Here is a 72,089-nt window from a genome sequence, read left to right as displayed (position 1 = left end):
GTACTCTCAGCAGTTTGGGCTGCAGACAAGACAGTTCAGTTTTAGACGGTGAAACAATGTCTCAGCACTTCTGAATCCCCCCTCCCTCTCTCTCTCCCTCCCTCCCTCTCTTGCTCTCTCTCTCCATCTCTCACTCCCTCCCTCTCTCCCCCCTCTCACTCCCTCCTTCTCTCTCTCTCCCTCTCTCCCTCCCTCTCCCTCCCTCCCCTGGACGCAGCAGCCTACATACATACTGCATCTGGCACACTATACAGTAGAACTAGCTAGCTAGCATTCACAGGCACCCACACATTAATATAATGTGCACATACACTTCCCTGTACACAGACAGATATACCCCCCCCCCCCCCCACACACACACACACACATGTCATGTCATGTTAAAGTGGTATATGGTCCAGTCATGCTGCTCTGATTACGTCTTATTGAAGTTGACAGGCTTCAAATGCGAAAGTATATAATCTTCATACATTTTTGCCATGTTTTCTATGCAAAATCTTTTTTCTTCAAAGTAACTAGTAACTGGTGGGTTCAGATAAATGTAGTGGAGTAAAAAGTACAACATTTCCTTTGAAATGTAGTGGAGTAAAAGTACAAAGTCCCCATGAAATGAAAATAGTCACGTAAAGTACAAGTAGCTAAAGATTTTACTTGTACTCGCGTAAAAATACTTAGTTACTTTCCACCACTGAGACACACACACACACACACACACACACACACACACACCACAGGCGTCAACATGTGAAGCTGTCAGAAAGGCATTGTTCAAATTAATGTTGAAATGGGCTTAGTGCACACCAAGGGTGTGGTTATCTGTGCCAAGCGGTATATAGCACAAGGACACGCCTAGTAATACTAGATATATACAATACAAGGAGACAAGTCTAGTAATACTAGATATATACAATACAAGGAGACAATACTAGTAATACTAGATATATACAATAAAAGGAGACACGCCTAGTAATACTAGATATATACAATACAAGGAGACAATACTAGTAATACTAGATATATACAATACAAGGAGACACGCCTAGTAATACTAGATATATACAATACAAGGAGACAAGTCTAGTAATACTAGATATATACAATACAAGGAGACAATACTAGTAATACTAGATATATACAATACAAGGAGACACGCCTAGTAATACTAGATATATACAATACAAGGAGACAATACTAGTAATACTAGATATATACAATACAAGGAGACAAGTCTAGTAATACTAGATATATACAATACAAGGAGACAAGTCTAGTAATACTAGATATATACAATACAAGGAGACAATACTAGTAATACTAGATATATACAATACAAGGAGACACGCCTAGTAATACTAGATATATACAATACAAGGAGACAATACTAGTAATACTAGATATATACAATACAAGGAGACACGCCTAGTAATACTAGATATATACAATACAAGGAGACACGCCTAGTAATACTAGATATATACAATACAAGGAGACACGCCTAGTAGTACTAGATATATACAATACAAGGAGACAATACTAGTAGTACTAGATATATACAATACAAGGAGACAATACTAGTAATACTAGATATATACAATACAAGGAGACAAGTCTAGTAATACTAGATATATACAATACAAGGAGACAAGTCTAGTAATACTAGATATATACAATACAAGGAGACACGCCTAGTAATACTAGATATATACAATACAAGGAGACACGCCTAGTAGTACTAGATATATACAATACAAGGAGACAATACTAGTAGTACTAGATATATACAATACAAGGAGACAATACTAGTAATACTAGATATATACAATACAAGGAGACAATACTAGTAATACTAGATATATACAATACAAGGAGACACGCCTAGTAATACTATATAATCTGTGCTGGGTCCCCTACTATTCACCATTTACATGCTCCCCCTCGGTCAGATTATACGTCACCACGGACTCAACTTTCACTGTTATGCAGATGATACTCAGCTCTACATCAGCACCTCACCATCCTCCCAGCTCCCCCCACAGTATGTAGTCAACTGCCTCCACGCTATAAAAACCTGGATGGCAACCAAATTACTTAAACTCAACAGCAAAAAGACAGAGCTCATGGTTGTGGCCCCCAAGGCACTGCTCGGGAAGGTTGGAGATCTCCTCCTCCACGTTGACGGCTGTTCCATCTCCCCGTCTCTCGAAGTCCGTAACCTGGGCGTCACCCTTGACTCCACACTTTCATTTCACTCCCACATCAAATCTGTCACCAAGTCTGCCTTCTACCACCTCAGGAACATCTCCCGTCTCCGACCCTCACTCTCAGACTCTGTGGCGGAGACCCTGATCCACTCATTTGTCACCTCCCGGTTGGACTACTGTAATGGAGTCCTGTTCGGGGTACCCAGCAAAGCCCTGGACAGGCTCCAGTATGTCCAGAACTCAGCTGCCAGGGTTCTCACTCACACCAAGCCCTGGCAGCACATCACCCCCACCCTCATCCATCTCCACTGGCTTCCAGTCAGGTTCCGCATCACCTTCAAACTCCTGCTCACCTACAAATCCCTCCATGCCCTCGCCCCCCGGTACCTGTCTGATCTCCTCCACCAGTACACTCCATCCCGGAACCTACGATCCTCTGATCTAGGTCTCCTCTCCATCCCTCGCACCAGGTTACGGACTTTTGGGGACAGAGCCTTCAGCGTGGCGTCCCCTACCCTCTGGAACTCTCTCCCCCCCGAAATCCGCAACGCCCCAACCCTGGACACCTTCAAATCCGCTCTAAAAACACACCTCTTCACCAAGGCTTTCCCCATCAGTTAGTTTTAGATTAAATTAGGTCCATTATCCCCTACTTTCCCTCATCCCCCTCCCCCCCCTACTTTCCTTGCCCTATTTTTTGTCCTGATTGTAAAGCGACCTTGGGTTCTATGAAAGGCGCTATATAAATTTGATTTATTATTATTATTATTATTATTATTATTATTATTATTATTATTATTATTATTATTATTATTATTATTATTATTATTATTATTATTATTATTATATATACAATACAAGGAGACACGCCTAGTAATACTAGACCTACAGTATACAATACAAGGAGACAATCCTAGTAGTAATACTAGACCTACAGTATACAATACAAGGAGACAATCCTAGTAATACTAGACCTACAGTATAATACAAGGAGACAATCCTAGTAATACCAGATCTGTAAAATACAATGAGATTGGTCATCACTGGGATAACCAATAGGAGATGGTATAGTAGAGCCATCGGGTTATACGGGTAAATACTTGATAATAATAACGAATAATAATATGGTACTGTACCACCAAGGGTTTTAAATTACAAAAGAAAATGTAGATTGAGATTCTAAACTTCTAAACCAGACTTTAGAAATGTATATAATCTAAATATAATCACAATTGACCTATCTCAAGCCACGCCCTCTTTTCTTGATCCTCCAATCACAAAATGGTATATATGGTAAATGGTGCATTTATATAGCAGCTTTTATCCAAAGCGCTTTACAATTTGTTCCTCACATTTGACCCGTTCACTCACACCTTCACACACCGACGGCAGAGGTGACCATGCCAGTCGCCAACCTGCTCATCGGACACTGTCTTGGTCAAGGACACTTTGACACGCTGCCCGGGAGGAGCGGGAATCGAACCGGGAACCTTTCGGATTACCAGACGACTGCTCTACCTCCTGAGCCACCTCACCACAGACGGCAGCAGACGATGGTGTCGGCTACTTGGTGAACAGGCTACTGAGAGTACATGTGCACTCAGGCAATTAGGTGTGATACAGGTGTGCTGGAGTGAGCGCAGACTGCTGTTATGCAACAAGGTAAGCGAGTCACTTCCAGCGTAATGATCCTGTGGCAGGACTAAACACACACGCAAACACACTTGGTTTGTTCCGTTTTGCCAACACTACTACTTACTGTTGGTCTGAGACTCTGAGTTATAGTATGAATAAAGCTCTTGAACGTTCTTGCCCAAACATGCTAGCTACCCCAGTGCTGAAAAGAAGGCTTCAGCAAAACAGTAGTTCAATGTGGATACAGCTTAGGGCAGGCTATATTAAGGCAGCACGGTGGTGTAGCGGTTAACACTGTCGCCTCACAGCTAGAGGTTCCTGGGTTCGATTTCCGCTTGGGGACCAGGTTGCCGTGTACCCAGGTGGGGTATCTCCCGGGCCTTTCGCACCGATTTACATTATCGCATGTTCCATACAAACTCTCGCCAGACGCACCAAGCCCCCAGTAATAATAATAATAATAATAACTTTATTTGTATAGCACTTTTCATACAGAGGTTGCAGTTCAAAGTGCTTCACAACAGTAAAAAATACAGGCATAAGCGAGCATAAAAAGATAGACAGGTAGAATCACAGTGTTTCACATTAGGATCTAGCATCCCAATAGGCTCTCCGCTTACAGTTTTCAGTAACACAAATAGTAAAAATAGTTTAAAATGATTCAGTTTAAAAATAGTAAAATAGAAATAAAATAAAATAAAATAAAAATTATAAAATAGAACGGACATAAAAAATACAGGCATGAGCGAGCATAGCAAGATATGGCAAGTGACAACAATGCATAAAGTTTACAGACAATCCATGCTGATTGATCTGCCATAAGCAAGTGAAAGTTTACAGACAATCCATGCTGATTGATCTGCCATAAGCAAGTGAAAAGTTTACAGACAATCCATGCTGATTGATCTGCCATAAGCAAGTGAAGATTACAGTCTGTTCTAACAAACCAAACTGCCATGTATTAAAGTTTACAGACAATCCATGCTGATTGATCTGCCATAAGCATAAGATTACAGTCTGTTCTAACAAACCAAACTGCCATGTATTAAAGTTTACAGACAATCCATGCTGATTGATCTGCCATAAGCATAGTGTTTCACATTAGGATCTAGCATCCTAATAGGCTCTCTATTCAGTAATTAAAAAGTGCAATAACCGATGGACATAAAAAATACAGGCATGAGCGAGCATAGCAAATAATAAGAATAGTTTAAAATGATTCAGTTTAAAAATAGTCATCAGTAAGAAGTAAAAAGTGCAATAACCGACACATGAATTTGATAGGCAGTGTAAAAGAGTAGGCAGGGTAAGAATAAATACAAGTTGTGTCAGGATATCCCTGATGTTTCCTCTTGCCACTAGGTGGTAGCAGATATCTATCAGTGAAATGCCTGAGCAAAGAGATAGGTTTTAAGCTGTCTTTTAAAGATGTCTAGCGAGTTGGCTTCCCTGATGTTTTGGGGTAGTTTGTTCCATAGTTTTGGGGCATAGTTGATAAAGGCTGCATTACCGATCCTCTTTTGACTGCTTCTGGGAGCCTCTAGTAGTCCAGCAGCTGATGATCGCAGTGTTCTTGCTGGTGTGTAATTTATTAGAGTGTTGGCGATGTAGCTAGGTCCCTGTCCATTTAGAGCTTTGTATGTAAGGAGAAGGACCTTAAAGTCAATTCTAAATGTTACAGGAAGCCAGTGTAAAGCGGCTAAGACTGGACTAATGTGCTCTCTCCTTTTGGTTCTAGTTAGCAGTCGGGCTGCAGAGTTTTGGATTAGCTGAAGCCTCTCTGTGGTTTTCTTAGGGAGACCTGTGAAAAGTGCATTACAGTAGTCTAACCGGCTAGATATGAATGCATGAATTAGCTTCTCAGCATCGTTCTGATTAATAAATGGTCGTACTTTTGCTATATTTCTGAGATGGAAGAACGATGTTTTCGTCACTTTGCTAATATGAGAATTGAAGTTCAGTTCTGAATCTATGACAACCCCAAGACTAGTGACCTCAGATTTGATCCAAGGGGTTAGTCCCCCCAGGTTCTTTATTAATGTTTCTTTTTTAGTTTTGGAGCCGATAATTAGAATTTCAGTTTTGTTCTTGTTTAGTTTCAGGAAGTTCTTACTCATCCATTTATTTATTGCCAGTAAGCAGTCTGTAATGGAGCTAATCGCTGTATCATTTGGTTCAGCAGATATGTACAGTTGTGTATCATCCGCATAGCTATGGAAATCTACATTATGTTCTCTGATGATATCACCCAGCGGTAACATGTAAAGGGAGAAGAGTAAAGGACCTAAGCAACTCCCTTGTGCAACTCCATAGTTGTTGTCGTATATATCAGACATGTGATCTCCAGTAGCCCCACAAAAAGATTTGATACCTGTGCAAATGAAATGTAAGACTTTTTAATACCTTTTAAGGACTTAAATTGAGAATTATGAATTTAATACTTTTTAATACCCCGCAGATACCCCGGTTATACAGGTTAGGCTCTGCCATTCATGTGCGACTTACTTACACACCCATGGGGTAACGGCACGTTCAAGCTAACTCATGTCAATCACACGACCTGAGAGTGAAAACGCTGAAGGGATTACCTGACCCAATGACCAAACATCCTAATTAACGGTATTGCGCCAACATAAACACAGGCAGACAGACAGCGCCCGACGGCTGGGGGCTGGCAGACGGAGAAGCTAAGCCAATTAGCCAGTTTGTAGCGATACTTCCTAACCCCCGTCTAATCTGTGCTCTGCCCAAACGCATTCCCCACAGTCTCCGAGTAGAACAGGTGATCCCCTTGTCAAGCAGGGGCTAAGGCATGCACCCACCCTCTGGAACTCCCTCCCACCAGACCTCCGCAAGGCTACATCCCTGGACTCCTTCAAATCACTACTCAAATCTCACCTCTTCACCAAATGTATTAATGACTGCCTGAGTTCCCTCCTTTACCCAATTGTCCCTCTGATGTCCTTCCCCTTAGTTTGTCTCCCTCTGTATATGATAGAGGTATATGTCCCTCTGATGTCCTTCCCCTTAGTTTGTCTCCCTCTGTATATGATAGAGGTATATGTCCCTCTGATGTCCTTCCCCTTAGTTTGTCTCCCTCTGTATATGATAGAGGTATATGTCCCTCTGATGTCCTTCCCCTTAGTTTGTCTCCCTCTGTATATGATAGAGGTATATGTCCCTCTGATGTCCTTCCCTTTAGTTTGTCTCCCTCTGTATATGATAGAGGTATATGTCCCTCTGATGTCCTTCCCCTTAGTTTGTCTCCCTCTGTATATGATAGAGGTATATGTCCCCCTGATGTCCTTCCACTTAGTTTGTCCCCCTCTTCTGTTAAGCGCCTTGGGTTCCTTGAAAGGCACTATATACATTTAAGAAAGTATTATTATTATTATTATTATTAAGGCAGGTGTGTGTGTGGTTCTTTACAGCAGATCAGTTAACAGGAAGATAGGGTAATCAGTAACTTGTGGCTCCTTCTGGTTAGAGGCAGGGTAGGCCTAGACCAATGGCTCACTTTCCTTCCGTTTGCGTCCAAGCAAATCTCCATTTCCTCCACTAGGCTGTAACGTCCCCACCAGTGGTGGAAAGTAACCAAGTTGTTTTTACCCAAGCACTGTACTTTCCAGCTACTTGTACTTTACGTGAGTATTTTCATTTTATACTTTTACTCCACTACATTACAAAGGAAATATTGTACTTTTTTACTCCACTACATTACTTTGAAGAAAAAGATTTTGCATAGAAAACATGGGAAAGATTTATGAAGATAATGTACTTTCACATTTGAAGCGTGTCAACTTCAAGAGGACGTAATCAGAGCAGCATAACTGGACCACATACCACTTTAATATAACCTTTAATCAGAGCAGCATAACTGGACCACATACCACTTTCACCTTTAATCAGAGCAGCATAACTGGACCACATACCACTTTAACATCACCTTTAATCAGAGCAGCATAACTGGACTTTCACCTTTAATCGGAGCAGCATAACTGGACCACATACCACTTTAACATCACCTTTAATCAGAGCAGCATAACTGGACCACATACCATTTTAACATAACCTTTAGAGGTCAGTGGATCAAGGATTGAACGCTCCCAAGCACTGGAATACACAAACAGCATACTTTTACTTTAGTTACTTAACTACATTCAATAGCAAATACTTCTCTACTTTTACTTCAGTAGAATTTGAATGGACGACTTTTACTTTTACTATTTTATCTGGGTAATTCTACTTTTACTTAAGTAAAGGAATTGTGTACTTCTTCCACCACTGGTACCCGCAAATAACTCTATTGAAGTCCATTCCCCGTCTTTAGGTCGCCGGGCCAGAGCGTGGCCCACGATATCCCAAAAAGTGTCATAGAAGTGAACGTCTTTCTAACGTTAGACCAATGTTTCACCGTTGTTTCAACTGCAGTTCTGAGATGGGGTGAGGATCTCAAATGCAGGCTAAAGATACATTTGCATTTAGTCATTTAGCTGAACGCTTTTATCCAAAGCCACTTACAAGTTCTGTACAACAAGTCAGCAGGGTACAACTCTGGCAGCTAAGGGTCAGTAACATTGTTCGTTAAAACCGTGTTTCCTTGAGTGCTACAGTCTTCCTAAGTAGCAGTGTGCATAGTAAAAGATAGGTGTTTTTTCTCCCTTCTTCATTTCAAATATCATTCAGCTGCTACAGAAACCAGTAGATGCTCCCTAACAGTATCCTCAAAGTCCCTGGTGAAGTCTTCCCACGATGTGGGGATGGTCGTTTTGGGGTTGAATGAATTTGTGTCAGGTTGTCGAGAGGTGACCTCAGGCCCGGGCTGAGCCTTTTGTTTCCTACTCTTCCTCTCCGCCTCCCCTCTGTTCATCCTCCCTTCTACACCTTCATTTCTGCTTTCTCTTTCCATCTGACGGGAGGTGTGGTGCCTCAGTAACACATTGGAATTGGCTGTGGCTGGGGCACACACACACACACACACACACACACACACACACCAAGGCTGCTTCCAGCTAACAGCGGGGCCTGTCGAGTCATGCCAACTTGGAAGATTATGACTTATTAAACCAGGCTCAAAATGACACCTCGTTCTTTCTGGTTTCATTTGGCGTTTTCTCCCCATTCCGCGTCGACTCGACTCGCGCCGTGTCAGGGCTGTGATCTCCTCCCACGCAGGGGGGGGGGGGGGGGGGGGGGGCGGAGCCTCAGTGAGGAGTAAACCAATGGACAAGCGGAGGAGTTGGCGTGTGGACGGGTTGACGTGCCAGAATAAGACGTGTTCTCCAGGGAAAACCCTGATAAGGCTCTGCATGCAATCATCATCAGCACGCATGGCTCATTCCCACTGCACTGTAGGGACGGTGCAGTACGGATAGGTTTGCTGGACTGTGTCACGCCGTTCTACCTCAGACCCACTCCTATCCGAGCTCCGGGAGGGTCATCAAGGAGAACCTGCCTTTTCTCAGTCCTTGCCCCACAATGGTGGAACGAACTACCCACCCCAGTTAGGACAGCCGAAACCCGTCCAATCTTTCGCCGTCGACTAAAGATGCACTTCTTCAACCACTATCTGAAAGAGAAAAAAAATGTAATCTAACCCTAACTAACCTTACTGTCATGCACTTGTCCTAATAAACTAACCTACACTGTAGCACTCAACACTTTTGAACATTGTTACTCAGCTGATAGAGTTGTGCCCCTTCCTGATGACTTGTCGTACAGAACTTGTAAGTCGCTTTGGATAAAAGCGTTCAGCTAAATGACTAAATGTAAATCTTACAGTTCTGTATAAACGCACGTGACACCGCCTAGTAGTGCGACCAGAGACGGTCTGGATGTGTGTGGGTGTGGGGCATCCAGGCAGTGGTGGAACATCCCTTTTCAATGGAAACATTTGGAGAAGCCACCAAACTTCTCATAATCTAAAGGGCATGACTTCATACATACAGTAGCCTATATTATTACCGTGTTGCAATAACAAATCATTTTCATATTAAACAAAATATAATAAATAAATAAATACTAACCTTTGTACCATCTTCTACTAGTATGTACTCTGCTACTAAGGCATCAACCGTGCCTATATTATTACCTACTAATATGCACTCAAGTCTATAGGACTCGAGTTCGACAAACAATCTTACTGACCCTTAGCTGCCAGAGTTGTACCCTTCCTGTTGACCTGTTGTACAGAACTTGTAAGTCGCTTTGGCTAAACGCATCAGATAAATGACTAAATGTAAAATGTCATATTATATGTTTAATATCGACTTTAAAATGTTTCTACTGGGGCGGCTAGGTGGTGTAGTGGGCAAGGCACTCGCCACCAGTGTGGAGACGCTAGGATTCGCGTGTTCGAATCCAGCTCTCCACATTGTTTTCAGTTTAGCTGGTCGTCCGCAGTAATACACATTGGCCGTATTACGGGGAGGGAAAACTGAAGGGTGGGGATCGAACGTTGTGAACAAGCGACTCCTACAAGTCGGTTGGTGCGCCTGCGCAGTAGAATCAGGAAGTGTCGGGGGCAGCGTGAGCCTCCCACGCGTTACTCCTCGACACTGAGAGATCGAGCTGCGCAGGTGAAAAGATGCGACTGCTGTTACCTCAAGTACCGGAGGGGACTTGTGCTATGTATGACTTAGTCCACATTGCAGCCGGCTTGTGGGAGGCAAGAAACAGCGTTCGTGACAGGGGAGGGTTGAATTGGATGATACGAAATTGGGATGGGAGAAAATATAGAAAAAATGGGAGAAAAAGTGGATCAAAAAAAAAAAAATGTTTCTACTGGGCGGCTAAGTGGCGCAGTGGGCAAGGCGCTCGCCACTAACGCAGGAGATGCTGGGTTCGAGCCCAGCTCTCGGCGTTGCTTCCGGCTTGGCTGGTCGTTCATACTAATACAATTGGCAGTATTAGGGGGTGGGAAAGCCGGTGGGTGGGGATCGGACGTTGTGGACAGCGACTCCTACAGGTCGGTTGGTGCGTCTGTACAGCAGAATCAGGAAAGTATCGGGGGCAGCGTGAGCCTCCCACGGGCTACTCCTCGCCACTGAGAGATCGCGCTGTACAGGTGAAAAGATGCAACAGCTGCCTCCTCGTGTACCGGAGGGGATGCCTGAATTCTTTTACCAACGGATTTCCAGTTCCGCGTTCGCGTTCTGCGCTCTGATTGGCCACTGCCGTTTCTGGTCGCGCCAATCGTGTGGCGGCAAGTTCTGCCACCAGCAGCAAACTACCTAACGCCTAGTTTATCACTGGTTAAGCTTAGGCACTCTTTCGAAGTTGGTTAAGGTTAGAGTTTGTCTTAGAGCAGGGTGATAGAACACCAGCCCTGATTCCAAACTCTAACCTTAACCAACTTCGAAAGAGTGCCTAAGCTTAACCAGTGATAAACTAGGCGTTAGGTAGTTTGCTGCTGTTCGAGGCGGAAATGGGCACGTTGCGCGATTGGGCGCACATGTCACATGACCAGAAACGTCAGTGGCCAATCAGATCGCACCAGAAACGTCAGTGGCCAATCAGATCGCAGAACGCGGAACTGGAAATCCGTTGGTAAAAGAAGACGCGGAGGGGACACGTGATGCAAGGCTTCGTCCACATTGCAGCCGACCAGTGGGAGGCATGGTCTAGCAACGTTCGAGACAGGGGAGGGAAGAATTGGATAATACAAAATTGGGATGGGAGAAAAATAGAAAAATGGGGAGAAAAAGTAGATACAAAAAATATTTTTTTACTGAACACACACTCTTAAATCCGGATTCACACATTTCTAAGAGAGCGAGGTAACAGAGAGAATCAGGCTGAGAGTTTCTATAATTAGAGGTGCACTCAGGGGGCAAACTGCTGAGTTTCTGAATGTTTTATGTCAATGCTGAAGCCTACTGGCGCTACAGAGAGCGTCCCTCCAAGACCCACACTGACACACAGAGACAGACAGACAAACAGACGGACACAAAAACTCTACCCTGGCTTTGGAGACCCGAGGAGTGGATATTGGAGAAAGGACAAGAAGAATGAGGTTAGGACAAAGTAATAAACTGGGTTTAGCGTTGTGTTGTGTAGTGTGTGTGGATGTGGATATAGAGTATCAGAAGGAAATGGTGACACAATGGACACAGACAAAACAAGTGTGACAACTGAGCAAGTAATTCCTGGCCATTGTCTGTAACTTGAAACCTGTATTGACGTGGGAAGTGGGAACTCTAACCTCCTGGATGAGGTAATGCTCAAGCAGAGTCTAGAGAGAGAACCTGTGTGGGAGGTGTATACGGTACACCCAGTGTTGCGATGCTCATATCAACACTGGCTGCACGCATGCTAATGACGCCACATGCATGCGCGCTCCCGTGCATGCGCATAAATGTTCCCTCGCATAAGGACAGACTAAAAACAGTGCCTAATTGCCTCTACGAATGGGATGTAACACCTGATGACCAGCGCTATTGATATGCAAAGTAGCCAGGTGGGTACTGCGAGTTGGCGCATCAGTCGAGTGCAGCGCATTCCTGTGTGCACGCGCGTGCACATCCGTGCGTGTGCGTGCACGCGCTTCTGCTCACAAAACTTTGGCTGCACGGAGTGCAATCTTGTCCCATGAGCAACGCATCACTGGGTACACCGTCTGACATAAAGTCATATGAAAGTATGCATGTATTTAGTGTAATGAGTGTGAACTAATGACTGCTCAACCTCTCGCAGTCTTTAAACTATGAATGTGCACAACACACAGACTTTAGATCATTGGGATTGAAAACACGGCTTATCGGGGGAAACCCCACCTATTGAGTCCTTCGTCTCGAAGATTTATCTCGCAAAGTGAACATCTCATCTGACATACGATATATCTAAAACGCCACAGTAGCATAGTAGTAACAAGAGGCGTGCCCGAGGGTACTTTGTGAAATCTAAACAAGGCTCCCTCGGGGACCCTGATGTAAACAAGATGAAAGTCTTTCTCTGGTCTGCATCCCCTTAACAATTGTGTATTGAGCTGTACTGTATTGTACCCATTCTGCAATCTGTTAATAAAATGTTCAATCAATCAATCAATCCCAGGGTGCATTATTTGAAACGTATTGCCTGCGTTCAGACCCTTCTCTATAGCCAATTTGTTACATATATTAGGTCGTTTTTCGTGGACAGGTTTACTCTACTGTAACTTGATATGCCCTACTTACAAATACAAATACAATGATCTTGGGTGTTTGGTCAGTAACATGGGTCTCCCAGTCCTTCCACTCTGCAGTAAACTGAAAATACATGTTCTGGTATTCCGTTCCCACTTTATCCAATCAGGAGAGCTTTAAGCAAATACGTACGTGTTCGCACAAATTCAAATAATCTGCCAGTGCAAATTTGGCTTTCTTGAAATTAGTAAAAAAATATATATATAGATAAAGTGGGAAGGGAATGGGATACCAGAAATGTGACACTCTCTATATATCAGTGCTGGCTGTCATAATGTAGAGCTATAAAAGAAAATACAATATTTAACATATTTAACACTGTTCTCGTTATGTTGTGTGTAGACAAAATATTACCAATAGCCTTGAATCAATACACAACAGCCTATACTGTCCTGTAAATGTCCTAACCCAACCCCCTCCAATGTACAGTAAATGTCCTAACCAAATTATACACAAGACCCCCTTCTTGGGACCAAGTAAGGTTTCGTCGATAATCCAATGTACAGTTACCCCCCCCACCTCGCCTGATGTATACAAGACGAAAGTCTTTCTCTGGTCTGCATACCCTTAACAATTGTGTGTATTGAGCCGTACTGTATTGTACCCATTCTGCAATCTGTTAATACAATTTTCAATCAATCAATAAATAAATAAATCAATCAATACTCGGTAGCCTAACCAGGGGAGAGGTGGGGTTAGTCAAGATCGAAGAACGCATGACGGGGAAGTGATTTAAATGAAGAACGAGGTCACTAGTAGACAATTCTAGAGGGTGTTTATTACAATACGAAGCCATGTCGAGCAAGAGGGAGACGTGACGATGACAAACACTTGCAATGGAAATTCTGGGGGAAAGCTGCCTTTACCCCATGAATGATGACGTGAAGGCCAGACCTTGTGATAGTTTCTAGCGATAACCTATTCATCTTCTGTTATTATCATAATACTATTCTAAAACAGGCTGGTCATCCCGAGATATAACGGTGACTGTCAATTAGGAATATGGAATTATTGATATTGATTATGCCTTTAAGTTTAGTGGTAATATATAGAAAACTGTTCCACCCCCTTCCCTATACACACAGTATAGGCTACACCCTCTCGAGACAAGTAGCATCGTTTAAAATCAAGACATCTCAAATGGGGACGTAGAATCATGCAAACGACATTATTATCTAGGTGTATTCACTGCAGAATGATCCTACCTCAGGTGGGGTCGTAGAGACAGCTTGTTCGGTACCAGAATGCTTCTCCGGGGACGCGATGCGCAGTGGTGGCTGTGGGGCGTGTGTTGGACACACAGGGTGTCAAGACTCCTCTTGCGAAGTATTTTGTCTTCTCTCGGATCTGTTCCCAATGTGTTCAATGTGTTCAGTTCGATGTTCCCTACGTCCCGTCCCGTTCCCTCTTCGGGGTGCAGCAACAGTAATCTCCGCAGCAGCTTCGCTCTCCGCTGTCGTTATTACACGTCATGGAGGAAAGCCCCGATCAATGACGTAAGACGGCACAGAGAAAACGGAAACCCCACCCCGTGACATCATCCACTGGAACCTGGTTCGCGTTTACTGTAAAAGCCAATAGTATGCAGCTGCAGAGCCGCAGAGCCGCGCTGTGAGGGCCGCTTCTATGCCTTCTACAGTGTCACCGAGCCAATCACTAAATAGTAGGATCTGTTCAGTAGTGTTTCATGATGCACAATGATGAGATCTTCTCCTGAGAGAATTGTTGAATAGATACACAAATGTTCTAGAACATTTGATTATGACATCATACTGTGACATCACAAAATGTTCTAGAATGTTCTATTATGACATCATACTGTGACATCACAGCAGAACATGTTTGAGTGACATTTGAATATGTTTGTCCCCGAAGCCTGTTTTTGGGATTCAAACTTCGTCAGGGTTCTTCGAACGGACGTTCGAACATTTGTTTTTAATAATAAAAAAAATAAATAGACAATTAGACAAAAAATAGACAATTCTCCGCGGGGAAATTGTGAAAGTATGGGTGATGCGTGTGCACCGCCGGCCAACGGGAGAGGGTCTGTATTGTCTCTATTACAATGGTTAAAAAGATACAAAAAGGGGGCGCGGCCTAAGGACGTGGTCAATATAGACCAATGAAAGAGGATATCCCTACTGAGTACAATGGTACAACCCGCAAGTCTCTACGACAAACGGTTCAATTTAGAGGAGAGTCTAACTTCAAGAAACAGGCTGTTCATTCAACAATGTATGTATATGAATATGAGTTGCATAAGATAATAGGGTGTGAAGGTATACTGAATACTGTCTATCTGTATGTCATGTATGTCATTATGTTATGATGAATTGAAAATGGGGGACCCTGATGTAAACAAGACGAAAGTCTTTCTCTGGTCTGCATTCCCTTAACAATTGTGTGTATTGAGCCGTACTGTATTGTACCCATTCTGCAATCTGGTAATAAAGTTTTCATTCAATCAATCAATCAATCAATCAATCAATCAATCAATCAATCAATCAATCAATCAAGGGGGTAGGAATACATACGTTTACACTTCATCCTCCTACTCCTGCTTTGTTTGTTTTTTAATCTGTTTATTACTTGTTTTTTATTATTTATTTTCTATTTATGTTCGAAATAAATAAACGCATTCATTCAAGATATTGTGTGAGCAAAAGTATAGTTAATTTACTCATACAGTATGTACATCCTCTGGCCTCGCGCGGATCGCACTACCCACTTTCAAAAACACTCTCAAAGAACACCTACGGGAGACTGCAATTCGAAACTGGCCCCTACAAATGTCTTAACCCAGTTGTACAGTAAATTACCAAGTATGGCTTTGTCAGTATTCCAATGTACAGTGTACAATGCCCCCCCCCCCCCCTCCATGTCACGAAGAGCGCTATATAAATCCAATCCATTATTATTATTATTAATGTACAGCCCCCACCCACCAACCCCACCCACCCAACCTCCTCCAATGTACAGTTTCTACGTCAAATGTATATACTCTTTTTCTGGACACTTTTTGTATCACAAACAGTACTGTATTTGCAAATCTGATATGTCATAAATGTATAGATGTAGCAGTACTGTCTATCTGTATGTCATGTATGTCCTATATGTTATGATGAATTGAAAATGGGGGACCCTGATGTAAACAAGACGAAAGTCTTTCTCTGGTCTGCATCCCCTTAACAATTGTATGTATTGAGCTGTACTGTACTGTACCCATTCTGCAATCTGTTAATAAACTTTTCAATCAATCAATCAATCTCACAGCTGTGCCCGCACAGTGCAATACTCCAATTCAGCCATTGGGTGGGTGGCGCTGCTGAGCGGCCCTGAGAGCGCCGCTGGCTCTGCGGCTCTGCAGCTGCATGCTTCTCATGCAGAGAGCCATTTATTTATTTATGGTAATAATAAATGGCTCCGAGCCGTGTGGGACGTATACACACACACACACACACACACACACACACACACACACACACACACACAAAACAAAGCAAAAGGTGACCAGGAAATATCTGTGAGGAAAAGACATGTACAGTGCAGGCAATTCTAGACGGCAACCATTTCACTGGGGTTACATTATCACTTATAACCAGGGGTGTAAAGTACTTGAGTAATTGTACTTCGTTACAATACTTAAGTACTGTTTTTGGGGATTTGTACTTTACTCAAGTATTATTAGGTTTGTATACTTGTACTTTTACTCAATTACATTTGAGAGAAAAAAACATACTTTTTACTCCATACATTTAAAATGCAGACCTACAAAGTACAAATCTCACAGGTCCAAACATTTTAATTAGTATATTTGTTTCTCTGGCCGAACTAACGTTAACATTATTAATCCTGCTGCCGCACTTTATTTAAAAACAGCCAATCAAATCCCCATCAATGGAAAATGAACCGGCTAGGGATGTCCCGATCACGTTTTTTTTGCTCCCGATCCGATCCCGATCATGTGATTTTGAGTATCTACCGATTCCGATCTTTCCCGATCCGATCAAAAAAAAAAAAAAAGTTTAATAAAAAAAAAAAAAAATGTAATCCCAATTTCTCACATTACATTCACCCTGAATGTTGACGTTATCCAGGTGAAAAGTTAACTTCATTCAAGCGAGGCATTGCAATCCTTGACATAAATCATTTGATGTATAATTAAATCAAAGGAAATGCGTTTGGGTCTGAGAGTGTGGCTGGTCTGCCGTTCAACGGTTCTGCAGCTGGAGGTGGACGCGGGCAAATACTGCGGCATGGTCATGCTGGACCTACAAAAGGCCTTCGACACTGTCAATCACTCCATTCTGATTGACAAGCTAAAAGTAATTGGTTTTGATCAGTTTATCAGTGAGCTGGATGCAATCCTATTGGGGAGAGAACAGATGGTAGAGGTAAACGGTATCCCCCCCTCACAGTGAGCTGTGGTGTTCCACAAGGAAGCATACTAGGACCGCTACTCTTCCTAATTTATGCAAATTACATGTCGTCAGCCTGTGACTGCAACTTGTGCCTGTTTGCGGACGACTCAGCCCTGCTGGTCTCTGACAAGAACAAGTTGCAGGTTGAAAAAACCCTCAGCTCGGAACTAGGCAAAATCTGCATATGGCTCGCTGATAACAAACTATCATTACACATGGGCAAAACAGAGTCCATTCTCTTCGGTTCAAATAACAAACTCAGCAAGACCGACGGCTTCTCAGTTACAGTGGGTGACAATATTGTCACAAGGAAAGACGAAATTACCTACCTGGGTTCCATTCTAGAGGCAAATCTTTCCTGTGACAAAATGGCATCCAATGTAATAAAAAAAGTCAACCAACGAACTACATTCTTGTACCGGATCTCCTCTCTGGTAAACAAGAATACCCTGAAGACTCTGGCAGGAGCACTCATTCAAGGGTACTACGACTATGCGTGCACCTCATGGTACCAAAGCACCTCAAAGGCGCTTAAAACAAGATTACAAACATCACAAAACAAACTGGTCAGACTACTACTTGACCTTACCCCCAGAACCCACCTCACCCCTGCCCACTTTGACAACCTAGGATGGCTTAGAGTAGACGACAGAGTACAGCAACTTGCAATGGGCCTGGTCTACAAGATACACTATACGACTAAGGTACCCATGTACATGTCAAAATACTTCCCAAAGGTCAGTGAATACCACAACCACTACACCAGAGGAAGCTCAACAAATCATGTTAAACCCAGATTCGGCTCAAACAAGGGACTAAACACGTTTCGCAATTATGCCACATCAATGTGGAACGCCCTACCCAAAGCTGTAAAGGAATGTGAATCCCTACCCACATTCAAAACCGCTCTTAAAGAGCACCTACGGGAGGCTGCAATTCAAAACTGGCCACCGTAAATGCCCAAAACCCCCACCACCTCCTAATAGACAGTCTCCTCCCCACCGCATGTATATATTCCCTCCCCGCCGTATGTATATTTCTCTCCCACCCACCCCCTCCTAATGTACAGTCCTCTCCCCATCATATGTATATACTCTGTCAGGATCTAGGGGTAACAGTACTGTATATTTGAATACCGTTTATGTCACAAATGCATCAGTACTAAATACCTATATGTCCCTATGCCATAAATGTCATGTATGTTGTGTATGTCATAAATGTCTATATGAGTTGAAAATGGGGGACCCTGATGTAAACAAGACAAACGTCTTTCTCAGGTCTGCAACCCCTTAACAATTGTGTGTATTGAGCCGTACTGTATTGTACCCATTCTGCAATCTGTTAAATAAAGTTTTCATTCATTCATTCATACTATTGGTTTGTTTTGGCAAAATTCTTCTGCTCTGTGTGACAATAAATAAATGAATGATATGCAATTTAAAACCAAAACTAAGGCCTCAGTATGAGTTTAAGACGTGAACATGGTCATGTTTGTTGAAAAAAAAAAAAAAAGTAAAAAAAAAAAAATGCCGATCCCGATCTTCGGAAAATCACGTGATCGGCCCCGATCCCAATCACGTGATCGGATCGGGACATCGCTAGAACCGGCCCATACCCATGCTGATTGGTGCTTGTGCAAGACTAGAAAGCGGGGATCTTTAAACACCTGCTATCAGACAAATAGACAGTCAGAGTGACAAGCTGCAGAAGATGGCCACAAACGATAGTACGAGTGATGAAGAGGACGAAACAGAACATTTCATTGGCCCGGACACTTTTTAGTACATTTAAAAGTAGAAACTTTTTTATTTTTACTCAAGTGTGTTTTTAGCCAGATACTCTGACTTTTACTTGAGTAAGATTGAGACGATACCCATACTTTCACTTACGTATACTTTCTGGGTACTTTTTACACCCCTGCTTATAACCATCACTACATCTATTGCTAGCAAGACTAAGATATATTGATCCCTAAAAAGTGTTGACTTTTACAAGAAAACAGTCAAAAAACACATCCAGCAACAGAACACACATCTTTACATAATGATCAGGTCCATAAATATTCAAGACAAATTTCACCATTTTGGCTCTGTACGCCACCACAGTGGACTTAAAATTAAACAATGATGTGCTTTTAAGTGCAGACTTTCAACTTTAATTTGAGAGTAATTACTTTTGGTCCCTTAAAAAAAGGGGGGGGTGCACATGTAGAAACTGTTGTAACTCCGACAGTTCACCTGATTTTGATGAAAATACCCTCAAATTAAAGCTGAAAGCCTGCCCTTAAAGGGGACCTGCATTGCTATTCCTAGCACTATTTGGGCAACTTTACACAATTCCTGTGAGTCTATGGAAGACATCTGTAAGGTTTATTTAAAAAAAAAAAAAAATCATTGTTTTATATTTCTAATGGTGTACTCAAAAGCATCATTTTCCAGCCTCAAGATTTCAGCCCGTTATTGGCTGGGCTCCGCCCATAACCACTTTCAGTGACAGTCATCCACACAGTCTGCGAGTGGCAGACAGAGAGAGAGAGAGAGCACGCAGGTCCCCTTCTCTCCCGTTTGAGGAAGTCTTCCACACGCTATAGACGGGGCTTTAGTTGCTCCCGAATCGAGAGACAGACCAAGAGACAACAGCACGACGCGCGTGTATGTGTGCTCTGTCGCAAGGGTCTGTCTGATTCTCCCTCTATCTGTCAAACCCTGTTTGGTGCGCTACAACCACAGAGCCAATCGGATCACTATCCGCTCCATTCTCGCCACGTGACGTCACCATGAGTCAAATCAAAAAGACCTGATTTTTTTCGACCAGGAAATGAATGACCTGAATGACTGCAATCCGCCAATATGGTATTTAGTAGGGCTGTCCCCGACTGTGACTAGGATTGGCCAAAATGTGCCGTTAGTCGACTATTGGCCGACTTAAAAAAAAAGTATAATATATATATATATTTTTTTAATCATTCCATTTGGGCTGTGGGGGGTGCTTAATGTCTGAAGGAGTCGACTGAAGGCTTCTTGTCCTCTGCAAAAGCATGCAATTGGTCCACTGATGGATACATCTTGATATTTGTCTAGTATAGTGTGTTCATTAGATGGGTGAAATCCTCTTTCAGTGCCTCTGTGCCTGTTTTCGTAGGCAGTTAGCCTCTGGTATGCGTGCCACGCTTCTATGCCTCTTTTCTTTTGAAAGAAAAATATATATTTTTTTAAATTATATTCGACTAAGAGGTTGGCCAGTCGACTACGGCCCCTTTCGACCGATTAGTCGACTAATCGATTAATAGGGGTCAGCCCTAGTATTTAGAGACAAACACATTGATACTAACTCCTATTACTATAATACAATGCTACACTGAAAAAATACATTTATAATGCATGTCACCTTTAAAAGCGGTTTAATTTCAAGTCCATTGTGTGGTGGTGTACAGAGGCAAAATTGTGAGAATTGTGTCAATGTCCAAATATTTATGGACCTGACCGTACACAAATTCCCATGAAGTCAAGCAAGCGTGTAGTGCAAAGAAACAGTCGGAAACGCCACGCGTTGGTTGTAGAAAAGCGTCTCTTTAGTTTTATTAGAAAGGGAAACATGAGTTATAATAATAATAATAATGAGATGGCTTCACTTATTCCTGTCAGACTAGAGTAAAAGAAATAACGTGTTAAAAGTGTGGGCAACGCTCCTACTGCTGCACACCTGCTAGATCACAGCAAGTGCTATAGTACAAAGACCCTCCTCCCCCTCCCCCTTTTTTCTCTCTCCCCCCCCCCCCCCTCCCTCCGTCCATCCCATCCATGTAGTCTTCACCTCCCTCCCTCGCCAGGGTTGGACCGGAGAGGCGCATAAGTCAACCAGCTAGAAGAGAAGGGAGAGAATGGAGAAGAAGTCTTGTATGAATCACACAAAAAAATAATAATAAAAAAAACTGGTTCAACGCCAGGAACCAGTCATCGCACGGTCAAGAACACGAACAGCGGCTATTGCTAACAATAACGGTTTGGACATGCGGCCGGCAACACTGGACGTGAAGGTAGACTGTCCATGGGCGTTTTTACTAGCGTACCGTCGTAGTGCACTTAGGGTTCAAGCTTTTCCATCAGATTGAAAAGCAATACATTCAAAAGTTAAATAATAATAAAAAAAAAGTACATTCACTTACATGTGGCAATTCATAAAAGGCAGTCAAATTTAAAATGTCAGCCATTCAAACTTGACATTCACGTACATTAACATTCAACTAAAGTTGTGTATATTAGTACTTTTCTAGAGACAAACTAAACACACTATAGACAGCCCGCCTACAGGGGCTGATGATAATATCTGCTACTGTTTTTCCACACAACAACCTTGGGAGCACACACACAAACAGCACACACACAAACGTCAGCATTCAAGGGAAAACCACAAGTAACAGTCTGCATGCAAATAGTTTCCACCACAAAAACACCACGTGACAATGAAGAGGGGACAGGAGACTAGAAAAGGAAAGGACACAAAGCTAGAGGAGGAGGAAGAAGAGAGACCAAGGACAAATGAGGGCTAGGTTTCCCAAAATCATCTCCAAGAGACCAAGTTCATCTTCGTCACAATCTTTTTATCTTTTTTCCCAATTTAGTCGTTATGCCAATTCCCTTCCTGGTCATTGCGCTGCCCTACTATCGGTCTGGGGAGGGTGTAGACTACTATAATGCCTCCTCCGATACATGTGGATTGACCAGCCGCTTCTTTTCACCCGACAGCGAGGAGTTTCACTGGGAGAGCGTAAGGAGGTTCACACCATTTCCCCCAGATCCCCTCCCTGCTGAACAGGTGCTCCGACCAACCCAATGATACTTGCAATGACCAGGACTCATACCCCGCCGGCTTCCCACCCGCAAACACTGCCAATTGTGTTCGTAGGGACGACTGACCAACCCGGAGGTACCGCTGAAAGCTGGATTCGATCCGAGAGTCTCTGCGGTGGTAGGAGAGTGCTTAGACCTCTACGCTACCACGCCGACCATCCTCGTCCCATTCTAAGCAGGTTCATTCTTTTTGGGAAACCGAAATGGTTTGGGTCGCGGCCACGAAGCTTCCCAGAGGACGGATGACCTGGAGTCAAGAGAATTGGACCAGAAGTTTGGACACAATGTTCCTAATTATTAATCTATTGGGACAGATTTGGTACAGGACTGAACGTGGGAGCTGCCTTTACATTCTAAAGTGTCTGGGCCATTCCAACATGTGTAATTCAAACACAACATCAGTGGAGTTCTACTCCCAATTTTAAGGGTCCGGTTTTCTAAAAGCATCCCGAGGTCGACCAGTCAAACAAAGATGATCTCAGTGCCACTGCCAACACATCATTGGGACGTTAAAATTATATTCTGGGATCAAACTCTACTCAAGATCAGATTCCTGTATTCCAGACGGCTTACGCGCTAGGGCTGGGCAATTAATCGGAAAAAAATCACGATCTCGATACATGGACCTATGCAATCTCATTTCTAAATGACGATTTTTCTTTTATATACAAAAATAAATAAAAAATAATTACTTTATTTTTAACTTTTTACTTAACTTTTTTTAAATGACGATTCTGATTTGAGTTATTTTGTATGTTACAAGATACTTAAGTTTAAGTCCAGCACTTTGATATATGTTATGTTGTCTGTTTAAGAAAGAGTGCAATAAATGATTTTATTGAAAAAATAAGAATAGTGTGTGAGAATAGTGATCTCAATTCTTAAGAGAAAAATCGTGATTCACATTTTAGCAAGAATCGCCCAGCCCTATTACGCGCTCTCGCCGATTGATAAATCTTGGGCCCGACAACTGACCCATCTCAAACCCGCCCTCTTATCTTGATCCTCCAATCACAACTGTTGCTCCCCCTCGGACAAACAAAGAGGGCGCGGTTTTAGACGGGTCGATTAGGTTACGCCGGTAAATCCGTCCCTGTGCGATTGTCAGGTACAGTTTCACAGCCTGTATAAAAAAAACATCAGTTTAAAGAGAATCTGGGATGTGACCCCACAGACGGGTCATCTCACGGGTTCCCTTTGATGGTTATGTCACCTGACCAGAGATCTTAGATCAATACTAGGAATGGGCATTGATTTTCAAATATTCAATTCAAAAGAGTTTTATCTTAAAAAAGATATTTCCCCTCGTTTTTCTTACCGGCACCTACAATGTGCCACTGAACGGCATTCTGGGTACAGGTAGCTAGCTAGCCCGCCGAGTAGCATAACAGTCTGAGAACAGAAAAGAAAGATGAGACTGGAGATGTTACATGGTAGCAATTCTTTCGATTAGTAATAAAACAGTTCCCAATGACTATCGAATAGGATCAATATCAATACCGTTTTTTTTCTTCTTTACTAGAGATCGGACACATTAACGGGAAATGGGATAGAGAGGAGATGATAGGCAACAAAGACAATAAGCTGGACCCACACTCATGAAACAGAGAAGGGACACGGCAACCTGTTCTTTGAGCGCTTCACGTGCACGAGAACCTGATCTGGGATAACTGGTCAGGTCACATGACAAAGTCAATATCATGGGAACGTACACTTAGTGAATTCTAGGATACTTCACGCACAGGTTTACTCAAGAGTCTCTCGAGACTTTCTTTAAGCGAAACATTGTGTAGCGTTACGACTGTGAGCTCAGGTCTCCTACTGTATCACAGGCTACATTTAAACTCAACATTGAAAAGTAATATACCATTAACCCTTTCACTACCACACTACAGACTGTTAACCTTTCACTACCACACTACAGACGGTTAACCGTCTGCAGTGTGGTAGTGAAAGGGTTAACCCTTTGTAGTGTGGTAGTGAAAGGGTTATAAAGGGTAATAGTTTTCTATAAATCACCATTAGCCATATATTTTGCACCGTCTTGTTAACATTTAACCAGTGCGGCGTCTGCGGTTTCCAAAACGGCAGGCCGCAGAATCCCCAAGTGACGGAGAGAACGAGCGGTCCCTGGGCCGGGGCGTGAAGCGAAGAGGAGGAGGAAACAAACAGAGTCCGAGGAGGAGGAGCAGAAAGGAAAAGGTCCCGGGTCCAAAGCCACCGAGACGGGAGGGTGCGAGGAAGAGAAGAGGAGAGGACAGGGGTCGAAGGTCACGCAAGAGTTCAGCAAGCGAGAACACCACAACAAGCATTGTGAGGTCTGCTCAACTCTTGTACAGAAAAGGTGAAGTAGAGGGGAGAACAGGGGTGGTGGTGGGGGGGGAGAGAACAGGGGTGGTGGTGGGGGGAGAGAACAGGGGTGGTGGTGGGGGGGAACAGGGGTGGTGGGGGGGAACAGGGGTGGTGGTGGTTTAGATGAAGAGAACGCGGTCTTTACAGGCGGAGGCACGGGCGGCGGTGACCGCGGCGGTGGAGAAGGCTGCGACGATGGAGGCGTAGACGATGTTGGGGGACTGGGCGGCGTCCACGGCCTCGTGAAGCCCCCGGGCGCTGTAGTACCGGACCAGGGGCATGGTCTGCTGGTGGTACGAGTCCAGGCGGGACCGCAGCGTCGACTCGTTGTCGTCGCTGCGCCTCATCAGGGGCTCGCCCGTCAGCTGGAAGAGAGAGAGCACTTTAGTTTGTATATTTTGTCTAGTGGTTGGACTTTATTCTTTTTACTGTATGGGGCACATTCTCAGGGGCTCATACAGACTTCAAGTTGCACTTGAGAGAGAGAGAGAGAGAGAGAGAGATGAAGACGGGCGTGCACTAGAAACATTATTATTTTCATTGCATTTGATCACTTAGATCAGGGCTTCTCAAACCATTTTATTTAGGATTTGTTTTTGGCGACCCCACACTTAATGTATTGCGTAATTTCAACGTGGAATCAAGGAATATCAAAATAAAAGCACACGTTGTTGAACTTGATCCTGCATATTTATTAGAACATTTAATTACAGCACTATGTTATCAATACAAAATATGTTGCCAGAACATTAAAAAAAAACTACCCCACTTTGGGTCGCGACCCGTAGTTTGAGAACCGCTGACTTAGATCTAGATATTTAGCTTGTGACCGAGCCCGTCAACAAACACAGCGGCTGCAACGCTGTATTGGAATTTGGTGAACAAACACACCATCAAACTAACTGAGGACCGACCCAAACTAACTGAGGACCGACCCAAACTAACTGAGGAGGACCGACCCAAACTAACTGAGGACCGACCCAACCTAACTGAGGACCGACCCAAACTAACTGAGGACCGGCCCAAACTAACTGAGGACCGACCCAAACTAACTGAGGACCGGCCCAAACTAACTGAGGACCGACCCAAACTAACTGAGGACCGGCCCAAACTAACCGAGGACCGGCCCAAACTAACTGAGGACCGACCCAAACTAACTGAGGACCGACCCAAACTAACTGAGGACCGACCCAAACTAACTGAGGACCGACCCAAACTAACTGAGGACCGACCCAAACTAACTGAGGACCGACCCAAACTAACTGAGGACCGACCCAAACTAACTGAGGACCGACCCAAACTAACTGAGGAGGACCGACCCAAACTAACTGAGGACCGACCCAACCTAACTGAGGACCGACCCAAACTAACTGAGGACCGACCCAAACTAACTGAGGACCGACCCAAACTAACTGAGGACCGACCCAAACTAACTGAGGACCGGCCCAAACTAACTGAGGACCGACCCAAACTAACTGAGGACCGACCCAAACTAACTGAGGACCGGCCCTAAACTCAGGACCGACCCAGACTATTTGGATTTTCCAACAGTTCGGAAGGCATGAGTTATACCAGGGGTGGGCAATTATTTTTCCCGGGGGGCCGAATGAGCAACTGCAAATATGTTGGAGGGCCGGGCCAAAACTCCAAACTCAATTATGCATAATATACATTATATTTCTATATAAAAAGCAGTAAATGTATGTATGTATGTTATTATTTGGCAATTAAAAGGTGAGGTTAGCTTTAAAAAATATCATTTATTCAAATAGAATTTATTTCCAAAATGATAAACAAAATGTGAAACATTAATAACAAAGGGCATGTATGAAAAAGTGCTATACAAATAAAGTTATTATTTTGAGTTTCATATACTATTGAAACAAGGATTTTCTTAGCTTTCTAAAGACATCACATCATCTTATAGCCAAAATAAACAAGACATGTCACTGAACTGTGTAAAGAAAAGTGTCCCAGTAGCCTTTTTTACTTTACATGCCTATATTAAACATTTAATGTTTTCAGAACTGTGCAAAAAAAGAAAAAAATATATCAAGTGTCCCATTTCACTTGTTATATTTCCACATTTTAGTGTTCTTCAGCTTTTTTTTTTTTTCATTCAGTGTGATAAATCCAGTCTCTGTTGAGCTTTAACAAGTCCATCAAAGTCAGGTTGCATGTCTGAGGTGGAGATGCAAAGCACAGCTGCCAGATGTTCATCAGTGAGAGAGGATCTGTACCTGGACTTGGTAAACGTCATGACTGAGAATGTCTGTTGACTGAGAATGTCTGTTCACATATAGGTGGATCCAAAGAGAACCAACATCTTCTGAGCATGTCTCCTCATGTTTGGAAAGTTCTCCTCCTTGAGAGCAGAGTAGAACTCTAGCAGTGATGCTGACTTAAAGTGCTCTTTCAGTAGTGAATCAGACTGCAGGTCAATGAGTTCAAGCTGAACATCAGTGGGTGCACTATCAACACTGCAGGTAAAGGGAGAGGAAACCAGCTGCATTTTATCCTCAACCTTTTTGAAATCTTGAAAACGCCTTGAAAATTCATCATGCAGTGCTCCCAACATGGATGAGTACCTGTGCCGGTGATCAGCTGATGGTTTGACTTCTTTCAGGGTTTTCACGTGTTTGAGATTGTTGCTGCCTAGTTGCCTTGAAATTAATTGCAACTTTGTCATGAAGGCTTTCACATGGCTATGCATTTCATGAGCAAAAATGCCCTTGCCCTGCAGTTGTGTGTTCAGTAGGGATGGGTACCGTTCACATTTGAACCGATACGGTACCGGTACCTGTGAATCGATACCTTTTTTCTGTATTTTAGTCTCTAAGAATTTAATCTACCTACCTCAGTTGAGAAAAAAGAAATCCAAACTTCAAATAACCACGCTTTCGACCGTTTTCGGCTTGCCCCGACTGCTTTGTTGTTGAATCAAGTCAAATCCTAGGTAAGCGTATATTGTGCGTGTGAACGTTGACATAAAAAGAAAAAAAAATTATATATATATATAAAAAAATATATATATCATCATGTAATCTTTCGCGGGCCGGTCAGAATCATCCCGCGGTCTGAGTTATACTCTCATCCTTTTCTTCATTAGGCCCAACTCATTTCCCAACGCAGTCAGCTTTTTTTCTTTTTGTCTACTTTTTCTCCCCATTTTTCTATTTTTCTCCCGTCCCCAATTTCGTATTGTCCAATTCTACCCTCCCCTGTCTCGAACGTTGTTAGGCCATGCCTCCCACAGGCCGGCTGCAATGTGGACGAAGCCTTGCATCACGTGTCCCCTCCGGTACTCGAGGAGGCAGCCGTCGCATCTTTTCACCTGCACAGCGCGATCTCTCAGCGTCGGGGGTCTGCGTTTGGAGGGCACGCCGCCCTCGTCGCTTCCTGATTCTGCTGCGCAGGCGCACCAACCAACCTGTAGGAGTCGCTGTCCACAACGTCCGATCCCCACCCACCAGCTTCCCACCCCCTAATACTGCCAATTGTATTAGTATGAACGACCAGCCAAGCTAGTAGCAACGGCGAGAGCTGGGCTCGAACCCAGCATCTCCTGCGTTGGTGGCGAGCGCCTTGCCCACTGCGCCACCTATAGTCAGCTTTTTCCTAATTTAATTTGAATCTTTCCAGCGAGTATCTGAATATGATCATAGATGATGTCTATCATCAGAGTCTAGATAATGTAAACATTTGGGACAATCAGTGTGTATACTCTGGGATGGCTTTGGGACGGTGGCGTAAAAGGTTAGTTTCGAGCCCCGTCTCACACAGCGACTCACCCCAGTCACTTGTATATATGTATGCATGTGCACACACACACACACCTTCTCTTGTGCCAATGCAACAGGAGCTCAAAGCAACAAGCAGCACGCCCTTCTAAGCCAAGGGATTGTGTGTCGCTGTGAAAGGCTTTGTTTACAAAAGAGCAAATGTGTGTCGCACATTACCCATACACAGGAACACACACACACACACACACACACACACACACACACACACACACACACACATGGGAACACAGGAACAGAGACACATCCTCTCAACACACTCCTTCATGAACTCCCATTTCACTTGTAGTATAAAACTCTTAAGAGTGGCAATGAGCGTTTCTGGCACCTGCTGGCCGCAAGCGGTACAGTCTCAGTGTTATCAATACATTTCCTATGAGCCTCTTTGCGCCGTTGCCTCAGTGCGTATTTATTTTTAACAACATGCAGAGTGAATTCTTGGTGGTCAAGGTGGCTGCATATTTTGTTTTCCATTGTTGCCCAAAAAATACCCCAAGTTCTGCATGGGAAGAACCAGTCACGTCTCGTTCGTTCGTTCAAGGTATACTTCTGGTATCGATAACAATGGGGAAATAGGTGCAAACTTCTAAAAAAAGAAAACTTTTAATAAATCAATAAAAGCACGTACAGTGTGATCGGGCCCATAAGAGTCTCACAGAGGCTGACATGCGAGTGGATTTTGACTCCCGCTCCTTCCCACTCCCACAGAAAAAAAATCCCACTCCCTCCCACAGAGACTGATCCCACTCCCTCCCACTCCCGCCCGAATCCCATTGATTTTATTGTCATAGTTCCCACTCCCTTCTGCTCCCGTTGACGTTTACTCCCGGTCTTGCCCAATCACGTGATTCAAAGTGAATTTGACTCCCATCCCGTGGGAATCCCGAAAAAATGTCATCCTCTACACCAGACCATGAGGCTAGAGCAGTGAAGGAGTCTTGGACCTCTCCATTTGCGTAACCAACATACATGCGCCAGAACTCCATTAATCAATAGGGGGGGAAAAGGCACGTTGTATGTCGATTTAATATGTTTTAACAGCAACGGTGTGAATTATTGGACCCAATGGACAGAGAAAAGGGGCAATTGAAAGTCTGTAAAAATATACTTTGTCATATATTCACAAACTCACTCAGCTTTATGAGATTTGTTCCAAGCACACTCATGACAAAAAAGATTAAATCAATTTTGCATACTACCTCCCACCCATCAAAACTAGAGGCATACAAAGATATTTTCAGACAGGAAAATATCTGCACCAAAGTGATGAAATAAAAACATTTGGTTGGGAGCCGTGTGGGTGGCGTGAACACTTAAGGCAACCGACTTGCACTTCCGCGTTTCTCTGATTGGCCGAGCGAGCGCATGCGCATGAGCCACGACGTGCTCCTCAGAGGCAGGAATACTAAGCTCCCCCTTAAGCTCCAGGAGAGAGGAGAGAGGCTGAAAACCCGCAGTTCTTGCCCGACTGATGGGAGCTGAATCCCGGATCCGATTTGTCTGATGAATACCCCCAAAACATGGAGGTCCCGAATGCATGGAAGTATTGATTGCGCCGTAACGAATCATTAAAAAAAGATACCTTTAACTGGAATATGTTGAGCCTTTACACATATGTTGGATATGTAATTGGTTTGTCATGACAAACAAATAAAAAAAAACGCGATTTACCCGGTGGCTACAACAACACAGTGACTACATCTCCTCTCTCCTGGAGCTTAGCGCTCGGCCAATCAGAGAAACGCGGAAGTGCAAGTTGGTTGCCTTAAGTGTTCACGCGTGTGGGTGTGGTTTTGGGGCGGCTGACGCTAGCCATGGTCCACGCAGGGTGGAGGTGACATCACTTACGTCGTCCTTCATGGGCTCTTTGGGAGGGTTGAACTCCTCGTGGTAGGACCGGCCGCTCGGCTGATGGATGAGTCTAGGAGGACGGGACAGTGACAGAGGAGGAGGGGTGGAAGAGAGGAGGACGGGACAGTGACAGAGGAGGAGGGGTGGAAGAGAGGAGGACGGGACAGTGACAGAGGAGGGGTGGAAGAGAGGAGGACGGGACAGAGGAGGGGTGGAAGAGAGGAGGACGGTCGGGACAGTGACAGAGGAGGAGGGGTGTAAGAGAGGAGGACGGGACAGTGACAGAGGAGGAGGGGTGGAAGAGAGGAGGAGGGGTGGAAGAGAGGAGGAGGGGTGGAAGAGAGGAGGAAGGGACAGTGACAGAGGAGGAGGGGTGGAAGAGAGGAGGACGGGACAGTGACAGAGGAGGAGGGGTGGAAGAGAGGAGGAGGGGTGGAAGAGAGGAGGACGGGACAGTGACAGAGGAGGAGGGGTGGAAGAGAGGAGGAGGGGTGGAAGAGAGGAGGAGGGGTGGAAGAGAGGAGGAAGGGACAGTGACAGAGGAGGAGGGGTGGAAGAGAGGAGGAAGGGACAGAGGAGGAGGGGTGGAAGAGAGGAGGACGGGACAGTGACGGAGGAGGAGGGGTGGAAGAGAGGAGGAAGGGACAGAGGAGGGGTGGAAGAGAGGAGGACGGGACAGTGACAGAGGAGGAGGGGTGGAAGAGAGGAGGAAGGGACAGAGGAGGGGTGGAAGAGAGGACGGGACAGTGACAGAGGAGGAGGGGTGGAAGAGAGGAGGAAGGGACAGTGACAGAGGAGGAGGGGTGGAAGAGAGGAGGACGGGACAGTGACAGAGGAGGGGTGGAAGAGAGGAGGACGGGACAGTGACAGAGGAGGAGGGGTGGAAGAGAGGAGGAAGGGACAGTGACAGAGGAGGAGGGGTGGAAGAGAGGAGGACGGGACAGTGACAGAGGAGGAGGGGTGGAAGAGAGGAGGAAGGGACAGTGACAGAAGGAGGAGGGGTGGAAGAGAGGAGGAAGGGACAGTGACAGAGGAGGAGGGGTGGAAGAGAGGAGGAAGGGACAGTGACAGAAGGAGGAGGGGTGGAAGAGAGGAGGAAGGGACAGTGACAGAAGGAGGAGGGGTGGAAGAGAGGAGGACGGGACAGTGACAGAGGAGGGGTGGAAGAGAGGAGGAAGGGACAGTGACAGAGGAGGAGGGGTGGAAGAGAGGAGGAAGGGACAGTGACAGAAGGAGGAGGGGTGGAAGAGAGGAGGACGGGACAGTGACAGAAGGAGGAGGGGTGGAAGAGAGGAGGAAGGGACAGTGACAGAGGAGGAGGGGTGGAAGAGAGGAGGACGGGACAGTGACAGAGGAGGAGGGATGGAAGAGAGGAGGAAGGGACAGTGACAGAGGAGGAGGGGTGGAAGAGAGGAGGACGGGACAGTGACAGAGGAGGAGGGATGGAAGAGAGGAGGAAGGGACAGTGACAGAGGAGGAGGGGTGGAAGAGAGGAGGACGGGACAGTGACAGAAGGAGGAGGGATGGAAGAGAGGAGGAAGGGACAGTGACAGAGGAGGAGGGGTGGAAGAGAGGAGGAAGGGACAGTGACAGAGGAGGGGTGGAAGAGAGGAAGGGACAGTGACAGAGGAGGAGGGGTGGAAGAGAGGAGGACGGGACAGTGACAGAGGAGGAGACGAGGGGTGGAAGAGAGGAGGAAGGGACAGTGACAGAGGAGGAGACGAGGGGTGGAAGAGAGGAGGAAGGGACAGTGACAGAGGAGGAGACAGGGAGTGGAAGAGAGGAGGACGGGACAGTGACAGAGGAGGAGGGGTGGAAGAGAGGAAGGGACAGTGACAGAGGAGGCGACGAGGGGTGGAAGAGAGGAGGACGGGACAGTGACAGAGGAGGAGGGGTGGAAGAGAGGAGGAAGAGACAGTGACAGAGGAGGAGACGGGGAGTGGAAGAGAGGAGGAAGGGACAGTGACAGAGGAGGAGACGGGGAGTGGAAAAGAGGAGGACGGGACAGTGACAGAGGAGGAGACGAGGGGTGGAAGAGAGGAGGAAGGGACAGTGACAGAGGAGGAGACGAGGGGTGGAAGAGAGGAGGAAGGGACAGTGACAGAGGAGGATACGGGGAGTGGAAGAGAGGAGGGGAAAAGGAGGTCAGACAGCCACAATGATTCAACAGCCATTTCAACAGTCCTCTCTCCACACACACTTTGTCCTACTTACACCATTGCAAAAGGAATAAAGGAAAACTCATGAAAAAGACCCCTGCTGACAATCACATTAACTACATAAGACCATCGAAAGTGTATATTATTGTGAATGACAGGAGACTAAATGCCAATATATTATAATAATAATAATAAATGTTATTTGTGTAGCACCTTTCATACAAGAATTGCAGTGCTTCCTAGCAGTGATGTAGACATGAAATAGACATTAGGCATACAATTGGCACAATTATAGACGGAAAAAATGAGCAGATAAAACCCAAGATAAAATTATTCTTTTTCGGTCATTAAAATCTTGAAATGTCAGATTTGTCATTAAAATCTATAAAGAAAAATATTGTAATAAGTTTCTCATTGATAGATTTCAGACATTAAAAATCTATAAAGACTATTAGCAGGTTTCTGACCAAATAAAATCAATGCATAAAGTACATAGAGCGAGTATAAAAATAGACAGAATAAGAGCAGTGCAATAAAATAGACAGATTAGCAGAAGATGGACAGAGTAAAATAGTGCAATAAGAATAGTTTTTTTTATCCACTTTTTCTCCCATTTTCTATATTTTCTCCCATCCCAATTTCCTTTCATCCAATTCAACCCTCCCCTGTCACGAACGCGGTTTCTTGCCTCCCACAAGCCAGCTGCAATGTGGACTAAGTCATACATAGCACAAGTCCCCTCCGGTACTTGAGGTAACAGCAGTCGCATCTTTTCACCTGCGCAGCTCGATCTCTCAGTGGCGAGGAGTAACGCGTGGGAGGCTCACGCTGCCCCCGACACTTCCTGATTCTACTGCGCAGGCGCACCAACCGACCTGTAGGAGTCGCTGTCCACAACGCCCGATCCCCACCCATCAGTTTCCCACCCCCTAATACGGCCAATGTGTATTAGTATGAACGACCAGCTAAACTGAAAGCAATGTGGAGCGCTGGGCTCGAACAGGCAAGCCCAGCGTCTCAGTCATTCGTGGCGAGCGCCTTGCCCACTACGCCACGTAGCCGCCTTCAATAAGAATAGTTATCATCTACAGTACAACGATCACAGTCTGGATGCAATGAGTCCAAGCAGCAGAGTGCATTTAACCCTTTCACTGCCGCACTACCAAAACGGTTAACCCTTTCACTGCGACAATACACAGAAGGTTAACCCTTTTCACTGCCACACAACAGCCGGTTAACCCTTTCACTGCCACACGACAGAAGGTTAACCCTTTACTATCACACTACCTAGTAAAGGGTTAACCTTCTGTCGTGTGGCAGTGAAAGGGTTAAAGGCCAAGGTGAAGAAGGAGGCTAAATGCAATATGGAACAACAACAACAATACTGCCCGTTCCCTGTGAGAGGGTCTGTAGACAATTAACTGAAGGTCAGCAATTCAGGGACCATGTCAGACTGCTTTAGTGACCACCACATTGTATTCTGCATCTGGAAAATTAAACTACCCAAACTTCCACCCAAATTTATAAAAATTAGGCAATACAAGAAAATGAATACTGATCAATTTATTAATGACCTGCTTTTAGTCAATTGGGACCGGTACCAAATCATTTCAAAACCTCAAGACGCCTGGAATTTCTTGCACTCAGAACTTACAAAAATTATCGATAACCATGCACCTTTCAAAACCATGAAGGTTAAGGGCATTCATCTTCCTTGGGTCACATCTGATTTAATTCATATATTCAAGCAGAGAGATGAGGCCTGGGCCTCATTTCGCAGGACAAAAGATCCTGAGGAATGGGAAAAATATAGATTGTTGAGAAATAAAAGTAAAACTATGACTAGAAATGCCAAATCCAATTACTATAAAGATTCTCTCACTCAGGATTTTAAAAATCCTAATTTTTTTTGGAAAAATATAAAAAAAATTAACAAATGCACCAGATAAAACTCTTCGTAACAATCAGCTAAAAGTAAATAACATAATACTACACGATCCTCTTTCAGTTGCTCAAGCTTTTAACCATCATTTCTCCTCTGTCTGTACTCTAACAACACCTGATCATTTATCTGTACCATTTAATACACCACCTTGTCACAGCTCCTTCTACTTCAGGAAAATCACACCAATTGAAGTTCTCAATACTACTAATGATTTCCATAATCTGCTCTATAGCAAAGATTTCCATAATCTGCTCTATAGCAAAGATCTGTGAAAAATTTATCTACAAACAACTTTCCGACTATCTCACCAAACACAATATTTTATCTCCTTACCAGTCTGGTTTTCGTTCAGATCACTCCACAACTACTGCTTTATTAAAACTCACGAATGACATACTATATGCATCTGATAACAGCAAAATTACAGGAGCAATTTTTATTGATTTAACGAAAGCATTTGATCTAGTCGATCACTATCTTCTCTTGGACAAATTATATTCTATTGGTCTTTCCCGTAATGGTCTACTGTGGTTCAACTCCTACCTACATAACAGAAAACATTGTGTTTCAAATTTCAATACAAGGTAACAACTCAAGTTTAACTGTGCAGCAACGAGGTGTGCCACAAGGCTCAACTTTAGGTCCACTTTTGTTTTCTATTTTCATCAATGACCTTCCTTTAATTTTTTCTCTACGCAGATGATACCGTTTTTTACACATCACAAACTAACTTGCCAAAAATACAGTCAATTTTACAATCAAACTTTAATGGTCTTCAATTCTGGCTTTCAGCTAACAAATTAATCCTCAATAAAACCAAAACCTATGCAATGCTCTTCGGTACTTCTCAAAATATTAAATCTAAAACAATAAATCTACCTTATAATATTACTTGTCATGATGGTTCATCACTGCGTTGAGTAGAACACTTCAAATACCTTGGTGTATGGCTTGATCAACAACTATCTTTCAAATGTCATATAGATAACATCATCAGGAAAATTAACTTTAGCATGGGTGTTCTTTACCGCAATAGAAATAGTTTTACATTTACGGTCCGAAAAAAACTAATCTCACAACTCATACTACCCATAATGGACTATGCTGATATAGTATATATGATTGCAGCCAAAACTACCCTTGTTCCGCTTAACACCATTTACAATCGTATATGCAGATTTGTTCTTGGCTGTTCATACAACACTCATCACTGTATCATGTATGAAAATCTCAACTTCCCTTCTCCCACAATAAGAAGGCAACAACATTGGTTACAGTTTATTTTTAAATGCATTTACTTTAATTATCCTCATTACCTTAAACAGTATATGGTACCTTTCACTTCTAATGATCAACTTCGTCATTGTACTAAACACTTTTTTTCTGTTCCAAAAACCTTTAAGTCAGCTGGTAAAAAATCTTTTATGTTTAAAGCTCCATCCGACTGGAACAATCTACCTGTCCACATCCGATCAACATCATCTTTTAAATTGTTTAAAAATATGTTGTCCTCTCATGGTGAGACTATCTGCCTATGCTTTGGACCTCAATAGAATATTAGATAGATTAAACATAGCTGGTGTTACAGTTCATGTTCTTGTCGTTGTGTTGATGTTGCTGTTATACTGTTGTATGCTTTTTATCTTTGGATTACTTTATTTTCTTGGCTGGCGTTGCTTACTCTGTTGTTTTGTTGTTTTTGTTTCTGTCTTGTTTTGTCTAGTTTTTTTTTTTTTTTTTTTTTTAAGTTATTTGTTGTTTGTTGTTTTTGTTATATATTATTGTCAAATAACTCTGTATTGTCTTTGCGGACCCCCTTGAAAACGAGATGGTTTCATCTCAAGGGGTTATTCCCAATAAATAAATTTCAACAACAGCAAGGCCTTTTAAACAGTTTAGAGCTGAAATCCTTTCTTGGACAATAGACCTCTTCACAGGTGGTATATTCTCTGGCTGCTTCCGAGTTGCCAGCTTTTGTGTCATTTATTGTTAGCAATTTGGCTTTTAAAAATGGGAACGTTAACAAAACACAAAATCCTTTTGTGAAACTAAATGTTCCCATTAACCCCACATGCAGTATTCAAGGACAAAACGACTGGTAAACGGGAAAGGCAATTTAACAGGCACTGGGGCTCTTCATAATGATGTGAACATGTGATGGGTCTATGGGGCAACAACAGGAAGATTACTCTCAACCAAATAACAATTTGCAAATTCTTGGAATAGAAAAGGTTGTGAAACACTCGCAGGCAGAAGCAGGTTACAATATTCTAGGACTGTCCTCTTACCGTGTTGACCAATAGTCATAAGCCTAACTGATTAGTTGATTGATTAGTAGTCTGGCCTCCCTCCCTCTTCACCGCTCCCCGCTGAGAACCAGCGGGAGTCAGACATTCACACCTGTGGTCTGCGGACCGCTGCCAGCAGCTGGAGAACCAACGGCTGCACAACTCCAGAACCATTAGGAATGTCTGACCACTAAGTGTGTCAAACTCGACCACCAAAACCTGCACGGACTACAATGTTTATGACATATTATGTCATGCCAGTTAGGGCACCTTGTGTATACCGTTTACTTATATATATATATTCTGTACTTAGGTTGTATATTGTAATTCCTTCTTTACTTCTTTTTACTGTATGAAGCACATTCTCAGGGGCTCATACAGAACAAAGCATTTCACTGTGAAGTACATGTACGTTTATATGTGACAAATAAAAACCAACTTGAAACTTGATATTCAGATTGAAAATGTATTGCCTATATTTATTGTAACGTATAACATAACCGACAGGGCATACAGACCCTCATCTGTACCTTAGTTTACAACGTTTTTAATGCCTATATTTATGTCTTTCTACCATTACCCTGCCCATACCCTGAACCTCCCCTCCGCCCTCCCGCTATGACACCTGAATTCCCCCCAGGAATATCTCATCTTATTCAATGGCTTGGTCCATCCAAAATTGTGTGGTCCAATCAGCTTTGGATGCCGCTTCAAGTTTACAGACGCAGGGTATAGGCGACCTATAGGGTATATAGTGCATCAAAACAACAAGCATCTTAGCTTGGATGGAAATGAGTTGTGCAGTCCCATTATATGACAATCTATAAATTGACCTGGTTTAAATTTCTCCGACTCAGGTCATGGGTGATGCCTGATGGTCTTCGTCTCATTACTTAGTGTGAGACACCTTTCCAATGGTTCGACAAGAGATTCTGACAAGATCATTAATGTTCTCCGTCTTCAGTCTTTTCAGAGTTCAACAGGTATAGTTTGAGGGCATAAAACTTTGCCCGCTTGTTCTCCATTATTTATTAGTGCATGCGAGCGAAAAAAAAAAATCACGATCTCGATTCATAGACCTATGCAATCTCATTTCTAAATTATGATGATTTTCTTTTTACCATTTTTTTTTAACTTACTTGATTCTGACTTAGTCGAGCACTTTCATATACATTATATTTAAGTTTAAGTCAAGCACTTTGATATACGTTATGTTGTCCGTTCTACCACCTGAAAAAAAGCCAGACAACAAATAGTGCAGAGATTTGACTACCAGCCAGCAAGGATAAATAATAGTTTCTACGGTAACAATGAAGTCTTTGTTCTGAATGGTTCCATGGAAGCCCCGACTGAAATCACTTTCAAGGAATAGGAGGCCAGATCATCTCGCATTGTGAAATCCTGTAAGGTTGGTCTGTGTTTACCACATACAAGCACATGAGACCACCTTCTTTAAATCTCATGCTTCAGGTCTGTGGGACCCGTTTTCAATGTTTACTAAAAGAGAAATGATACTAGCATTCATTTATTTAACCCAAGACTCATTGGCCTTGGCTCATTCTGTGAACATAATAAAATAATAAATGTTAATTGATTGCACACTGTGCACACATTTATATTACATACGTGGTGTTCAAATTGTAGGTGAAAACAAGTAAACATGATAAAAGCTTTAACAAGGTTCACCATGTATCTTCACTGCCCGACTCCCCCTCATTTCATTTATATTTTTCAAGATAAACGAGATGTATTCCATTCATGTCTTGATTATAATGCCTTTATCACAAAAAAAGAATAGCACTTTCATTGTAAATGTGATCCATCAGAGGTAAAGGTAAATTATTAACCATATGTACTGTTCATATAGCTTGTAATGAGATAAAGTCTGTTAAGTATTGCTACATTAATGGTTTTAAAATCCCAATAACGTTGTGGGTCCACCAGACCGGGAACATTGAAAAAAGAAAAAAAAAGATCAGGCAACTAAGACCAAACCCTTTTTATTAAAATAAGTTTCATTTCATTTTTAAAAACAATGGAGGGTGTTTGCCATCTCAAACTAGTCCGTTAATTATATTGACCCGATTATAAGACAACCCTCATTATACGATGAACCCCTCATCTTTTTCAAGACTTGTTTCTAGTGAAAAACATTTTTGAAGAGAAAATAGAATAGGCTAATAGGAACACATTGAATAAAGCAAGGTAGGTATACACATATTAAATTAAAGTCTCGTTTACATAAGATACAAATTTGTTGATTAGATTTTTATTTGGAAATTACAAAAGCATCATAAAAACAAATGATCATGACCCAATTTGTATTCCTGATGATATCACCTAAAAGCATTACTAATTAAAACACTTATTTCCAAGGTGGTCCTCGATGGAAGACATAAAAATATAAAAACACAGCACATACTAGGAAGAACTAGAGTTCCAGTACCCTCCCGTCTACTCTAGCCCTGGAATCTGATTTTCTGCCCTATGGCTGCGGAGCCATTTGCTCTTCCCATAATTGAGCCTTTACCTTTGTTTTAAAAATGCTTTTGGTTTGACTTTGCTTGGTAGGCAGAGGTAGTTCATTCCAAAGTACAACACCTGTGTAAAAAAAAAAAAAAAAAAAAAAAGGGAGCTTCTTGCCATCTTACTCCTAACTTTAGGAACACTGCAAGACATACTATGCTAACCATTGCACTTTACTGTACAGTTTTATTTAAATGCATCTTATATTGCAACTGACTGTTGATTGTCACATCCTGGTTGGACGTACACAATCTCGTTGCACCGTCTTGTACTGTGTAATGACAATAAAGTGAATCTAATCTGATCTAATAATGCTAGCTCTGGTGTTATGATCGTGTAGCTCTCTTACCATAACCACATGACCTTTCAAATATTCAGGGGCCCTGTCGTTAACAATGTTATACATGTGGTTTAGCTTAAGTTGTTTTACTTTTATCTATAAGTATCCTACTTATTTTTTTTCTATCTGTCCTATGTGTGTCCTGAGAGGGGCGTTTAACATGCATCTACACACATTGTTCTGTGCAACCTGCCGTTTATTTTTGAGCTTTTGGGAAAGACCACTATACCATGCAGAAAAAGCATAAACAAAATGACAATGGATTAGAGATGCAACTAATAACTTTAAAACGTTTAGGTTTAGATCACGTGTGTATCGATATAGAAATTTGACTTTCTTTGCGACTTTGGATAGGACCGTCACTGCGATTTCTTCTCCAGAGAGACTGGTCAAGAGTGATTCCTAGATATTTCACTTGTTTTGGACTATATGATGTTCCCTTCACCCTGTACTGTGATCGTTTTCCTTTTCCTGAGCTTCATTTTTGTTCCAAATAAAATAGACTGTCTTTCCTAAATGCAATAAGAGTTTGTTATCCATCAGCCAGTCCTGTAGGGTCTCCTTATATGGGGACCCTGCTGTTTATCATAAATCGATCATTATACAACGGCATGCAAATTTCTCGATTCTGATTGGCCATTAACACGTCTTTATTGGCAACAATCCACGCTGCTGGCCCAGGACCCGCCCACAACCGACCCACATCACATCACTCCGCCGGATCACAAGAAGGTGGCCAATAATCTTTACAAATGGATATGTTAATGGCGACTAAACGACTAAATATCAAGCGATTCTGTCACAGCGAATGTCTTAGTCGTTTAAACAATGTTGGATGATGTAATTGATGGGTCTTGAATCATTCTGTAACAAAAGAAAAATCGCGGATTGATTGATGGATTAATTTGCGATTTTTTTTTCAATTTCTTTTTCCTTTCGACTGTCAGCGCTCGCTCTAGTCTCCACCCACCGCCACACACCCCCCCCCCCCCCACACACATACACACACACACACACACACACACGCACACGCACGCACACACACACACTCTGCCTGCAACGCGGGGGATAGTCAGAGAGCTGGGTGCTGCGCTGTTCTAAGTGAGCATGGCCTTTTGAGTTGATTGATTGATTGATTGCTAATTTTATTACTGTACGCTTGGTTTCCAACTGGTTAAGTTTAGGCCCTCTACAGTAGGTTTAAAAAAATAAATAAAAGAATAGGGCGAAGAAAACGTTTTTTTCCTATAGGGCAAAGAAGACTTTTTAATTTGTTTTACCTACTTTATATAGAAGCATCTAAGAATGAAGTTCTATGGAAAGTAGGTCTGCATTCCCTTAACAATTGTGTGTATTGAGCCGTACTGTATTGTACCCATTCTGCATCTGGTAATAAAATTTTCAATCAATCATTCCAATAATACACAGTTGCATGTGTTAGTTGGTTGGATGCACTTCAAGCTGCTTCCACATGAGGCAACTTCTCTCAATCATTCCAATAATACACAGTTGGATGTGTTAGTTTGGTTGGATGCACTTCAAGCTGCTTCCACATGGAGGCAACTTGTCTTTTTTGTAGTTGTGGGAACTACTTTTTCTGGCGGATGGTTTTTTCAATAAATCTTCGATTAATGTGTGTTTATTGTATAGAAATAAGGTTGGATGAATCTGGCAGTTGTATAAAAGCTTTACATCACTTGCAGTCGTGATTTGTGACCAATAAACCATGCCTAGGGGGGTCTAACGACCCTCGGCTGCGCCTCGGGCCTAACGACCACCCCTAGGCATGGTTTATTGGTCACAAACCACTCCTGCGCGTGATGTAATGCTTAAATACAGACCGTATTAGATCCCCACGTGGGGTATCATTGGAAAGCCACAATCATTGGCTACAACCCTGTTCAAAAAATTCTTCAAGATCGCCAAATAATTGACGGAGCTAGAGCTCCGTGTACTCTGTACATACATCTGATTAGCACCATTACTCAGTAGTACTAATTTTAATATTTTATAACCAGTTTATTACGGCTACATTTGCACTCTGGTTGGATGCCAAACTTCTTTTCGTTGTACTGTATTTGTGCTGCATGGCGACAATAAATTTGAATCTAAACGAATGCAGTGAAAATACTCTGTCCTTTTATTAAAGCATTCGTTTTGGAAAACAAAACAACCATCAGTGCTGACTGTTCAGATACCCTGGGTGTAAATTCTCTCCCTCCCTCCCTAAAACCCATCTCATATCCTCCTCTCCTACCTGCCACAGATCCTGCGAACCAGCAGGGAGTCATCAACAGAGAACTCGATGACAGAGTCCAGCTGCTCGTGCCTCTTCTCCATCAGGCCGTCCAGCTGGAAGACACACGCAGAGAGAATCAGATAAGAGCGCTTCAGTGGAAATGATTGTTGCTAGGCAACAGGTACGACTACAGCCAACTTCCTGTGGGGTTTGTTGCTGCGTCTGCCAATATTGAAATAGGGCTGAGATGGAACAGTTACGATTAGGGATGCACCCCACCGATCCGACTTTTTCAGTCCCGATACCTGGCTTTGGGTATCGGCCGATACAGAGTACCGATACCATGGAATTATTTTTTCTAACCCTAACTAACCTTACTGTCATGCACTTGTCCTAATATACTAACCTACACTGTAGCACTCAACACTTTGATGAACATTGTTACTCAGCTGATAAGAGTGCCCTTCTTGATGACTTGTTGTACAGAACTTGTAAGTCGCTTTGGATAGAGTCAGCTAAATGACTAAATGTAAATACCCATTGTTCAATTAATAAACTGTATGCCTCACTGTGTAGAAGAGACTGGGATCATTATTTTGTGCAAGGCAACATCAGGCTTGACTTAAAACATTACTTTCCTAACTTAGTGAAACTAAATGTAACAAATTAACAGATATAAATGTACAGAAGTTATTTCATTTATTATTATATAAAAAAATCCGATATATATTTTTTACCGATACCCGATCCAGCTATTTTAATATCAGAGCATCCCTATTTACGATAGTTTAGCCAAATAACACCTCTTTCCTCTATCCGAGAGTGTGAAGTAATATAATCGAATTGACTGTAGCGATTGATGGCTGTTCAGGAATCGGTTGTGGTCAGTTGTAGAATGTACCTACGTCTAATGGCTCAATTGACCTATATCAAACCCTGCCCTCTTTTCTTGATCCTCCAATCACAACAGTTGCTTGCCGGAGCAACAGTTGTGAGAGAAGAGGGCGTGGTTTGGGATAGGTCAATTGGTAGTTCTTAGCATTCAAGATTCAATGATGGTAGATATCCATCTCTTAAGTTTATTCAGATAAATAATTCCACTCCAGCTAATTTAGTTTCATATACCCGAGTGACAGCCATATGGAATAGTAACGACCAATCATAACCTTACCATCTCTGCTTGTTTGACTGTGCGCGGGAATCCATCCAATAGGAAGCCATTCTTGCAGGGGGGCGTGTCCAGGTTCTTCTCTATTAGTTCCACCACCATTTCGTCGCTGACCTTAAAAGTGAGTTTGCGTGTTTGTTAATTGCATCGGGCCACATAGAATAGATAGTTGCCTGAGATGGGAGAAAGCATGAGCCTGATGAGGACGGACAAGAGGGCAAACAACAAGCTGTAAGACACGGTTCAAAATAGGCTACTTCATTTGGTCAGGTTATGGACTCAAGTGGGCCTAACTCTTAGCACCATACATAAGCCACATTACATTAGCCAGAGCAACAGTTTATTCTCATATTCTTTATTTTAATGCAATACTTTAAATGGTCTCTTGCTTGTAAACACTAACCATTGACCATATGCACACAGTGGCCATTTTGCTCTTATGCCATGTCATGATGTAGTGGTCATCTCACAGCAAGAAGGTCCTGGGTCTCACCAGTATGAAATTGAAAACAGTATATAGACCTAAGTCCAGGGGTGTCCAACCAGTCAGAGACTAAGAGCCACAAAAATTACTGTGGTACCACAAAGAGCCACACAGCGTTTCTCAAAAAGAAATTCAGCCACGGCACCCATCATGTGTTTATAGGTCTCACCCTCTGGCCTCTGAAGTTGCTAATGTCTTTTTTATTTGGGCCTCACAGGGTTAAAAGTACCCTGTAAGACCCACGGTTGCAAAATTACAAAATCACTTTTAGCCATTTAAAAAAAGAATGTTTATTTAAAAAATGTTAAGCACATATATAGTCAATTGGTCCTGTTGTTCAGCCTCACAATGCTATTTGATAGTAAATGTGTTTATATGTCCCACCCTCTGGCCTCTGAAGTTGCTAATGTCTTTTTAATTTGGGCCTCACAGGGTTAACCTCTTAAGCCCGAGATATACAGTAAAAGTGTATATTTTCAGCATTACGTTTGTTTACCAATTATTTTAACTGTTATTAGTGAAATATAAGATTATAGAAATCTCAGGGCATTGAGTCGGAAACCGGCACATATTGACAGGAGGAAGTGGCACAGCCAAAAGTGAGTGTAGTCTGTAGAGACTCAGGGCTTTCGAATTTCGAAAAACTACCCTGGATAAACTTTTTTATTTCTCTTATTTTTTTGGATTATCTCGCACAAACCTGAACGTTATTGCCATAAAACAGAACGCAGTTAGTTTCTCTACCTTTCTGTGAACGTCTTGCAAAAAACAGTGTTGCAGTGTTGAAAAATGGGAGAAATTTAAATTATAAAAAAGATGGCAGAATTCAGTACTGTATCTACAAAACCTTCTGTTTAATCATCTTCCCTTTATTCATTTGCTTAGATTTTTCAGGTCTGGTCAATTTTAGCATGGTGTTATTCACAGTCAAAGATATTTTTTTTTTTTTTTTTTTTTTAATAGAATTGATATTCTCCTTTGGTTCATTACAATTTACTCAAGCCTAGTAACCGACACTATTTCTGACACTGATCCATATATGTCCCTAGATTCAGATACCAAGAACATGCAAATGGACCATTTAATTTTTTTAAAATGTTTATTCTACGTCATTATGGAATGAGTGACATAACAAATAATAATAAATAAATAAAAAAGTATAACCACGGGTTGGCCACCCCTGCCCAAGTCCATCTATTGTGACAGACAATATACAGGCCTAAGTCTTACCAGTTAGAAGCAGTCCAGTATACAGGCCCAACTCTTACCAGTTAGAAGCAGTCCAGTATACAGTAGGCATGGGCCGGTTAACCGCAGTTTGAAAACGCTGCGGTGTCAAAACCATATTACGTTCAGACCGTAGGCGTCGACGGTATACGCTTCAATCATGAACTTCAAAAAATGCCCGTCAGAAATGTCAACTGGAATGCACCCTTGGAATGCCCCCGGAAGACCAGCGAGGAATTCCGCGTGGTGCAGTTTGTTTACACCAGTCGGCAAAAAATTAGTCACGTTGTCTTGAAATCAACTTTAGTAATAGCTGGGAGTTACCATGGCTAGCTATTTAGCTGTAAGGGATAATACATGACGTGGTGTGCTGTTATCTGAAAATAATACTCAATGCACACGGGGTAATTAGCTAACGTTAGCCCTTCGCCAAGTGGGAGACAGGAGCTAGCTAACGTTAGTCAGCTAGCTAGTAGTACCGGTGATATTTTGCCAATTGATTTCAGTCGACTAACGTTAGCTCTTCTGTCATTTATAGATTACCAAATCTAGCCAAGTTGGCTGTTTTCCACCCTTTGCATTGCATTGAATAAAATTATTCTACTACAAAGGTAGCTAACTCTAGCTATCTTACTATGGCAGTGAACTATAATAGATTGCCAACGTTAGCATAGCTAATAGCTAGCTAGTATAATATTGTTGACATTCATGCAACATTCATTAGCTGGCGATCTAGCTAACGTTAGATAGCTGTACTTTCCACATAGTGGAAATAACCCAATCATCAGTAACGTCAATGTAATTGATCAAAGCTGTAACATTACCTAGCTATACCCAACAGCTAGCTAGTACCGGTGATATGTTGCCAATTGATTTCGGTTGACTAGCTCTTCGGTCATTCATTACCAAATCTAGCCAAGTTGGCTGTATTTTCCACCCTTTGCATTGGTTAAATTAAATATTTTTACTACAAAAGTAGCTAACTCTAGCTAGCTTGCTATGGCAGTGAACTATAATAGATTGAACATCTTCCATAACGTGCGCATAGAGTACACCCAGTTTGTTCATGTCATGTGGGGCGGCTATGGCTCATGGGTAGAGCGGGGCGTCCAATGATCGAAGGGTTGGTGGTTCGAATCCCGCTAAAGCCCATGTCCATCCCATTGCCGTTGTGTCCTTGGGCAAGACACTTAACCTACTTGCCTCGTATGAATGTGAATTAATGTTGGTGGTGTTCGCCACGCTTCCGTGAGTCTGCCTCAGGGCAGCTCTGGCTGCAATTGTAGCTTACCACCACCGGTATGACTGTGTATGAATGAATAATGGACTCTGTGAAGCGCTCTGAGTCAGAGAAGAGCGCTATATAAATCCAATCCATTATTATTATTATTATTTATTATGTCATGTCATTTTATTTTTATTTTGCATTGATAATTATGCTAACTAGACGCAGGGCAAACCATTGACTATTTAACAAAACGTTGGCCTATTGCCCTTTTGACATGTAGCCTACATATTCATAATCATGAAAGATTAATGGTTTAAATGCATGTTTAATCCAGTAAGAATAGTACTAGGCTATATAACATACATCTGTGCAGGTATATTACATTAACAAAACGTATTGCCATTTTGACATGTAGCCTACATATTCATAATCATGAAAGTTTATTTGAAAGTATTTTTTATTGTGTACAGTCTTCACACATTCATAAATAACACTTACAGAAAATCTGATTGCGCTGGTTTGTGCACTGCAATACAATAAGTTTTGTTCAATGGAAAAAATAAATTGTCCTTTTTTCTCTTTTTTTACCGAATACCGTGATATACAGTGGAACCGTGGTATTTTTGCCCATTTTGCCTACTAGTATACAGGCCTAACTCTTACCAGTTAGAAACAGTCCAGGCCTAACTCTTACCAGTTAGAAACAGGCCCAAGTCTTACCAGTTAGAAACAGTCCAGTTTACAGGCCTAAGTCTTACCAGTTAGAAACAGTCCAGTATACTGGCCTAACTCTTACCAGTTATAAACAGTCCAGTATACAGGCCTAACTCTAACCAGTTAGAAGCAGTCCAGTATACAGGCCTAAGTCTTACCAGTTAGAAACAGTCCAGTATACAGGCCTAACTCTTACCAGTTAGAAGCAGTCCAGTTTACAGGCCTAACTCTTACCAGTTAGAAGCAGTCCAGTATACAGGCCTAACTCTTACCAGTTAGAAGCAGTCCAGTATACAGGCCTAACTCTTACCAGTTAGAAGCAGTCCAGTATACTGGCCTAACTCTTACCAGTTTGCCAGAGTCCATAGTCTCTTTTAGCCTCTTGCCAAGCTCAGAGCCTGATGCCACCATGGCCCTCAGCATGTCCCCTGTGGCCAGGTGGCAAACACAGTACTGCTGCGCCAGCCGTGGAGCCTGCATGGAGGAGGAGGAGAGGAAGAGATGAGGAAGGTAGGGAGTATCGTATCGTTTAAGCCAGGGTTTGAAAGTAACACCAATCATGATAAAATGCTGGCAGACATTGGCTGGAATGAGTCAGTGTGTCAATTCTACAAGCCACCTTGGTAAGTAAGTTTTTATAGCGCTTTTATCCAAAGCGCTTTACAATTTTTGTTACTCACATTCTACCCATTCACTCACACACCGACGGCGGAGGCAACCATGCAAGGTGCAAACCTGTTCATCGGGAGCAATTAGGGGTTAAGTGCCTTGCTCAAGGACACATCGGCACGCTGCCCGGGAGGAGCGGGGATCGAACCGGGAACCTACGGATTGCCAGACGACTGCTCTACCTCCCGAGAGCCACTGTCACCCCCTACATTTTTTATTCATTACAAATTCTTGCTGCTAAAAATGTACTCGTCTGGAAAAAATCTGAATTGGTCCGGGTGACTTGCATAAAAATGTGCTTCATGCCTCCGCTACCTGAATAAAATTCCAAACGGGTTGCACACACCAGGCCACCTTAGATTTCTGGCATGTCCAGTTGTCACGGCCATATAGGGCCTACCATATTATGACTCCAGCTACAGCTGACCGTGTTGTTACATACCACACGGAATGAACGTGTCAAGAGATGAGATGTGCGGAATTGACCCATCTAAGGCCCCGTCCTCTTTCCCTTGATCCTCCAATCACAACTGCTGCTTCGTTTGTCCGAGGGAAGAAACAGTTGTGATTGGGGGGGGGGGGGGGTCAAGGAAAAGAGGGCAGGGCTTAAGATAGTCAATTGAGAGGTGGGCAGGCCGGACCCAGGCTGAGACCATTTTGAAAAGCCATGTTGAATATTAACTTTGGACAAGGACATACAGTGTACTGTAATAATAAACTTTATTTGTATAGCAAATATACTGTATACTGTAGCAGTTATATACACACACATTAAGGACACAATGCTGCTGCCTTTCCTATTATACTCCTGATAAGTGATTTTTAGTCACTTCAGTGATAAAAAAAAAAACAGTCATGGTAAAGGAGGTGATGTCTTTGGGGATGAGGATTTGTTAAAATTATGCGACCTCCGATTTACAGCCAGTCAGACCACAACTATGTGCTGCTGGGACGTACTCAGTGTCTCTGTGCCTTTACAGCAAGTGTGCATGTAAAGGCAGGGTTCTTCATTCTGACACAGAGTCCAGACAGTTCTATAGACGGGTTTCACTGGAATTATGTTGCCAGGGAAGAGTTTGGATCCAAATGCATTTCCTGCCCACTATTGCATTAGCAAACATTGCAACAGGAAATAAACTTGGGTCCCTCCCCTTTAGAACGTCACTGTTGTCACTTTGAAACCAGGCCATAGGGGGCCACACACACAAATGTCATTATAATATGTCAGTCAGTACCACAACAACACTGGTGCAAAAAGTCTACATTTATTACTATGAGACATGTGTTGACTCCTGTTGACACATCCAAGTCTATAAACTTCAAATCACACGATTAGACTAGTTAACTTTAACCTTGAGGCAGTTCATATATCATCCCAGTGTTACCAGTGCTTTGTCATGTTTATTGATTGAAAACTTTATTAACAGATTGCAGATTGGGTACAGTACAGCTCAATACATACAATTGTTAAGGGGATGCAGACCAGAAAAAGACTTTAGTCTTGTTTACATCAGGGTCCCCCATTATGACCTCTCACACACACAGCTGGTCAGGAGATACCAACGCTGCCACATCACGTCAGTTTTGCGCAGTGGCCAAGTCCGTCCAAGTTCATGCAAAGACACTCAGGCTCAACAGTAGTGTCCAAACAGCAACACCACTTTGGAAATACAATGCTGCCGTTCAATCACACGTGTAACTTAGCCACCTTGCAAAAAAACAATCTGCAACGCAGTCAATGCCTGTAATCTTAGTGTGTTGTTGTTGTTGTGGTGAGAAAGTGTAGCATAATGAAAGCTTTAGCTTAGCCGACGTTAGCTCATCATAGTGTCGGCCATGCGGTGTTGCAAGTTAGCCAGCTCGCCTCCTCCTCCTCTCATGTCTCTCTCACCTGTGTACCTTTCCCAGCCCCAGGGGGTCCGAGCAAGATTGCCCGGATTCCTTGCTGCACCTCGGCCACTGCCTCTTTCAATTGGGCACTGGGGGCCATTCCTGCAGGTTTGTACAGGAGGCACTAGGCAGAAACTTTTCGTCTCGTCCGTGCAGCAGTACTTCCCTTGTGTCTGCCGCCCAGAGAGTGTCCAACTCGGCCGAGAGAGGAAGAGCCTCCGCCTCTTTTTTTCTCTCTGTCTAGGACGAAACCCCGCCCATCGCGAGAGAATACGCCGGTTTCATTGGGCGTGAGATGTCTCCGTCAGTAAATCTGAACGTTGATTTGCTAAAATGCCGAAAACGTCTCTTAGTGTAATTTCCGGATTATTAAATAGTTTTGTGTGCGTGTGTGTGTGTGTGTGTGTGTGCGTGCGTGCGTGTGTGTGTGTGCCTAGTTTTAGTGTGGATTTGGCTGTTTGAAATTATATTTATATACGTTGGGGGGGGGGGGGGGGTGACATACTCCATGCAATGTAGATATTGAAAATGGGGGACCCTGATGTAAACAAGACGAAAGTCTTTCTCTGGTCTGCATCCCCTTAACAATTGTATGTATTGAGCTGTAGGCCTACTGTAGCTACTGTACCCATTCTGCAATCTGTTAATACAAATTTCAATCGATCAATCAATCAATCAATCAGCCAGGGTTGTTACCTTCAAAAAGTGTTCAACAAGCTAAATAAGTTTGATGTCACACCAGGGGGCATCTCCATTGTTGTGTGTCCTGACATTGGGCATGGGTGCAAAGTGACAGCAATCATATTCTAAAGGGACCAACGTTTATTTCCTGTTGCAATGTTTAGTTATGCAATAGTTGACATTTACATGAAATTAAATACATTTGGGTGCAAACTGCAAACAGCACAATTCCACTGGAACCAAGATTCTATAACTATACCAATAATCTCAAAATAGAATTTATTTCGTTTTTGACGCCATTCCATCTGGTATACATGTTGTTATTATTATTATTATTATTATTATTATTATTATTATTATTATTATTATTATTATTATTATTATTATTATTATTATTATTATTATTATTATTATTATTATTAATATTATTATTATTATTATTATTATTATTATTATTATTATTATTATTATTATTATTATTATTATTATTATTATTATTATTATTATTATTATTATTACGTTTGTTAGTAATATTGACTGGAAAAAAGTTACCTTACCACAAAAGTTACTTCTAACAAATAAGGTAAAATAAGTTTCATTTAAGTTGATCCATAGATTTTATCCAGTGAATTTTTTTTACAAAAGTTGAGACATTGATGTAAATTGCAGGTTTTTCTGTGAATTACATCCTGAGACCTGCTCCCATTGGTTTTGGTATTGTAATTTTACACATGAACTGTGGAAATAATTAATCATTCTATATTTGACTTATGGGAAATGTGTTGACGTTCTCCAGAGTCAGACAAGAAGATAGATACCAATTTCCTCTCTGTGCGTTCAGTATAAAGCTATCCGACTGCAAGCTAGCCTATCTTTGCACAAATGAATGGAAGCGGATTCACTAGCCTAGCTTAAAACCTTTTGCCCAACAGCTAGGCTAGCTGGTCCATATCTGCTTCCATTCATTTGTGAATATCGTCATGTAACTCGAGAACCGAGGCACGGAATCGGTCGAGTGAGGTGGCGTTCGAACGGCAGCAAATATATGTTTTGAACGGTATATTACATGATCGGCGGAAAATGCAGCCTGAGCCGATAGACGCTCGCAAAGTGCTGTGACGTGCGCGGAAGTGCAAAACGGGACGTATACGTGCTGGTGCACGTTAAACTATAATTGGTATGATTTGGTCCGGAGAAAAGGTTGAAAACCACTGATGGCCTATAGGGGGTCAAAGATCACTGATCACTTATCACAATCATAATAATCTTAATAATATAATACTTTGTTAAACCTTTCATTACCTGTTATTAAAAAAAGACCCTCTGCCTTTCCCTGCCATAATGAAGTGACTTTGTATAAATAAAGTGATCTTGATGAACCTAGCCATGTTGGGCCACGAACAGAGTAAGTAGGCCACAGTCAGCACCAATAGAAGCACTGGTAGGAGTTGACATACATTATGTGTGATTTCCTCTTGCCGAAAGTTTGATTTTGAGGAAGCAGATCTGACTCATTCTCCCCTTCTCAGACACAAACAGTGTGTTTTTGGTCTATGTGTTTTTGTCTTCAACTCAACCCAGTGGCGCTCGCATCACGTTGAAATGTCAGAGGATAATGTGGTATATGCTGATGTTAAGTTCAAGAACCCTAAGAGGGCCGAAGGGCAAAATGATGGTAAGTGTCAATATTACACTTGAAATGATGGTAAGTTTCAATATTACACTTGAAATGAGGCGGCTGGGTGGTGTAGCAGAGATTGCGCTTGTCACCAATGCAAGAGACTCCGGTCTCGAATCCCGGTGTCAGCATTGCCTGCGGCTTGGGCCAGTCGTCATACTATCTCAATTGACAGAGGTAGCGTGTGGAAGTCGATGGGTGGGGATTGGACGTTGTGGACAGCGTCTCCTACAGGTCGGTTGGGGAGTCTAGCAACGTTCAAGACAGGGGAGGGGAGAATTGGCAATACGAAATTGGGATGGGAGAAAAATAGAAAAATAAGGAGAAACCCTGTAGTACCCTGTAGTACCATGTAGTGCCACGTAGTACCCTGTATTGCCATGTATCCTGTAGTACCCTGTATTGCCATGTTATGTAGTACCCTGTATTGCCATGTAGTACCCTGTAGTGCCATGTAGTACCATGTAGTACCATGTAGTACCCTGTAGTACCCTGTAGTACCATGTAGTACCATGTAGTACCATGTAGTATCATGTAGTACCATGTAGTACCATGTATTACCCTGTAGTACCATGTAGTATCATGTAGTATCATGTAGTACCCTGTAGTACCCTGTAGTACCATGTAGTTATATAGTTTTACATTTACATTTACATTTAGTCATTTAGCTGACGCTTTTATCCAAAGCGACTTACAAGTTCTGTACGACAAGTCATCAGGAAGAGCACAACTCTATCAGCTGAGCAACAATGTTCATCAAAGTGTTGAGTACTACAGTGTAGGTTAGTTTATTAGGACAAGTGCATGACAGTACGGTTAGTTAGGGTCCGCTATTCTTCTTTGGGCCTTTATCGGCTACTGTTGCCATGGCAACGCAAATTCAAGAAAACTCCCAATACATTTTCTTATTTATTTTATGTTATGAATCAGCCTGCCAAGTTTCATAGATATGCCCCCTAAGGAAAAATATGCCCCATAGCCCCCACATTTTTAGGGTAGGCCTACCGGTCGAGGGCCTGTTCACGGACACTATATTGAAATAGCACCAAAATAACATTCTAGGGTTGAAATTGTGAATTTACAGGTATTTCAAGAAGTGACCGGTAAAGGGTTAAAGATACTTAATTTAATGCTTAAGAAATTTATTATTTGATTTCTGTGTTGTTATTTCCTTTGCTTGTATGTGTGTTGTGTGCTTGGTGCCACAGTGTATGGCAGCCATTGCTCCCTGTGTAGCCCAAGGTTGAGTGCTACCACTCCACTTGCTGGTGGAGGAGGCCATTTCTGTTCTACATTGTAAAGTGCTTTGAGTGTCTAAAAAATCATTGTGGTGGAGAAATAAACCAAATCTAGCTAACCAGCCTTTTTTCAGTTGAAAATAAGTATCCCAGGGAATCCTCCTTACATTTAAAAGAAATACATTTCCATAACTTATTTTTCTGTATTACCAACTTGGTTTCACTGTTAAGATAAGATAAGATAAGATATTCCTTTATTGATCCCCTTGGGGAGATTTGGGGCGTCATAGCAGTATGGGCAGGGTAGTAGAAGAAAGACATAAATATAGGCAATACAATTAAATCTGAATATAAAAATATTAAAAAAAAAAAAAAAATTATACATAATGTAATTTACAAACCTAGTTACTATTCAAAGAAGTATCTTCTAGGTGTTTAGTTCACAGTGTTTCAAAATGATGATTTATTTAGATTTATGATGATGACATAAAATGAAGCACTGCCCCCCCCCCCCCAAATAGGGATTGATTGATTGATTGAAAATTTTATTAACAGATTGCAGAATGGGTACAATACAGTACAGCTCAATACACACAATTGTTAAGGGGATGCAGACCAGAGAAAGACTTTAGTCTTGTTTACATCATTAGGGTCCCCCATTTTCAATTCATCATAACATATATGACATACATGACATACAGATAGACAGTACTGCTACATCTATACATTTATGACATACCAGAGTTACAAATACAGTACTGTTTGTGATACAAAAGAGAGTCTAAAAAAGAGAGTATATACATTAGACAAATAAACTGTACATTGGAGGAGGTTGGGTATAGGTAGGGTGGGGGGGGGGGGAACTGTGCATTGGAGGTGGTTGGGTGGGGGGGGGGGGGTAGGCGGGGTGGGGTAACTGTACATTGGATTATCCACGAAACCTTACTTGGTCCCAAGAAGAGGGTCTCGTGTATTATTGGGTTAGGACATTTACTGTACATTGGAGGGGGTTGGGTTTGGACATTTACAGGGGCCAGTTTCTAATTGCAGTCTCTCGTAGGTGCTCTTTGAGAGTGGTTTTGAAAGTGGGTAGTGATTCACATTCCTTTACAGCTTTGGGTAGGGTGTTCCACATTGATGTGGCATAATTGCGAAACGTGTTTAGTCCCTTATTTGAGCCGAATCTGTTTCACATGATTTGTGGAGCTCCCTCTGGTGTTGTGGTCGTGGTATTCACTGACCTTTGGGAAGTAATTTGACATGTACATGGGTACCATAGTCATGTAGTGTATCTTGTAGACCAGGCCCATTGCAAGTTGCTGTACTCTGTCGTCTACTCTAAGCCATCCTAGGTTGTCAAAGTGGGCAGGGGTGAGGTGGGTTCTTGGAGTAAGGTCAAGCAGTAGTCTACTGTCTGACCAGTTTGTTTTGTGATGTTTGTAATTTTGTTTTTAGTGCCTTTGAGGTGCTTTGGTACCATGAGGTGCAAGCATAGTCGTAGTGCCCTTGAATGAGTGCTCCTGCCAGAGTCTTCAGGGTATTCTTGTTTAGCCCTTTGGGTTTAAAGGGCACCTTTAAACCCAATGCAAAGGCTTACAATAAATACAAATGGAAGGTTCTTCATTGATCATTTCAGAAGTAGGGTGTGTTCATGTATAGCTCAGTCTGCTGTTTTGTGTCCCAGCGACAGCATCACCATCAAATGATGCCACATGCCCTGAAGTCAAACTTCCTGGACCTAAGCGCAACCAGCCAGCCAAGGACCCTCATAGTAAGTAATGTAAAGTGTGTGTCTGTGTGTGGACAATTTTGTATTATCTTGTGGGGTCTAAATTTCAATTAGTCGTCATAATTGTCACAGGGACTGCTTGCTGTACTCCAATAGGATATGTATTTTTTCCTCCTCATTTTCTCCCATCCCCCCAATTCTGTTGTTATGCCAATGACCCTTCTGGTCATTCTGGGGAGGGTGTGTAGACTACCCTACTGTCTGTTGGTCTGGGGAGGGTGTAGACTACCCTACTGTCTGTTGCAGGGACGTGCACAGGACTTTAGAAAGGCAGGTGCCGAAAAAGTTGAAAAGGGCATTATTTATTAAATGCAATGCGAGCGCGCGAAGCGCGCGAGCCCGATTTTTTTGGTTAATACAAGTCTATGGTACATTCAGTTTCACCGATGTCACCAAAACTACATATTGTCCCTTTAATAACACAATATGCGCTCCAGACCAACAGCTGCGCAGTAGTAGTAGTAGTAGTAGTAGTAGTAGTAGTAGTAGTATGTCATATATGTTACGATGAATTGAAAATGGGGGACCCTGATGTAAACAAGACGAAAGTCTCTCTGGTCTGCATCCCCTTAACAATTGTATGTATTGAGCTGTACTGTACTGTACCCATTCTGCAATCTGTTAATAAAGTTTTCATTCATTCATTCATTCATGCGGGCGCGCTGTGTTGAGAGAGCAAGAGAGAGAGAGAGAGAGAGAGAGAGAGCGAGAGAGAGCGAGAGAGAGAGAGAGAGAGAGAGCGAGAGCGAGAGAGAGCGAGAGCGAGAGCGAGAGAGACAGAGAGAGAGAGAGCGAGAGAGAGAGAGAGCGAGAGAGAGCGAGCGAGAGAGACAGAGCGAGAGAGAGCGAGAGAGAGACCGCATTAACTCACTTGTTAGTTGAAACGTGTCAGCAGGGCTTGATGAAGTATTATGTCCACTGTCCCACAGGCCACAGTCACAGACTGTTGTCTTGATGTTTATCCACTGTGACTCCAGACTGCATCCAGCCAAATCGCTTATTGTTAGCACTGTAGCTTTGTTGTTGTCAGCACACATTATCTCTTGAGATAAAGCTGGGAACGAGGTTACAGCACACGGGACATTCAGGAAGTCAAAAAAGATAGTGCTTGCCGATTGGTGCTAAGAACAGCAGGGCGGGTACAAGCGGTGTGACGTAATTGGCAGACTCGACTGTCAATCAAAATGATTCTGTTTTCCGTCAGAACGAATCCAGGCTGGAAGGGTCTATTATTTACGAGAGGGGTGGCATTTCTCTCTCTTTCTTTACCTAATATTTAGATGCTATCGTGACATCTTTCATTTGGAAGGGCAGGGCAGTACATCTATGTGCAACAGTAAAAAAAAAAAAAAAAAAAATAGGGTGGCATAAAAAGGGCACTTTCTAATGAAAAATGAAAAAGGCAGGTGCCCGGGCACCCCTTCACCCCTATGTGTGCACGTGCCTGGTCTGTTGGTCTGGGGAGGGTGTAGACTACCCTACTGTCTGTCGGTCTGGGGAGGGTGTGTAGACTATACCCTACTGTCTGTCGGTCTGGGGAGGGTGTACACTACCGGGACTACCCTACTGTCTGTTGGTCTGGGGAGGGTGTAGACTACCACATGCCTCCTCTGATGCATGTGGAGTCACCAGCTGCTTCCTTTCACCTGACAGCAAGGAGTTTCACTGGGAAAGCCTCTACACTACCCAGCTGTCACGCTTCCTCCGGTCCTGTGGGACCGGACGGCAACCCTCCTCCCGGTTAGGCTAGATCAGGTGTCGGACCGTCTCAACTCCGCTTCCATACACCCCTTCAAAATACAACATTGCCAACCGGTGGGCTGATGCAGATCTGGCATCAGCTCACTCACCTGATTATTATTATTTACTGTCATTTATGTTTATTATGTTTATTGTCTGTGTTGTCGTTGTTGTCTCCACTTTGTTAGACTTGTGTTCCCCTGTCTGTGTTTTGTAAATATGTTTTAGTCTTGTTGTTCAATTGTTATTGTTTTTCCCTGTGTGCTCTGTGTTCTGTTGTTTCTGTCTACCACATCTGTGTCCTGTTTGTAATACCCTCTGTCTCTAATCAGTGTCTGTATATTAGGTGTTGTGGGCCAGCAGTCACTTGCTGGTTCATTGTTTAACACTTTGAATGCCCATAACGAGATTTCTCTGGTTATCAGCCCGCGGGTTGAATGCCCATCACGAGAATCCTCGGATTTTTTTTTTTATTTATTAGCGATCTGAATTCATATTTCATCAACCGAGTCTACCGTTGGTAAGCCTGCCCCACCAGGCGCTCAGATGTGAAAAAAGCGCCCCCTATCGTCTCCCAGATGGTAATGCACCCTTTTGGATTGGACTCCATGAAAATGGATAAGAAAAAAAAACTCCGGAATCCACATTTTACTTCTCACGCATGTAACCGGAGCCGATCAGATTCATGCTGGACCCTCAGCACAGCGTGTAATATGTGTTTTACAGTATGTAGCGGTGGATCAATAAAAGGATCGATTTTTGGAATGGCGATCAGGAATTGGAATAATCCATTTGGATACCATCTGATCTCAGGTAAGGAATCTATTTGACCAGTCTTGGGATGATCAGACCTATTTTCACAGAGATATAAGCTTTACCCCTATGTGTCCCCCAGGCTGTTTGACTGTGCGAGCGGTCAGGAACTAGGAGAATCGATTTTCAGCGCGCGGCACCAGCGTGCATGCGTACACATTATACTATCGATGGTCTGGCGTTTATTTGAAAATGATTCATAAATAGGCCGAAAAATGACAACGTTCTAGAATATTACAGCACAGGGCGTTTATCAGAGAATCTTTTTATTTTCCTTGAAAACGAGGGCTTTTCAAAATGCTATAAAACGGAAATGAACCGATAAAAAAACAATCCGCTTCGATGTTGACTGGAAATGAGTCATTGATAAGCGACGTGCAGATTAGACACATAATTTAAAACATAGATTAGGCGATATTAACGTTAACATTGAAGCGGATGGTGGGCATGTTACCGTTGTTGTCAGTCGTGTTTGTTGTTTTCTGTTTTAAGTAAAGACCTTTATTATTCATCACTACGCCGTCTCCTGTTTCCTGTTATACCTCTCCGTTCTACACTGCAAACTGAGTTCCACCACATCATGCCAGCAAAGCGGCACAACCGTAACACCCAGCCTCACCCAAAACGGTTTATTTCGAGGGTTAAGGGTTAGGGTCAGAGTGAGGTTAAGGCTAAGGTACAGTAAGGGTTAAAGGAACGTGCCAACGTGACTACATAATGTCTTCTCCATCGTCAGACAAGAAGATACAGTAGATACCAATTTCCTAGTGCGTTCAGTAGCTTCACACAAATTAATGGACGTGGATACGGACCAGCTAGCCACCTCTCTCTGAGTTTTAAGCTAATCTCACTGATCCGTATCTGAGAACATTACTTGCGTCCATGTGTGTGTGTGTGTGTGTGTGTGTGTGTGTGTGTGTGTGTGTGTGTGTGTGTGTGTGTGTGTGTGTGTGTGTGTGTGTGTGTGTGTGTGTGTGTGTGTGGTCGCACGCATGTTCTTTTAGAAAATGGTGTGGTAAAAGGGTGTTTGTGTTAACATGGTGAAAAGAGGAGGGGAATTTGGCAACTAGGCAGAAAACAGCTTCCTCTTTCTTGTTGTCTGGCTACTTCAGTGTTGTAGTCGAGTCACTAAATCTCGAGTCCTCAGTGTTCGAGTCCGAGTCACCAAAGAAGAGCCTGAGTCGAGTCAGAGTCGAGTACCCTAGTTTGAGTTCGAGTCCAAGTTATCAAGGTTGAGTCACCTCCACTCAGGCAGTCAAAGAGCTCCAGTTTTTGGTAATTTTAATTTGTTTGACTCGCGTTAAGTTTCATAACCACAGGGACAATGAAACCCATTCAAAGCCCAATATGACTTAAAAAATACATGGGTGTCAATCTAAAATGGAGGATGATTTTTTTTTTTTTTTTTAAACTTCATTTTTTAGCGTTTATCGCTTTTTCTGGTCAAGCATGACCGACAGAAACAGGTTGAATGGGATATAGATCAGGGGAAGACACTCTGAGAAAATACCGAAATAGCGCCGAGATACGCGGTGAGCTACGGGAGCTCCCTAGGATGATTCTTCTTAGTTTCTGAACTTCCTGAACCTGACTCTTTCAGACATACACGCTTTTTTCGCCTGACAGCAGCGATAATCCACTTGCGTGTCCAAATTAGGATAATACACATTAAAAAGCAATACAGTGTTAAAAACGATTCTCATCTAACACTTATTACACTATGCATTGAATTCTGTTTTGCAGAGTCAAACGGAGGGTCAAAGGTCAAGTCAGGTGGTTTTGACCCAGTGAAAGTGGTCTTGGTGGTTTTCTGTGTTCTCCTGGCGGCCGCTGTTATTTTTCTGGTGGTTCTCAGTGAGTACAGACGCAAAGTAAACGTGGCTCTCATCTCCATATTTATTAAGTAAAAATGATGTATTAGCGAGGAAACAATAATAATTTTTTTAACCGTCTTTTGCCAGCGTCACATCTGCAACAAAAGTGTGAACATCTTGAAAGTGAGAAAAGTAACTTGACCGGATGGAAGGAGTGGAAGGCTAATCACAGTGCTACCCCGTGTCCAGCTTGGCATTTTCCAACAGGTGAGAGGTGCAGCAGGATTCTACAACTATTTATGACTGTGACATAATTATTGAAAAATTTAATGTTGTAAAATAATGTTGTTCTATGACACTTGGTCTAGTACGAGGCAGACACCGAGGGCTTTCCTGCGGAGACGCTGTTTTGAGGTGTTTGGAACAGAGATCATGGGCGTGTTTATTGTTGAATTATGGACATACGACAGTGAGGTGTCGTGTAAGAGTACGAGTAAGAGTAAGAGTAAGAGTGTAAGAGTAAAAGTCATGACTTGTCGTGTAAGAGTAAGTAAGCACCATGGTAGAAAAAAATAAAAAATAAAAGAGGAGCTCTCCCAGGGAGTGCTAAGTGGCTGTGGGGTTTCTCTGGGTGTCGTTGTGTGGATGGACTGCTGTGTGTTCCCTGGTGCCCCGGGGGATGCATGGTAGGCATCGACTAATGAGATCACAGTTTTGACGGGATGCTGTCTTCCTTCCTTGGGCACGAAGGAGGGGGGGCCGTGTACGTTAAAACGACAGCCGAGTATGATTGAAAAACCAAGTAGTTTGTTGATTCTGAAGGTTGATTTATAATCAAAGGGAGGAATGAAGGAATCTATGTTTTTCAATGTGTATATAATGTATTGGTGGGTGACAGCATCTACGGATCTATAGATCTTAAAAGTAGCCGGCAGCCGGTGTGTGTCTCCACGGTAGCAAGCAGGGTGTGTGAATGCCAAGGTCGTCAGCAGGTTTGTAACCAAAACATTGCACTGAGACCAGGCAGGTTTGGTCAGAGAGAACTAGGGGGATAATATCAACTTTCGTCTTGTTTACATAAGAGTCCTCCATTTTCAATTAATCAAGACACTAAACCTGTTCAGATGAGGACCGGTGCTGCACAGATATGGACCATATAGTCATCAAAAAGGGAAGCTACTGGATCATCTTTAGAAAAATAAGGGGCAGCCGGGAGCAGACATGGGTTGGGGAGTGGGCTGGGGAACCAATCCAAGTCCGTCTTCGTCAGGGACGCAACAGCGTTAGCGATCTGTTCTGCATGTTTTTTCATTGGGTTTATCTCTTTTTTTCTGGAGGGGAAACCCTTGCAACTTGCGAGCACAGGGAGAACATGCAAACTCCACACAGAAAGGCCAGAGAGGTACCCCCCTACCTGGGTACCTGGCAACCCGCCAACCTGGGCCCTCATTCATCAACGTGACTTACGCACAGATATGTGCTTAACCTGTGCGTACGACCATTTCTAAGCAAAGTGTGGGATTCATCAATTTCAACTTGAACTTGACTTCGTGCTTATATTTACGCACAGCTCGGAGCATGCGTAGCTGACGCCCAGTGGTAGAACATCGTTACTACGGCATAAGCGCTCCTCAGTTCTGCATTAGTTTCAACGCGGAAATAAGCTTCCGTGCATTACTTCCAACACTGGCGTGTTCAACTTCTGTATGACCCGTAATTCATTATAGTTCATTGTAAAATAGCGACAGTAGTGTAATTATAACGGGCTCATGCGGGAACAAGAGGTTGGCTTGCTTGTTTGGCACGGGGGGCAGAAGCAGAACACCCACCTCCAAACGCCATTAAATATTGTTTCAAATAAAAAGCGACATACTATTATTTTGTGTCATGTTTCCAAATAAGATTGGCCACAACGGAATGCTTTCTACTTCAATTTGTTGATTAGAATAGATTACCTCGCTCTGTTGAAACTTCACTGAGCTCAGCACACAGACATGATAATAATAACAACAACAATAATAATAATAGCTTCATTTTACATAGCGCCTTTCAAGAGAGACCCATGCAAGGTCGCTTTACATAGATGGGGGGGGGGGGATAATAAAGTAATAAAGATAGTGGACAGACTATGATGATGGGATTCAAGTTCGCGTTTTTGTTGATCATAGGCATGCTGTCAGAGTATGATATCTTAATCAAACATTCTAGAACATTTGTCGTCACAGATCATGTCATAATAGAACATACGCTACATGGCATGGTCCATCGTGATATTGTGTAGACTGTTATTACTGTACCAGTACCACCCATTGTGACAACAGCCTTGTGAGTCGCGCACACAAACATGATGGAATTCAAGTTCATGTATTGAAAGGCAGGCTACATCATACATGGCAGTGAGATTCATTGTTCTTGTATATGCTCTCGTATTATTGTTTATATAGGCTACCCAATACTGACATCAAAATAGATTGTATGCCTCTAGAAATCATATGCAGCAGGTAGAAAATTGACGGAAAATCCGTCGCGATTTGGAATAAAATTGAGGAGAACTTTAATCCCTGGGTATTAATCAAACAAAACGGGAAAAGGCAGTCATATTCCAGCACGGTCTTTATTAGTGTTTGCGCTGCCCAGGCAGCAATGGTTAATAGATATCATATCCGACATCACCGTACGTGTACACGTCTGTCAGCCTGTCACATAACACGCTTCCCTCTGCTTTTTCCACATTTCATGGGGGTATTCCATTACCGTATATGGTTAATCGGGGCGGTTCTGGTATGCAAATACTTAAAACAGTGCACGAGCTCAAACGTAGGATCAAAGTCATATTTATCAAGACAGGTGTGCGTAGGACCTGTGTACGCACGTGTGATAAATCCCGTTTTTTTTGTGCGTGCACATATTCTAAATTCTGTGCTTAAGTATGGAAATAGAACATTTTCTACGTCACGTTGATGAATGAGGGCCCTGGTTCCCAAGTGGGAATCGAACCCAGGACCTTCTTGCTGTGAGGCGACAGTGTTAACCACTGCAGTGGGAAGGGTTCAAATAATTTGTGTTTCCAATGCCACGTATCACTCTGAAGAAGACACTGTAGTGATTTTTTACTTACTTACTTACTTACTTACTTACTTACTTACTTACTTACTTACTTACTTACTTACTTACTTACTTACTTACTTACTTACTTACTTACTTACTTACTTACTTACTTACTTACTTACTTACTTACTTACTTACTTACTTACTTACTTACTTACTTACTTACTTAGGGGCATAGGCCGTCAACAAGCGATCTCCAGGCATCTCTGTCTTGAGCCGTTCTCTGGTTCCAGGTCATCTTCATGTCTGCCTCTAGGTCTCTGCACCAGGTGTTTCTTGGGTGACCCCTTTTCCATCATAACATCATTCCATGTTAGGGCGTGCCTAATGATGGTACTTGCGGGCTTTCGCATGGTGTGGCCTATCCAGTGCCATCTGCGTTTCTTAATTTCTTCTTCTGTGGGCAGCTGGTTTGTTCTCTGCCAGAGTTCGCTGTTGCTGATGGTGTCTGGCCATTATTGCCTTATTTTTTTTTTTATCCACTTTTTCTCCCATTTTCTATATTTTCTCCCATCCCAATTTCGTATCATCCAATTCAACCCTCCCCTGTCACTAATGCTGTTTCTTGCCTCCCACAAGCCGGCTGCAATGTGGACTAAGTCATACATAGCACAAGTCCCCTCCGGTACTTGAGGTAACAGCAGTCGCATCTTTTCACCTGCGCAGCTCGATCTCTCAGTGGCGAGGAGTAACGCGTGGGAGGCTCACGCTGCCCCCGACACTTCCTGATTCTACTGCGCAGGCGCACCAACCGACCTGTAGGAGTCGCTGTCCACAACGCCCGATCCCCACCCATCAGTTTCCCACCCCCTAATACGGCCAATGTGTATTAGTATGGACGGCCAGCTAAACTGAAAGCAATGTGGAGCGCTGGGCTCGAACAGGCAAGCCCAGCGTCTCCGTCATTCGTGGCGAGCGCCTTGCCCACTACGCCACGTAGCCGCCCACCATTATTGCCTTATTGATGCATTTACTTGGACCATGAACAGGACATCTCCAGCAGAGGACATTTGGTTACAGAAATCAAAGAGGGGCAGGTTGGACCTCAGTGCTACTGTTTATAAATACTAACATTTAACCAACGTCTATCACAACAGGGTGCCCACCATGCCCCAAAGACTGGGAGCATCATGCCGGAAAATGCTATTATTTCTTCTCTGATGAATTAAACTGGACGGAGAGCCGGGCTGACTGCATCTCCAGAGGTGGACATCTTGCTGTTATAAAGAGTGCAGAGACGCAGGTAGGTACTCTAGTTACTAGAGTAATGACCTATCAATACGAGTACCAGGGCTTTCCCTAAACAATGGTATTGGGGCGCAGACACAACCATGTGTCTTAATACAAAGAAGACCATAATCTTCTATTCTATTTTCTAAATCTATTTTCTTTTATTTCGTTTTTTTGCAGTGAAAGCTTGGGGCCAGCTTAGATACAGACACATCATTGCATGATTGCTCAGTCCTCTGTGTGTGTGCGTGTGTGTGTGTGTGTGTGTGTGTGTGTGTGTGTGTGTGTGTGTGTGTGTGCGTGCGTGTGTGTGTGCGTGCGTACGTACGTGTGTGTGTGTGTGCATGCATCATGCATGCGTTTGTTTTCGTATCCAACGTTAAACTATTGTGCAACCTTACCTTATACACTATATACTTACCTTTGTGTTTGCTATTTTATTGAAATTGTGTTTTTAGGTTGCAGGAAATTACTTTCTTTATTGGCACCCTGCGGACCACCCCCTAGTCGAGACCCATCTTGTTTGAAAATCCTGGGGGAAATCCCTGACTACCTTCTACGCACGTACTGCTGTCAATACTATATTGTTTTCACTATACACCTAAACAACCTGCTCTCTTTTTTGTAGGTGTTTCTGAATAGCAAAGCAAGTGTAATGTTGGACGGTGATGTAAAGTTCTGGATTGGCCTAACAGATGAGCTCCAGGAGGGCACGTGGCTGTGGGTGGACAACTCACCTCTGGGAGAAAGGTTTGAATTACCATCTGCCATAACAGAACGAGACACACACCTAAAGTACGTCTTACACTTCACTGATGTAGTAATACACAACACAAAGACAAACCAGGTGTGTTACGTTACTGTTAAAGATGATGTGAAAATGTTGATGATTCGGAAACATAAGAGTACAGTATATCCAGCAGATACACGGTATTCACCTTTAACTCATTCCCCGCCAACAACGATTATACTCGTTATTGGGCGCCATCCTTTGAACGCCAACAACGAGTATACTCGTTATTTGATCGTTTTTCCTTTTTTTATTTTTAATATTCTATTCAATGTCACGGACCTGTTTGTTGCCGTTAAAATGCATACTGGGACGCCAAGGGTGCAGTACCGGCCAGATCCTGCCAGGTGGCAGTATCGAGAGTGCAGTAAACCCTGTTCCAGGCCGGGTGTTACGTTTAAACCACTCCGGGCACAGGTTTTCAGTACAGGGAAGCCTAGAGATTCTCTCGTCGCATTGAAACGGGTCCGGGCCCCTCGATGCATGTGTTGTGCCATATTATGTCGTGGACCAGATGGACATCAGATGGACCAGATGGTGATCAAACAATTGGAATATTTTTTTTGGAATACACCCGACCTCAGGTAAGGACTATATCTGACGTCAATTCCAGCTTGATCCTGCAAGGATTTTGTACCGATAATAAACATCCTGCTTTGGTTTCATGTTCTACAGTCATAATACACTTCTGTATTTTATCCCCAACAGATACTGGTTTACCTTTAATGGCAAGAATGAGCCTGATGACTGGAAAGGGGAAGGTGGATGGAGACGTGACGGTGAAGACTGTGCTAGATTCGGAGAGAAGGGTCATAACTTGAACTGCTGGTTTGATGCCTTCTGTGATACAAAGCAAAAAAGAATATGTGAAACTAAAGCAATATCTTGATCAACCATATTTATTCTCTGCAGGATTGAGGGATGGAGAGAGAGAGAGAGAGAGAGAGAGAGAGAGAGAGAGAGAGAGAGAGAGAGAGAGAGAGAGAGAGAGAGAGAGAGAGATTCAGTGTCCTTTCACTTTGCAGCAGCTTATGACTGGAACGCTATTCAAGACACCCTTAAACTTACAGCTCTTGCTTCACTGACTGCCTTCAAGAATATACTCAACACGCTCTTAGTAGATCCATTCTGCTCTTGCTGATACCCCAGTTTCACACTCGCATACAGGGTCTGTGACGTAGGTCAGGGTTGGTCATTATCATTATTACTGTATTTGTAACACCATGTGAACATCAGGTTAGTATGGGTATTGTTTGTATTGTATTAAAGTGTGTCCCTTTCCCAGGTGCCGCCCGTCTCTCTGATTGCCTGATGAGTGGCAGCTGTCAGCCTCAAGGGACGGGTGGATAAAGCCTGACAGCCTATCACACACTCGGCGCGTCTTTTTCCATTGCCACTGTTGTGTGGACTGGATTGTTTCATTTGCCATTTCCACTGACCTGTGTGGCTATTGTTGCGTATTTTGCCTTATGTCCACTGTTGCGTGGGACTACCTGTAGTTTGATTCACACTGCTACTTAGCAGGGGTGTAAAGTACTTGAGTAATTGTACTTTGTTACAATACTTAAGTACTGTTTTGGGGGATTTGTACTTTACTCTGGTATTATTAGGTTTGTATACTTGTACTTTTACTCAATTACATTTCAGAGAAAAAAAACATACTTTTTACTCCTTACATTTAAAATGCAGACCTACAGAGTACAAAGTACAAATCTCGCAGGTCCAACAATTTTTATTAGTATATTTGTTTCTCTCACCGAACTAACGTTAACTTTATTAATCCTCCGGCCGCACTTTATTTAAAAACAGCCAATCAAATCCCCATCAATGGAAAATGAACCCGCCCATACCCATGCTGATTGGTCCTTGTGCAAGACTAGAAAGCGGGGATCTTTAAAAGTAGAAACTTTTTTACTTTTACTCAAGTGTGTTTTTAGCCAGATACTCTGACTTTTACTTGAGTATGATTTTGAGATGGTACCCATACTTTCACTTAAGTATAATTTCTGGGTACTTTTTACACCCCTGCTACTTAGTAGCTTCATTGTTTTGACTTACTGGTGTTTCCACCAGGTAAGTCTGATTGTGTCTGGTGGCACTGTGTATTAGTGTATTAGTGTATTAGTAATAGCCTGTGTTGTTCTGTTGTGCTAGGTGGTTACCCAGTACCCCAACCATGTGGAGTGGCTTGTGTCCTGTGACACGGCGATAACTTGTGTTTGTTTGTCTTATTATATATCCCTGTTTTGTTTCCCTTCCCTTGTGGCATATTGTTGTGGGTTTCATTCCCCTCCTTATTTAATAAATATAATTTACCCTTGGAAAAACGTATTCTTTATTACCTGCCGGGACCTGTGCTTAAAGCACTCACTGAATGAATGAATGAATGAATGAATGAATGAATGAATGAATGAATGAATGAAAACTTTATTTAACAGATTGCAGAATGGGTACAATACAGTACGGCTCAATACATACAATTGTTAAGGGGATGCAGACCTGAGAAAGACGTTTGTCTTGTTTCCATCAGGGTCCCCCATTTTCAATTCATATAGACATTTATGACATACACAACATACATGACATTTATGGCATAAGGACATATAGGTATTTAGTACTGATACATTTGTGACATAAACGGTATTCAAATATACAGTACTGTTACCCCTAGATCCTGACAGAGTATATACATATGATGGGGAGGGGACTGTACATTAGGAGGGGGTGGGTGGGTGGGAGAGAAATATACATACGGCGGGGAGGGAATATATACATGCGGTGGGGAGGAGACTGTCTATTAGGAGGTGGTGGGGGTTTTGGGCATTTACGGTGGCCAGTTTCGAATTGCAGCCTCCCGTAGGTGCTCTTTAAGAGCGGTTTTGAATGTGGGCAGGGATTCACATTCTTTTACAGCTTTGGGTAGGGCGTTCCACATTGTTGTGGCATAATTGCGAAACGTGTTTAGTCCCTTGTTTGATCCGAATCTGGGTTTAACATGATTTGTTGAGCTTCCTCTGGTGTAGTGGTTGTGGTATTCACTGACCTTTGGGAAGTATTTTGACATGTACATGGGCACCCCGGTCGTATAGTGTATCTTGTAGACCAGGCCCATTGCAAGTTGCTGTACTCTGTCGTCTACTCTAAGCCATCCTAGGTTGTCAAAGTGGGCAGGGGTGAGGTGGGTTCTGGGGTTCAGGTCAAGTAGTAGTCTGACCAGTTTGTTTTGTGATGTTTGTAATTTTGTTTTAAGCGCCTTTGAGGTGCTTTGGTACCATGAGGTGCATGCATAGTCATAGTACCCTTGAATGAGTGCTCCTGCCAGAGTCTTCAGGGTATTCTTGTTTACCAGAGAGGAGATCCGGTACAAGAATCTAGTTTGTTGGTTGACTTTTTTTATTACATTGGATGCCATTTTGTCACAGGAAAGATTTGCCTCTAGGATGGAACCCAGGTAGGTAATTTCGTCTTTCTTTGTGACAGTATTGTCACCCACTGTAACTGAGAAGCCGTCGGTCTTGCTGAGTTTGTTATTTGAACCGAAGAGAATGGACTCTGTTTTGCCCATGTGTAATGATAGTTTGTTATCAGCGAGCCATATGCAGATTTTGCCTAGTTCCGAGCTGAGGGTTTTTTCAACCTGCAACTTGTTCTTGTCAGAGACCAGCAGGGCTGAGTCGTCCGCAAACAGGAACAAGTTGCAGTCACAGGCTGACGACATGTCATTTGCATAAATTAGGAAGAGTAGCGGTCCTAGTATGCTTCCTTGTGGAACACCACAGCTCACTGTGAGGGGGGGGGATAGAGTACCGTTTACCTCTACCATCTGTTCTCTCCCCTCCAGGGAGTGTAACAGCCCGGTCCTCATTTATCAAAAATTCTTAGAAAGTGTTCTATTTTCATACGTAAGCACAGAATTTAGAATGTGTGTACGCACAGAAATATTGGGATTTATCAACCGTGCGTACACAGGTCCTACGCTCCTCCGTGTTGATAAATACCTCTTTGTTCTACCGTCAATGCTCGTGCATGATTATCCATATATGGTCATGAAACACCCCCCATGGGATGTGAAATAATGGACTGACCCGAGCGGAACTCTGAGAAACCTCACGGGAGATTGTTCACTGAGGCGCTGCCGAACCAAGAAGACACAACCCGTGTGTTATGGGATAAATAAAAGGCTGACTTGTACACGGTGATGTCAGATATCAATGGCTCCCTACCATTGCTGCAATTCTGCCTGGACAGCTCAAAATACTAATAAAGACCGTTCGTTGACCACTGTTTGGCGTTGGTGGTGTGTCATTATAACCGTGCTGTAATATGAATGCCTTTATTAGTTGTGTTCGATTGGCTATAATATGATTTTTAGAGGCATCTATTTTGTTGTCGGTATTAGGTAGCCTATATGAATTACATATAATAGCAGCCATAGCCTACATTATGCAACAGTAACTTGCGCATAATAACACATGGCACAGCCCTGCGAAGCCTGCATACAGTAAACTAACTTGATCATTAATCTAGCTGTTGTATCTTTACGCTTATGAAAACATTAAATAATATGTATAGGATATAGGCCGTCGCTTTGCATTAATAGCCTATATTCTCAAATGGCATTTAATGGCTATCCGACTCCTCGTCGCTATCCGACTCCTCGTCGCTATCCTCGCGGACGGACCAGTGTATACCTTATATCATATTCCTATTTATATTCATATCATAGTTTACTCTATCAGCATACCCAGCATGTAATACGTTCTTTGTTAGAACTCAACTCGTTATTATTTTGCGCATAGATTGCAGAAATACGGGAACGTTTTGATTTATATTAAAAGGCTTTGACATTGTAAAACTAAATACGTGGTATTCTGTAAGCATAATACAAGTCATATCACCCACACGATATATGCTCTGTGTCCAGAGCATGTATGCTTTTCATTAATTTAAGACACATTTATTGCAAGGGTTTTGTAATACACATACACCCTCTGTTCTCATTGCAATGCGTTTTTTATTCTTTCTTATACAGTAGGAAGGGGGAAGAACACTATATCGTGGGTGTTCATATGATATTCTGCTTACAGCTTCGAAATTCCACTTGTTTCGTTTAACGTAAAGCCTTTTAAATATAATCAAAACGTTCCCGTGTTTCTGCGGTCTGTGCACAAAATAATAACGAGTTGAGTTACGCGGAGCGCAGTCAGTCAGTACACCCCGTATATTCCGATAACGCTATAAACCATGCTGCATTCATTCGGAGAGAAAGACCTATTATTCCAAATGCTATTTATAGGGTTTTGACCATAATTACACTACTGTTGCTATTTTACAATGAACTATAATGAATTACGGTTCATACAGAACACGCCAGTGTTGAAACTAATGCACAGAAGCTTATTTCCGTGTTGTAATAATATATTCTACCAACGGGCGCCAGCTACGCATGCTCCGAGCTGTGCGTAGATATACGCACAAAGTCAAGCACAAGTTCAAATTGATAAGTCCCACACTTTGCTTAGAAATGATCGTACGCAGGGGTTACGCACATATCTGTGCGTACGCAACGTTGATAAATGAGGGCAGGTATTTTGTTTGGTCATCAGACCTTTGTTTGTAACACCCAAGCAGTCATTCATCTTCATACTCGCACCTAGACACACGCATCTGTTTGCATACACATGTGCGTGCAGACACACACACACACACACACACACACACACACACACACACACACACACACACACACACACACACACACACACACACACACACACACACACACACACACACACACACACACACACACACGTTCACCCCCCCCCCCCCCCCCACTACTCCTCCCCTGTTTATTCTTTTTGTACATAGGCTGTGCATGTGTTTATTTGTTTATGTCTATGATTCTTAACTGTTTTTATTTCATTATTAATATATAATTTGTTTTCGTATTCCTGTTGGGGCCTCTTGGACCAGATCGACATTGTAAATAAGAAACCTGTTCTTAATGTTTTATCTGGCTAAATAAAGGTAATAATAATGTGTCTGCGTCTCAGTGTGCATCACTGCATCACTTGCTCTATATTCTGCATGCTTGTAATCCACAGCTTATTCTTACATGCTTCTCTATTTTTGCAATTACTATACCTTTTATACCCTATACTAGCCTACTTTACACTCGTACTGTTTGTATGTGGTATTGTGTCAGTGCAGTATCGGAAGATGAAACCATAGATGATGGCTGTAAAGATATGTCAGAAAACATACATACATGTGGGCGGCTGGGTAGCGCAGCGGAATAAGTGCTCGTCTACCACCGCAAAGACTCTGGGATCGAATCCAGCTGTCAGCGGTACCTCCGGCTTGGTCAGTCGTCCCTACTAACACAATTGGCAGTGTTAGTGGGTGGGAAGCCAGTGGGGGATGTATCCTGGTTGTTGTAAACAGCGACTCCTACTGGTCGGTCGGGGCGCCTGTTCAGCAGGGAAAAGATCTGGGGGAGGTAGTGTGATCCTCCCATGCGTTACACTCCCCCGGTGAGAGTCCTCGCTGTCAGGTGAAAAGAAGCGGCTGGCTGACTCCACATGTATCGGAGGAGACATGTGGTAGTCTTCAACCCTCCCTAGGCCGGCAAGTGGGGGGAAAATGCGCGCAACGACCAGGAAGGGAATTGGCATAACGACTAAATTGGGATGGGAGAAAAATACGGGGAAAAAGGGGGGGGGGTCTAGCTGTTGTGTGTGAAGGATAAGCTACTGACCCTGTTGTTTTTGTTTTTGATTATTATTATTATTATAATTTTTTTTTTTTTTTACTGTTTCTTCCAAATGGACTGAACCTTGCTTCCTTTTTTCATTTTTATCTGTTTTATTTTCCTGTTATATATATACTCATATTCTTACCCTTTTTTTTATACAGCTTCTCTTTTTTTTGTAAAGTGTCCTTTAGTATGAGAAAGGCGCTTCTCTCTCTAAATCCAATCTATTATTATTATTATTATTATTATTATTATTATTATTATTATTATTGAGGAATAATGGACCTCATTCAGCAACATTGTCGTAAGAGTCCTCTTAAATAACCTTGTTGGAAGTTCGTAAGAGAAAACCTATGACAGTTACCCCCGGATTCATCAACGTGTGGAGAGGTTCTCTTAAGTTGCCAAAACAATCGCAGCTGCGAACTTCTTGAATGAAGTATGTCACTCATTCATAAACTGGAAGCGCTTTCTCGTACACCTGAATTTGCATACAGACACGCCCCGTCAGCTCCTTATAAGGCGAGGGCCGTGTGCAAAACGACAACGCGAGGCTCAACATTGCATCTTTGCTATGCTGACCCCCGTATTCAACAGGTAGTGCAGAGGCGATTTGCGACTGATCACCATTCGATTAGATTCAAATGTATTGTCATCATACAGCACAAGTACAATACAATGCAAATAAGTTTGGCATCTAACCAGAGTACAAATGTAACAGTAAAGTGCAATAGTAACCCATGATCCATCTACACCTCACCTTAACACTCACTTTAGACACTTTAAACACTTTAACACTACATCATATTTATCTATTTATTAAAGAGATTTGCACTACATCCATACCCCATTTTGCATCTTGCCTTTTTTGTACCTCATTGTCTGCATTTTGTACCTCATTATCTGCATTTTTTATTCATTGTACTTTCATTGTACTTGTTGTAGGCTACTTTAGTTTGTATATTGTATATTTGTATAGTGTTGGGACTTATTCCTCTTTTACTTACTTTTTTACTGTATGAAGCACATTCTCAGGGGTTCATACAGAACCAAGCATTTCACTCTAATGTACATGTACTTTATACGTGACAAATAAAAGCTAACTTGAACTTGAACTTAACATACAGTACAATGCATAGGTGATTAAACTGGGTATAAAATATATAAATACTACAGATGGAGGAGAGAGAGTAGGTTATTCGGTATTCAGATGGAGGAGAGAGTAGGTTCTTCAGTATTCAGATGGAGGAGAGAGTAGGTTCTTCAGTATTCAGACGGAGGAGAG

General features: G+C 42.8%; 1 protein-coding gene across 3 annotated transcripts; it reads right to left on the bottom strand.

The window, feature by feature from the left end:
* Nucleotides 1–20,988: 20,988 nt before the first annotated feature.
* ak2 (adenylate kinase 2) lies at nt 20,989–55,580 on the bottom strand (the record flags this gene model as incomplete). 3 transcript variants are annotated; one of them, XM_084312253.1, is made up of 7 exons in its annotated part: nt 55,427–55,580; nt 46,959–47,084; nt 42,961–43,071; nt 41,808–41,902; nt 30,290–30,362; nt 24,787–25,006; nt 20,989–21,300 (listed from the first exon to the last, which is right to left on the bottom strand). In XM_084312253.1, exons 2-7 carry the CDS (start codon nt 47,031–47,033, stop codon nt 21,293–21,295), a joined length of 582 nt encoding a protein of 193 aa, XP_084168379.1. In that variant the 5' UTR covers nt 47,034–47,084; nt 55,427–55,580. The 3 variants fall into 3 exon arrangements, with proteins under 3 accessions (XP_084168379.1, XP_084168378.1, XP_084168377.1); XM_084312252.1 differs by lacking the exon at nt 55,427–55,580 and adding an exon at nt 49,171–49,359; XM_084312251.1 differs by lacking the exons at nt 20,989–21,300; nt 55,427–55,580 and adding an exon at nt 49,171–49,359 and having other exon boundaries at nt 24,761–25,006.
* Between the last annotated feature and the right edge of the window lie 16,509 nt (nt 55,581–72,089).

This window comes from Notolepis coatsorum (assembly GCF_963971535.1).
Source record: "Notolepis coatsorum genome assembly, chromosome: 4".
Lineage (NCBI taxonomy): Eukaryota > Metazoa > Chordata > Actinopteri > Aulopiformes > Paralepididae > Notolepis > Notolepis coatsorum.
The sequence above is the reverse complement of the archived record's forward strand: the minus strand, read 5'-3'. Positions and strand labels throughout refer to the sequence as shown.